At 34.2% G+C, this 72089-nt stretch overlaps 1 protein-coding gene and 1 pseudogene across 1 annotated transcript; one reads left to right on the forward strand and one right to left on the reverse strand.

The window, feature by feature from the left end:
- Positions 1 to 4182: 4182 nt before the first annotated feature.
- LOC111398705 (cytochrome b-c1 complex subunit 7) lies at positions 4183 to 7764 on the forward strand. The gene is made up of 4 exons (XM_023025748.1): positions 4183 to 4388; positions 4583 to 4740; positions 7253 to 7300; positions 7490 to 7764. Exons 1-4 carry the CDS (start codon positions 4292 to 4294, stop codon positions 7556 to 7558), a joined length of 372 nt encoding a protein of 123 aa, XP_022881516.1. The 5' UTR covers positions 4183 to 4291; the 3' UTR covers positions 7559 to 7764.
- Positions 7765 to 14412: 6648 nt separating this feature from the next.
- LOC111398238 lies at positions 14413 to 22593 on the reverse strand (annotated as a pseudogene).
- Between the last annotated feature and the right edge of the window lie 49496 nt (positions 22594 to 72089).

Raw genomic sequence — 72089 nt, forward strand, 5'->3', positions numbered from 1 at the left:
GGGGCCCAAGATAGTTTGCATGCAAACAGTGCTTGAATTCTATTCATTATTGCTAAGTATGCCTGGAAAGAGAATGGTGGAAGAGATAGAGAATGATTGGAAGAATGAAGGCCTAATACATTGCTATAAAATTTGTGTCAAGGTGGAGTTTGTTATATTGTGATTCAAATTCTATGTGATTTGGATTTTGATTCATAGAGGAAGCCTAGATAATTTTGGTTTGGAAATTTGAATTGATAAGGGATCAAATTTCATTAGGAATTAGGAGTTGATTGTGGAAATGATTTTGGAATGGATAAGGAAGTGTTTTGGAAGCAATGGGTCCAAGACAGGGCGTCTAGGCGTCGACAACGCAAAAGGGAAGCAATGACAATAGTGTCGCGACACTACCTAGCTGGGAGAAAGACTCGTAGTTGATTTCTACTGCAGTTTTTTGTGCTCTACTTCATCCAGAATTCCAAAATTGGACTCCTATATATACTTGACAACGTGTAGGCTCTTTATAGGTTAAAGTAACAATAAGTTCATTGTTATATACATTATAAACTCGAGATGATTGTTTAGTTTATATTGAAAGTACCAAATCTTGTGAAACAATTTTAGTTCAAGGTTATTAAAATTCTCATGTTCTTGTGTGATCCATTATTTTCATATTGCTCATATTATCCTTGTCTCTATTTGGTCCGATTTACAACACGAATCCTAGTAAGGAACATTGAAAAGCAGTGTGGTGATATTCAAATACTTGCATGCTCTACTAATGATTGTTCATATTTTGGGAGAAATATCGTTGAAGTCATTGGGTATGCTGATTTCGGATTATGCATGAGATCTTGATGAAAGAATATCATTTACGGGATATGTGTTTACCTTTGGGAGTTGTGGTATTAGTTAGAATTCTACATTACAAAATACAATTGCATTATCTACTATTGAGATAGCGTTTGTTTGGGATGTCAATGAGATGAGCCGAGCCGAGCCGAGCCTCGAGTGAAAATGATTATGGCTTTTTTTAGCCCAAGCTAATCTTTTGCTCGACCAAAAAATCTAGGCTCGACCCGAACTTTCGGCTCGAGTTTTATATAGCCGAGTCAGCTCAATTTTTCTTATTAATATATACACTACTTAGCTACCAAACAGGCAGCCCATATAGTTGCACATTGCCTGTGATAGGCGTTATTGTTGCCTATACCTTTTTGTTGCCTATGAATACGAGCAAGCAGGCAACACATGCTGCCTGTGTTTATAGGCAGTGTGTGCTACCTGCTATACTACTGCAATTAATTAATTATTTTAAGGCTCGAGCCACACAGGCAAACCTTGAGCTGGGCCGACTGGGACTTTTCTCAGGCAGATTTGAAGAGCCAAATTGACACTCTTAGATAGAGTATTTAGATATTACATAGGTTTGTCAGGAAGCTATATGGTTGAGGGTATCGTTTGGTGAAATCAATGAAGACTTGCAAATGTCTACAGTTTATTGTGATAATTAGAGTAATATCTTTCTTGACAAAGGATTGATTTTTACGAGACGAAAAAGCACATTGACGTGAAATATCACGTTGCACGTGATGTGATTGCTTGTAGTGATATTACATTAAGGTTGATATTAAGGATAACCACGTTGATATGTTGACAAAGACACTCTCTGTTGCCAAGTTTGTGCATTGCTTGGATTTGGTTGATATTTGTTGTTGAATTATCCTTAGGGGATTGTGGAAAATATGTAGAATTGACTGTTGTAGTATAACGATCGGCCTATGTGCCTAAGCCGTCGACTTATGTAATATCTGTTATGGGAGGGTTTGAGTCTATCTTGCCCTTATGACTTTCTATCGCTTCTTCAAGATTCAAACCAACGACCTTTTCGTTAACCTTTCCCTTAAGAGAATTTTAAGTTGAATCCCAGTACCAATTGGGGGGATTGGTGCACCTGACCAATGTTTATGTTCAAGGATAATGTTAATGCTAATAGCTTTGCGGTACAATCAGTGGATGAATCGGACTCTAAATAATAATTGTCCGTTGCATTATGATTTTTTAGATGATATATCAAGTGAACTCAGAATGTTAATATTAAGTTTGAAAAAAAACGAAAGAAAATGAGATACATAATGAGAAACACGTTTTATTTTAAAGTAATGTATATGCACATCATAAGTATGCATCATATGCATGAGGTTTGCTTACTAGACGTTGGCTCATTCTACATTTTCCCTCCCCATTTTTCAGATGATGAAAGTAAGATAATTTGACACAATGACTCAAGATGGACTCAGGATTATCATATTTATACATTAAATTCATTTTTATAGGTGAAGTTAATTTTTAATTTAATTGTCATATATTTATATTAACCACAATTTATTTAAAAATAATAATTCATTGATGTTTATTTTGTTGAAGAAAATTTTAATCATTTTTCACATTTATGGTTTTAAAGGATCATTTAATGATAATGCTTTCAAATCTGGGTATCTAGATTTGGCTGTGTTACATGAAGAGTGAAAAGTAATTCATTGCATTGGAGATTATGTTTTAAGGTGGAGATTTGTAGAATTGTGACCTAAATTCTATTAAGAATTGGTGTTTGCATGAAGATGTCTTAAAGGAGTCCAAATATGGATCAAGGAGAAAAAGTTGTCGCATTTCAATTCCAAATACTGTTTTCCAGTTTGTATATATATATTCCACGACTTGTACACTCTTCGTAACATTAGAAACACTTTAGATTTGGATGAGAGTGCATCAAATCTTGTAACAACAATCATTGTTCTTGATTTTTGATTTAGTGAATTCTCCTCTTCTGTCCATGCTATTTTCTTATCTTGAGTTTCTACGTAAAATATTGACGTTCTTGTTTGTGATTGATTTATTTTATCCTACAATTATCTTGCTTCATTCATAATAGAAGAATCAATCCAAAATTTGAGATGCCATACGAGAAAGAATTAAGAGGAAGAAGTAAAAGAGAAGCGGTGTATACAAGTGGTGGGTGAATGTGAGAGAAATGTTAAAAATGAGTTTAAAAACTTTCTAATTAAAATTAAAATTTCAGGTTTCATTTTTTAATTTTTTAGTTTTTCATTTTAATTTTTAGATTCAATACAAAATTTAATCTCATCATTATATTTGTAATTTATGTTTAATTTGATTAATTTTCATTGTGAGAGTGTTGAATTTTTCTACTATAAAAGGGGTGGATTTCCCATTGTTTTACACACAACAAAAAAATAAACACTTGAAAAATACCCTTTGGTCATTTTATATTATTCTCTAATTTTGGCAATTGATAAGGGCTTATTCTTTCTCTCCCTGTGGTCGGCCCATAGAAGGAGAATTGATTGCGAGCTATAAGAGTTTTATTTTGGAGTGGTGTAGTGTCAAAAGTACCCGCATGACGGAAGGACCACACGATTTTAGAGCGTTTATCACGAATTTTTTAGACCAGCTTCTCTAACTCTTTTTCACATTTATTTTATTTGACTCATGCTTATAGCTGATAACTTATTACACAAATCACATAAATTTTACAACAATATAAAGTCGTGGGTGTGGTTTGTGTAATAATAATTCGTAGTAATTGCTAACATACTTATTATTATTATGCTTTAATTTTTTATTTCATTATGTTAAATTTTAGAACCTTTCATAATTTTAATTTTAATACTGCAAAAAAATTTGCAATCTTTGTGAGATTATAGTCTATTTGATGGGAATTAAAATTAAATTTTTAATGAATTTTCATAAAAGTTGAAATATGTGGATGAAAAGTTGCGTGTGATTAAAATTAATTTTTTACTTTAACTTAAATTAAATTTTGAATTATGATTTCTCCCAAATCTAGGCTTAATTTAAAATTTTAACCCTTTAAATAAAGAGTATTTCACCTTTTAGCCTATGTTTGATAATCATTATTTTCAAACTCTATTCTAAATACTCATTTTTTTACCTCACTTTCAAATTATAAAATATTTAGCACGTAAATTTAATTTTTTTTTTTTTAGATAGACATTCTTTTAAAAATTATTATTCAAAATATTGTGTTTTTAAAAATAATGGTCATCGACGGGGGCTTAAAACGTTTTCCTATTCTCAAAACTTCAATTTGAATTTTCCATGAATCGCAACTCTGCAGGACCGTTTTTATTGAAGTCGCATTTCCACTAACATTTTAAGGCGAATTTCGCCTACGATAGACAAACGAAAGGAGGGCCATCAAAGAATCAAAGATAACAGGAGATTCTAGAAACCAGAAGAGAAAGCTCGAGTTTTCTAGAGAGAGACACAAATGGCATCATCGCTCTCCCGGTGGCTCGTTGACCCGAACCGCAACCCGCTGGCCGCCATCCACAAGAAAACCATCTCCACGCGCCTCCGAAAATACGGTACTTCTGTTTACATACAAATGTCTGTTTCTATAGGCTATAGCTATAAAGACAGTGAGTTTAGTTCTATTATTCAAATATGTAACTTATATCCATATGGAGACACACAGAGTAATGATAGTGTGAGTGTTTGTGTTTGAGTGTGTTAATTTGATGATTTTTGTATAAACCTTTTGCTGTGTTATTCCAAAAAGGGTTGCGCTATGATGACTTGTACGACCCAATGTACGATTTGGATGTGAAGGAGGCGCTGAACCGGCTGCCTAGAGAAATCGTGGACGCGAGGAACCAGCGCCTCAAGCGAGCCTTGGACCTCTCCTTGAAGCATGAGTACCTCCCTGAGGAGCTTCAGGTATTTTCTTACTTGGAAATTTAGCTGTATGTGCAGATAATCTATTATGTACATATATTTCTGCGTCAAATCAATAATTGATTCACCAATTTCGGTAGCTTCTCTTGTCTTAACGAGCTGGTTTCTGGACTAACCAAGTTGCTAAATGAATTATCAGTTTGAAATAGAAACCTATTAATTTTAATTCTTGTAATTTTGTACATGAGACTAACGGTATTGTAACTAGACTATAATTAATGTAAAATGACGGTCGCTATTGACTATTCATGAATAATTATAATCTTTTACAGTGACCTTAACCAAAATTAAAAAATACCGGAGGTTTGGTTTCTGGATCAAAGGTCATTATTTATGTCATGTTAATTCTATCCACATCTTCCTCTTCTAACATATTTTAATCATTTATGCCATTTTATGGGATTTATTTTACTAGAATTGTGCTAGATTAACACTTGGTAGTATTTCAATTGGTAATTGGAAAATGTTTTTGGGCCAAAATGCTGCCAAGTGTTAATCTGGCATAATTTTGGTAAATCAATTTGGTAATATAGCATAACTCTGTTTTGATTGAATTGCATCACACTTGTGGACGAGAATTAGGACAGAGACATCTTTGCTTTAGTTTCTTCTCATTAGGGGGTAGATCCAGAACCACGCTAATATGAATTTTAAGCCAGGCTAATATGTAAGCCAAAAAAATTAAAAAAAATAAAGAAAAAAAATTGCACATAATTTTTATTTTTTATTTTTTATAGATTAAATTTTTTATAGGTAGAAAACTGAATGGGCTTTAGCCCAGGCCAGCCCCTAAATCCGCCAATGCTCATCACTAAACAAGAGAAGTTCCTCGAAAAACCTGATGCAGTTGCTTGCATCGAGATAAGCATGTAGCAATTGCATTATGCTTTAGATATTTCAAAGAGAGAGAGTAGCACAATTAAAGGTGTGTTAATGATATTTCTACATTTATTTTCAGAAAGTTAATAGTCATTTCGTAGTTCTAAGTAATTAAAGTGGTCGTAGTTTGGAATTCTTTTCATCATGTTGGCTGATTCAGTGATCTAGGAGAATTTTTGGAGAATCTATTTCTTTGCCAATGGTTGGACTTTGTAGAGGTGCTTAGATGATTTGTGTGAAGTTGGATCTGACATATTGATTACATGCTAATGGGAGGATTGGATGGTGGTGACTTTTGTCATTTAATGCCAATGGTCTGTTGGACTGGATGGTTGATGTAGAATGGAATTTTTGGGTCAAGTGATTGTATCTTTATGAGTTTGTGGGACATATGTGGATCTTTAACTGAGATGTAAATCAGAGTGATTTCAAAAGGATCATGTGTTTGAAATTTTTGGGGTGGCCAAATATAGTGAGAGATTTGTTGAATGTAGACGTAGATTCAAATATCCTATTGTAGAAGACTTGAATGATAGGGCAATGATTGAGAATGTAGTTATTAAGCCTGTACCGGTTCAGCGTGTTGTTTTTCTTTTATTTTGTTAACCAGTCCGAATCATGTGCGAAGTGTGTGAAAGTGACTACTTGTATGGTAAAGCCCTTGAAGCTTGTCATTTTCCATTAATCTTAAAAGCTTTATTATATGTTCTCTATTATGCTCAATTTAGGTTCGATAATAACTGCAGTCTACATGGATAAGCTCAACCAATTCTTGAACATGTGATTGAATTTGATATTTTCCCGGACTTTAGTGCAAGTGGTTTTGTAACTATGAATAAGGTGACTGTTTTTTATGAGCTTTGATCTTTTTGGTTGATTCAATAAGTGCTAAAGTCTATGTGGGAGGATTGACTGGAGATGGTATTTGATTTTTTTTGTTATGAAGGACTTCGAGAATTAGCTCCTCTTTGAGCCTCGTTCTTAGAAACTCATTTTTTTTCATCAAATTCATTTTCAACTACACATTCTTCAAATAAATTAATTTTACCCGTAAACTCAAAGCTTTTCCTACTTGTTAATCGCACATTCTCCAAAAAATCACTATTACAAAATTTATTTTCCTTAAAAATGGAGCTCAAACAAACCCTTAGTGTTGTGATCTAGACTAAACAGTTTTTGAATTGTGCATTAATTTGAATTCAATTTGAAATATCATAAATCTAATTGATTATATTCTATCTATCTAAATGTTCTGATTTCATCTCATTTCATATACAAAAAACCAAAACTATCTAATCATGAAATTATCTTGTTTTGAAAAATGTTCGGAGAGCATTGCCAAGGTGGGCTATTAAGGAGGGACAGCAGACGGGCATTTAATAAGCTGCAAGGGCAAGCAATAGGTTTCATCCAAAAAACGACTTGAATTGAAGCAACTAATATCAATAGGAAACAAATGCAGGAAATGAATGTATCTGTGAATTAGTGTGACTGAGTATTTATTTTCTTTACTAATTAAAAATTCATGATTTTGCCTCCCTCAATGAAGAACTGATGTAAGAATTTAGTTTATATCTTGTAAGGTGAAATATGTTTAATCTTTAATCTCTTGCAGGCAATGCAGACGCCATTTAGGAGCTATCTTCAGGAGATGTTGGCTCTTGTAAGTACCTATATCATCTAAACGTTCTAAGCATGAAATTTTCAGAAGCGAAGGATAAACTTTTTTCTTAACATTCTGGGGCTGTGTTTAGATGCATGGGAAGATGAGTGATTTTGTAGCTTTTATTGTGTGAACATGTCTGGCTTTGGACAATGAGGTTCCCTGTTAAGTATTTTAATGTGGATGCAGATCAAAAGAGAGAGAGCTGAACGCGAAGCGTTGGGTGCGTTGCCCCTTTATCAGCGTACCATTCCCTGAGCCAATTCCGTTAAGTTTCGATTGTAATGTGATCTTTTATGAAACAACGATGTAAGTTATTGTGACTTGGGAAATACAGGACTGTTATGCGGTTTGTCAAACTTTTGAATTTCATGATGTATGTTAATGTCACCTACCTGGGTTACTTGTTACTGTTAATAACGTATACAACTTTCTGATTATAAGATTCTTTAATTTGCTGGAAATGTATGGTCGTTCATTTCATTCTTTATGTGATAACATGAGGTCTTGTCATGAGTTAAAATATTTAGACAAATTTCAAATGGTATGTGATGCGGCACCAACTGACAAGTAATGGAGAACGGCACAAATCTATAAAGAAGAGGGAATAAAGGGGGAAGGTAGAAGAAGGAGAATCAACAAAGTAGGAGAAAAAGTAGAAGAAAGTGGGAGAGGAATTTCGTTTTATTCAATCATTAACTGTTCTAATTACACCCCAACCTAAATATAAAAAGTAAAGCAAAATAGTGGTTCAACTAAAATAAACAAAATAAGTATGAGTTCAAATAAAAATAAATATAGGAAGATGTCCTTTTCAACTCTTTCGAGGCGGAAGAAAACTTAACCTTGTTGAGTGGATAGATCACAAAATACTGCTGTCAATTTGATACTCAAAATCCTTCAAGTCATGCTGGGGAACGATCTTTCTAACGAACCAAATATCGAAAATTTATGATTGATGGTAATGAAAATCGCGTCTTATTCCCAAGAACATGATCTAACCAGGGGGTGCTCTCTCTTTTTAATTAAATGTCGATCCTAATCTCCAACTAGTAAACGCTCATGCAACTCCTTTTCAAAATTTTCACAATAATGTATATAATGAGCATAAGAAGCTAGTATCGAAAACTGGCCTGTAGAGACAAAAGATTGCAACATCAAAGACTTGAATATGCCTTTATTAGGAAACAATTATTCTCCATTGAAAATATAAATTTCCTTTAAGTGTGATGGTCAGTCAAATGAAAAACTTTTATACGAGTTATCAAAAAACAATTTCTTTACATTTTTAGGAAATCAGATTAATGAGACTCACAAGAAAGGTAGTACTCATCAATAGAGTACTCTAATTTATATTGCACATAGAAAGTAAATACAAAAATTTCATGATTGGAAATGATTTGACATTTTAACTTGGCATGAAGTTTAGGAACTTTGCCAACATAATGATGAGCTGGCACATCGTGTCGATAATTAGTGGATAACATCATAATGTCAATAGGAAAGGTGTGCAATCGAGTAATGACTTTAGAATAAAATGTGGCAACCCGTGGAGTCTATTGTAATTGAGGAAGAACTAAAATAAAGTCAACATGAAAGTCATGCAACTTAGTAGGCACAAGATCTAGGACATCTAAAATGTTTGACTTAGATGGCATTGCTTTAGGTACTTTCTAAATTATGTCAATGTTAAATTTATTAGCTACTGATGTGATCATAATAGGGGACATGGTACACTGTTCACAACTCTACTTTTGTGAAAATGGAAGAAAAAACTACACTATAGTCATTTAAACAAACCCATATAGATTTTACAACTCGTGACAAGTAAGGTTTGATCATGTCCGGACACTTTTGAAAATGTATTCCAATACATTAAATGCAATTGGAGAACCCTCATTATGTTTATTCTGTATACAACCCAACAGAAAGGTAATCAAGTTCAAAAGAATATTGTCACTTTCTTCCAATGTAAAGTTCATGATAGTCTCTATTGATGTGAAGACATTCCCCAAATGATTTCTTTTTTGAGCTTCAACAAAGTGTTGGAACATTATGATGCAGTATTTCGTATTAGCCATGGGTATCTAGTATCCTAACTGACGTAGCATACAAATTGATGGATGTGCTTGTGAGATTTGCAAATGATGATATAATCAAGGGGAAGATATCTTGTATTATTTCATCATAAAAAGGGGAATCGGGTGTCGTAATGTAGAATATTTCACCAAGGCAAGAAGCAATTGTCAATTGTCTAGCAAATTCGGGATGTCTTAACAGCTTATTTGAAACCAATGTCGTGCTAAGTGTATTAATAGATATGAGCATGGAAATAGAATGCAATTGGTCCACTCGTGAAAGCAAATACTCAGTGTGTTCAAGTAACGATAAGAGTTCATTAGAAGGCAATGAAAATTGAAAAAGTTTTTGTCCATTTGTCAATAAATTGACTCTTAACGTTTGACATTCATGCCATTGAATCCAACCCAAATTCTACTCCACAATTCCACTCCCATCAATATCCCAGACACCTATATCTCTATGTTGTCGGCGCCATCGCTCCATGCTGCGACCATCCAATCGCAATTTGCGCTAACGTCCCCCCATGTCGACTACTCACCGTCGCTCAACTATTAATCACTGGCTTTTCACAAAATCGAACGCAACTCTCCACTAACTACCATCCATCTTGCTGCAACTCCTGCTGGCGACACCATCTGCCTCAATACCCACCGCCACTCTAGCTATCTTCACCTGTCGCTGCCGACATCTCAAACCATCAGCTAACACACTGATTGCTCAATCTAACAATTAGACCCCACAATAATCAATACTCACCTCCCGGTTCGCGCCAGTACTCACTCAATATACATTAACCCACCATTGCTACACACAAAGCCACACAACAACCGCCGATCATCCATCAATATCTGCAAATACAAAATAAGCACACTCTCTTCTTAAAAAAAAACAACAATCAACAACCACACTCTCTCACTTTTCACCACAGCAGAGTGACAGTCACCACAAAATAAGTACATTGCTCTTATACAAGATGCATTTGGAGTGATTTCTGAAGTGAAGACATCTGAAATGAAAGATAGAACAAAAGCATACTTGGGGCCCACATGTTGGCAATTCAGACAAATCGAAATATAGGGAGTCACAATCGGACTATGGGGAGTCACTGTTCTTATTTATTTTGGTTTATACTACTATTCATTTTAAAATTGTATCATTTAAATTTTTTGTGTTGCAGCTACCTTTATAATTTTAGTCTTAAACTCCACTTGATCGGAATTATTGACTGAATTAACTTTCCATTGTTCCCCACTTGTTAACGTGATTGGAGAATTTGACTAGTGTTTGACATTTGCTTTGTTACTTTACATGTTCGCTAAAAATACATGCCGCAAGTGCACGGATAGCGTTCAAGTAATAAAGTGTATCTTTTGTGTCCAGGCTGTTGATCCATTGAAGAATGCTTACTTTTGATTATACAACTTTAATCAATTCAATTCTAACAATAAAAATAAACACACAATAAAATTGTGATTTTGGAAAATAACTAAAAATCTACAAAATAAGAAAATATGAAAATCTTGGGAAATTTCGGAAGCAAAAGTGGTTGGGATTCATGGTTTCATTTAATCGATGCCTAATTAATTTCTCCACAAGCCAATTAACAAGCTACTCATTTACAATATTAGACCCGATTTTTCAATTTCAGTTAATTACCTCTCTTGAGCAAAATTAATTCTAATTGATTGGTTTAACCTACTATATCTCCATGTCGATTAAAATCAAACAATTGCATTAAATATTTACAAAAATAGCTCATTGAGCCACATAAGGCTAGGGGCATATTTCTATCTTTTACACAAACCTAGGGTTTCTACTATTTAATCTAAAATGCGCAATATTCTCTCGAACGATGTACAAATTACTAAACACAATCAATTATTGGCCACATAAATAAAAATACAATAGTAGAAACACAAGGAAACAAGCATTTTAATATTAAATAGCAAACATAAAAATTAATTAAAGCTAAATTAAATTAATACCACAAATCCCAACACAATAAACTAAGTCATTTAATACAAGCAATAAAAAGGAGAATATTCTATACAATACATTGCAAATAGGAAACAATAATGAAGAAAATACAAGAGTCAATATAAAACCCTTTTGAATTTGGATTCTTGATCTTGATTTTTCCCAAATATTTCTCCTCTAAATGTATTCTTGTTGTGCTTTTAGATTTTCCCTAAAAGTTTCCAAGAAAAGAAGAGAGAACAAAGAAGGAGAAAGGAAAAAAAAAATGAAAAGGAGAGTAAAAAGAAAGAGAGGAAGGTTATGGTTTTTCTTTCAAGATGAAGATTGACTCGTTATAAAGGGTGAAAAGGGTGTTTAAAAAAAATGATAAAAATTGTTTCGATAAAATTACAAGAAGAGCCCCCTGAAAAATTAAAATGTGCGCACTGGTCCTATTTTCAACTTAAAGCACGCGCCTAGTACAAAATGAGGCGTGCACCTTAACCCTTTTGTTGCACTCTATTACTTAAAAGTGGGACTAAATCGTGTGCCTTAACCTTCTTTTTCCTTCTTTCAGTTTGGTCCCCAAAGAATTGCACGATCGGTCCTTCAACTTTTATCTTGTACATTTTAGTCATCAAAATTTGATTTTTCTTTCAATCATGTCTTCCAAAAATTGCGAACTTCTATCCCCAACTTTTGACACTCGCACACTTTGGTCCCCAACTTCACATTTTTGTGTGCTTTTGGTCCTTTTTCACTTTCTTTTGCCTTGTTCTATTTCCTTGGGTGATTTTTAATTTACAAAAGCAAATATTACCTAGTTGTGAGTAGAATTTTATTCTTTTTATCAATTAATAAACATGTTTAGTTATTAAATAAGTGTGTGAAAAATACACTTATCACATGTACCAGCAGTTTTAGCTTGCAGTATTTAAATTTATTTAATCCCAAAATTAAAAATTAAAAAAAGGGCTCAAGTTGTTTTTTTTCCATTGCTTGCACTTATTATTCATTGATCTCTCTATTGCACGTCATTTCGCTGCTAATATAGTACATAGATAATGGTCAACTAGTCGTCTGTCACTTCTAGTTTCAATACCTAAACATAGACCCTTTACAATTTGATGCATTCACCCGACAAATAGTTACTATCCAAACCCAGATAACTGTTACTCTTGAAGAGAGTAAGGCGCTAATTGCTAATTTGAACAATTTTAAGCAAATTCCTTATTCAATCGACATGGATAATTCTAAAGTATCCCAAAATAGACATTATCTTGACGAGGAGATCGAACATATTTTCGATACGATCGTAGTGATAGGGATCAATTTCATGGGCGAGAAAAGGCCTATGACTGTTACGATACTCTTTCTCTTCCTTGTTAGAGTTTTTTTAGAGACATTAAATTAGACACTTCTACTTTTAATGGTTGCTTAGGTTTTGAAGTTTTTTACTCAATGGACTGCCCTTAAACAAGGGAATCAATTAATGATTGAATAGATTTCTCAATTTGAAGATTTTCGAATGAAATGTCACGTCGTTGAGGATGAGGCCCTAACTTTGAGTAGGTTTATACAAGGTCTAAGAGATGAATTTAGGTGTGAGCTTTTCCTTCGAGGCGTCACTACTCTTGATCACGCTTACTCTTTAGCTCGGGACTATGCGTTACTTATTAGTACTCCATATGAAAAGGGTGGTCACTATTGTTCACCCATCTTATCAATGCTACCTCATCATAAGTCTATCATAGAGCATTCCCCGTCTATTGTTCCTCCCATTTGGGAGAATAGGTTTAAAGGTCATGATATTCAAAGACCTTCGTATCGAAGGTGAGGTGACATTTGCCATTTCATCTCATTGACGCCACCTCCTTTTGTTAAGTCCCTTATGGGACCTACCCCATCTAATGCTCCTCCTCTGTTGAAAAATAAAGGTTAAGATTTTGAAACTCCAATAACTTCTTCTCACTTGCAGTGCTTCAACTGTAAGAACGTTGGCCACAATTCTTCTAAATGTCCTAATCGAACGTTAGTCATTGAAGAACGAAAGAACATAATAGATGAACGGTTAGAAGATCAAGTCTATGAACCTAAACCTAAAGAATGTGATAACTTAAATGATATTGAAAACACTTCCTTATCTTGTATCCAGACTTTTCCTATGAATCTAGGGATTGTACCCCTTGCTCTCGATACCTCTCAGTCAAATGTTGTATATTGTACGCTTATCCAACCCAGCGTTCTAATGATTTGTGTAATCATGCCATTTTTAAGGAAAATATTGGGAATTGGAATTTGATCCTTCCAACAATTCAAATTACATATAATAATTTTGTGAATCGGTTTATAGGTACGAGTTTCGTCGAAGAATTTATGGTTATAAGTATAGGAAACCTTTAGACCTTATTCTAATGTCCCCACATGCTAGTGTGTCTATGTCAGCTAAGGCATTTGCACATCATTTTCATAACTTGCATATTGGGATTAATAAAACAATTTGAAGCAAGCAATGTATTATATAAACTTCAAGCTAATTTGCATAAGTGAAATTTTAAATTTAATATTGGGAAATATGCTATATTGCAAGCCTGTAGTATTGGTTCTTTTAAAATTTTAAAGCATGTTAGTCCACATGCAAATGTCATTAATCACTCATCACATTTTCGCTATTGCTCTACTTTAAATATTGAGGATTTCATTACTTACAAATACCGTTTTAATTCGTTTGATAATCATTTTCTACTTAGCTTTGTGGACTCTAACTTGACTATGTTGATATTTCTCCTTCAATACCATTCGTCACAGCACACAAAAATAAAATTGATATTATTTTAGATGAACTTGTTGTATTGACCAATGATGGCAGGATTTAGTACCTCCTTGTTTGTTGAGTCGTTCCACCTGATTTGGACTGCACATGGATTCTAAGAGAGATGTGCCAACTAATATGGATCAAACTATTTTTGGAGTTTCGATACTTAGTTCGTCAGAAAGATCGTCCTTCGTGGCAAGACTTGAAGCAAAACTGCAGCTTTGTCATTTGCCTATTCGATAAGGACAGACCCTCCTATCTAAAGCCAAAATGCCTTTAAAATACTAGTGGGAGTCATTTCAAATAGCAACATACTTCATAAATAGAATGCCTACTCCTACACTCAAAATGCAATCCCTATTTCAAGTCTTATACAAAAAGAAAGTTTACTATGAAGCACTCAAAACCTTTGGATGTGCTAGCTATCCCTGCTTAAGACCTTATCAAGCAAACAAATTCAGCTTCCACTCAACCCAATGTGTTTTCCTTAGTTACAGTGAGTCTCACAAATGTTACAGCTACCTCAGTTCAACAGAAAAAGTGTACTTCTAAAGACATGTTGTATTTAATGAGTTTGTATTATCTACATAGAAAGGGTCAAATTCCACGATACCTGGAACAAAGTATCATGTTTTCACTTTTCCCATCAACCAAACAACTCAACTCTTGCTTCAAATCATCAGTCAAATAACTAAATTTTCGCTCCAAATCCTACCGATACAACTCCTCTTGATGCAACCTAAGTTATGCATTGCTTGCCTTCTAGCTTAAATAACAAATGTTAGTCTAACGGCAATGTAAAAGATAATGCAATTCTCGAAGAGCCAATCAGTGATAGCAATAAACAATGTGAGGAGACAGAAGCTGAGTTACCAAAGAATTATGAAGCACTTGAACCAGACAACAATGTTGATCACACAAATAATTAATGATTAGTCATGAATGAGTTGAGGCAGTGGCATAAGCAAAAAAATAAATGATCAACCACGTCATCATCACATGATTACCAGAGGAAAGCTGGAGTGTTCAAACCGAAGCTCTATACAGGCCAATCAACTAAATATAATCCTGGTAAAATATAACCAAAAAATGTCATTGAAGCCCTGATGAATGAAGATTGGGAGAAATCTATGGAAGAAGAGTTCAAAGTACTGGTAAAAAAAACTTGGAAACCTGTACTTCCATCACCGTCTTAAAACATAGTTGGAAATAAATGGGTTTTCAGGGTGAAACACAACTCAAATAGATCAGTTTAGAAGTTCAAAGCAAGACTGTGGCAAAAGGATTTCAGCAGACTCCTGGAGTTGATTTCTATGAAACTTTCAATCCAGTAATTAAACCATCTACTCTAAGAATTATCCTTAACATTGCAGTCTCTAAAGGATAGAACATCAGGCAAGTGGATATCAACAATGCCTTTCTGAATGGAGAACTTGAAGAGGTAGTGTACATGAACCAACTTAAACGATTCATAGATAGCTCAAAACCATCTCACGAGTGGATGTAATAACCACTTTCTACAATATTTAGATTTTATATCCCAAGCTCAGATAGATTTTTGTGCTATAAGTGTAACGACTTGAAACTCTATATCCAAGGAGTTCTATCATATGTATTGTTCGTGTAAGGAGAGCCTGCATCTTATCCTTCACGAATTTTTATCTCGTCGATTCAAACTCAAGACATTTGCCTTATGAGATACTTAAGTTAAATATTGGTACCAATTGGACAATTTAAGTTTGTTATAAGGCAAAGGTCTTGATTTTGAATCTTGGGAAATTTGTGAGAGATAAAAATATGCATTTTTCTAAAATCTGATCCTCTATGCCTTTTCAAACATGGCAAACATAGAAAATCTCGCAACGAAAACATTGCAACTTTTTAGAGTATGTATAAAGCAATAATCTTCAGAAGTTTGTCCAAGGTTTCAAATCCCTTTTTCAAGTTCAGAAAATAAAAAAAAAAGGCCTATATAAGGGGCAACCTCTTCAGTGGCCAAGCATCTGAAATCCTCTAATTTCTAATATTTTGTTCCTTTTAAGATTTCTATTGCAATTGCCTTTTGTAATCAAATTAGAAGAGATTGTGCTACTTTTGTGTATTTTAATTATCAAATCAGCAGCAATATTGTAAATTCTTTAAGCACTATTCAAAATTATTATTCAAAAATAATAGAAATGATCTAATGTTCAGAGTGGGCATGGGACCGTGTCTACCATGGGCATCAGATTAATTTTATCAAAAATTATTGTTCAAAAGCATTGTTCATTATAAAATCCTTAATCTTGCATATCTTTAGCACTTTCGGGTGGCACCTTCTCATACTTCAATATCATCCAAAGTCTCCAAGAATTTCTTGTAATTTTGTTACAAGAATTTTGTTGTATAATGTTGTTGAATTCTCCCTCTATGATTTTATATTATGTGGTTTAGAAAACGTTTTTATAACCTTCAATATTCCTAAGAAGTCCCATCTTGAGAAACCTTAAATACCATTGAAGTTGTAAAGAAACCCGCTACAATTAACTACTGGTATAGCCCCGGCCAGTTGGTCGCAACTTGAAATACAATTGGGGGGATTTGCTTCAGGCTGAGAGGCATCGCCACTTCTTTCTCCAAATTTTGCACACGAAGCATCCCAACTTTCGGATCTCTTCCAAGTGTTCAACTTGGTCCCCTAGCGTTTTCAAATTTGGTCCAATTGAGGCTCGATATTTTTCATCACTTTTGGATTTTCATTATTTTGTCCAAATTAAGCTTAAAATCACTTACTTTTGCTCAATTCATCTCCAAGTTGGGATTTTTTTCCCTATAAAAGAAATATGTACACTAAATTAAGAAGAAAATTCGCTCAAATAATCAAATATTTAATATATTTAAGAGTCTATATAACCTTGTAAAACACACTTATCACATGCTAATAGGATATTTGGACATAAACCATCAAAGATTTGATAGCTTATTTTTATAGAAGTCTATATGGCCGAGTGGGTTGAGGAACAGTTGAATCGAAAAGGGAAAAACATTAAACTGCAAATTTAGCGTTCAAGCTCAAATTTGGGCCCATAATACCTTTTCGAAAAGGGAACAACAAGACGGATCAAACTCTCCACTTTGTCATCACATATGTTGCATTTTATTCATCCAAGTTCGTTTAGGACTCGAAAATTGTTTCTTAAGTTTTAGTGCTATTTTGTCAATTGATTTAATTCGAATTCTTTACAATTTTAGTTCTTTAGGCTAGGTTTTCGTTTAAACCCTTATAAATAAAAAGTTTACTCTTTGTTTCTAAGCATTTTCGAATTAATAAAACTTATTGATTTTATCTTTCATTTTCTAGTGAATTTTAGATTTGTGTTCTTAATGCTTTTACTTGAACTTCTTGTTTCGCGTTGTGTCATTTTAGCAATAATGCATTCAAACGAGTTCTTCCTGATTTTCCTTTGTCGTTCATTTTCCCAATTTTCCTTTACATTACTCAACTGCTTGGACTGCTAGTAAAAAAGGACAAAGATAACTTCTTGCAAACTATCTCATGGCTTCTACTCCAATAGACAACTGTATAAAACATAAAAAAAAATAAGGGCGCGTTTAGTTTGTTGTTTTCAAATCATTTTCAATTTTGCAAAACATCAAAAAAAATGCGTTTGGTTTGTTATTTCTAAAAATCTAGTTTAAAAAACAAGAATAGATTTATAATATAATACTCGAAACGCATTTTTGACGTTTTGAATTAATTTTATTTGTTAGAATTTTATATCTTTATTTTTTAAAATTTTATTTAAATGTTTGTTTTCTATGTTTTTAGTGTTTTCAGTCAAAATTCTGAAAATGCTTAAAACATAGAAAACAAACATTTAAATAAAAGTTTAAAAAATAAAAATATAAAATACTAACTAATAAATTTATAACATAATAAAATTCAAAATACAAAATGACTAATTCTGAAAAATTAAAATTTGAAAAAAATTAAAATCTAAAATTCTAAAAAAATAAAATTAAAAAAAATTAAAATTTAAAATTTAAAAATAAAGATTATAAAAATTTCAAGAAAAGTAAAAAAAGAAAAAAGAAAAATAGTTCTAGTTCTTAGCACCTGTTTAGTAGGGATTAAAATCAGAGTTTCAGTAAATTTTGATAAAATGTATGGTTGAAAAATTATAAATTCTATAAAATGTGTGGTTAAAATTAATTATTAACTTTGATTGAATTTAAAATCATAATTTTAATTTTTACCAAACAGGGGCTTAATGATTACTTCCATAGACAAAAATATTTGAAGTCTACTTATTAATTTTTATTTTATTTTCTAAATTTTGAAATTAATTTATTATTTTAATTTTAATTTTTTAGTGAGAAAAAAAATATTAGAACATTCACCAACTTTAAAATGTATATAGCCCCTGTTTGGTAAAAAAATTTATTTTATTTTCTAAATTTTGAAATCAAAGGCATAGCAATTACGGCCAGTCCCACGAGTATGGATTGAAGCAAGTTGCTAACTCTTTGCTCATTTACTCGAACAGGCAAGTGGAGATCAATGTATCTTTTGGGATCAAAATTTCAGTTTGCGTCTCCTTAGCGTCATGTTTCAAGACGGCCTCCTTTAGGTTTGACAGCTCTTTCTTAGCTGTAAGCTGCAGTAAAATAAAGTTTTCTCCCAATCATCCATGGACACAGAAAATGCACACTTAACTTACAGAAGTAAAAATTAGAAGCAAGATCTTACAGACGGAGCATTGTCCATCTCAATGAAAACTGCGGGCATTCTTCCATAGATTTCTGAATGGCTTGCTTGCTGTTTCATGCCCTCCTTTGTACTTTTTACCATTTTCTTCCGAATCAACTGCAGATTGGAATCTAATTCTTTAAGAAAGTATCTTCTTCGTATTGTTGAAAACAGTACGCTAAGAAAGTTTCTACGTAATTGCATATCCCACTTGCTTCTTGAGGACGGCAAGACTCCTTGTATGCATAGATGATTGTGGAAGGACCCCATTGGAAGGCGGAAGTCCAAGCAACCCGCAAAGCAAAGTCTGAGATCACAAGACAGCACAAATATTTAGCAGATAATTAAAGAAAATTCAATAACAATTTCATATTTATGACATCAAGAGGTTAATGGAGCTTTAATTTCCATACCATGACTCCAAGCAAGAGGATATCGTAGTGGTAAGCGGATGGGTTTTTAAGGTTGAATTCCTTCTGTTGTGCTATCTGTGAAGCTACACTGTGATCGAAAAAGTACAGTCCTGCTATCATCACAACAGGTATGATGGGAGCAAAAATATAACATGTCGGTACCCTTCCCATGTCCTGCAAATTCATGAGATAAAGCAATTAATTTTTCAAATTTTCTTATATACCAGACTCCTAGATGATTACATAAACAGTGTATAAGACCAAGTCCAACCCCGAGAATTTTGAGGTCCTAGGCAACTAATGATTATGAGGCCCTTAAGCATAATTTTTTACAAACGTAATACTACTTTAAAAATGGATATGGAGGATGTTAAAAATAATTTTTTTACAAAAGGACCACTACTTAAAAATGGATACATAAGATGTTAGTTTGTTGAAAAAGTAAATAGTAAAAGTGCATATGAAATTTCAAAAACTTCTCCATGAAAATTTACCCACCACAGTAAGTCTGCTAAAATTTTAACTTTGTAGATTCGTAATCCAATTTTTTATCGTTGGACTGTATACCATTGGACTTTTTATCATTCATCCAAAAGATCACCCCAGTAGAGCAAACGAATCTACAACTCTGAAAGGAGATGTCAAAGTATGGAGGATGTTTATGAAAATTAAACGTCAATAACACGTTAAACATAAATTAAGCCATTTGTGAACAAGGTTGGGAGTTTTGGGACGATGATCAAGTTTAAATTTTCAACTTATCACAGAGGACAAATTCCCCAATGGCATAGCCATGTTACTTCGAAACAAAACAACAACAAATAGGTTTCATTTGCAATCAGTTTTGCTAACCGGGTGCTTGCAATCAGTTTTGTTCAATTCTTAACTTCTTAAGAGATATATGAGGTAGTCTATATGGGCTATGAATAATATACTGTTAATCAATATGAGCCTATGTTTTCAAAAAAAAAAAAAGTACAAAGAAGAATAGTATTTAGGCCCAACAATGACCTACCTTCAACGTCTTCAACCTGCAATACAAAAACTTCTACTGCTGGAACAACGGCATCTACTAGATATGGCCAGAAAATCAGGGGCCCTAAAAAATTAGAGGCCCTAGGCGGTTGCCTTGTCTGCCTTATACCAGGGTCGGCCTTGTATAAGACTACAATGCAGCATTTCAGAACTTCATAGATTCTTTAAAAGAAAATGAGACATCAAAACTACTGTGAAAATTATGCATCACATACTAAATCGAGTGTGCGAGAAACAGGATTCTTAATCTTGTGATACCTTAACCACGGTCCAGTGATGTAACGATCCTGATTCCCATGGAAGAGGGCAGATGAGCCTCCTGGGAACTCCAGAAGGAACATTTTCAGGCACGCTATAAGATAATGCTGTCCATGCCACAACCATGAGTGGAACCCTCTAGTAAGCAATAAAGCTTCTAAACCAGCCTGTGCATATTGACACAAGCCTAACTTTAGTTAAAATCTAAATGGTGATGAAATGTCACTACCATTGACTAAATACTGAATAGAAAATAACTTTGGGTACCTGTACCATACGGCCAAGACCTAGCTTTTCTGCTTTTAAGGGCAGTGAGAAAAAGACCAAACGAAAATATAACTGCAAGTAAACCGTTTGCATAAAGCCATTGAAATTGGAACTTCTCTTCTACTGCATTTTCACCTTTTGGAATGTGAAATTCACTCACCACACCCTGTGATTCAGCCATTAATGATTACCGACACAAATTCTTCTAGGTGTTTCAAATAGTATCATGGAAAATATTGAAAGGAATATATCAAAACTAAAAAGAAAACCTTGATAGACTCTTGAATGAAGAGAACAGTGATCAACATTCTGAAAAGTTCCCCGGCAACCCTTGTAAATCGGGTGATGATCGTGCAAGCATTAATGTTAGAAATAACGTGGGTCGACTTTGGCTTTACAACAAAATGGAATTGAGAAATCGCAGCTGAAAATGGACACAAGTATTTATGTGGTTCACCCAATTTAAGCTACGTCCACAGGCAAGTATATGAGGATTTCACTATAGTAGGAGAATTACAACACTCTCTAAATACAATGAGATAATAACAATTAATCTCTCTTGTAATATGAGAATACAGGGAGGTAATACTTAGGAGAAACTAATGTTTTTTCTCTCTACTCCCAATCTTCTCTCTACTCTCTAATTCCTCTCAAGTTGCTTGCATTTTCTCTCCCCACATCTACCTCTATTTATAGAAATTGTTAACCTCCTTAATGGAAGTATCTACATGAAAACAAGAAGAATTTCAATAGAAATTTTCTTCTTAAATAGTCAAATATGGTGGTTAGGAGAGTTTCACTTCAATTTTACCACTTTCAAGTTGTGATTGGTGGAAAGGAATTCAAATTCAAGTTGGTCACTTGCAACTTGAAAACTTCTTCATGAAGTTTCAACAATAATTATTGGAGTCAACAATTGTGGCTTTAATATTCAACAATTAAATATAGCAAGAAACAGCATTAAGGCAGTCCACACGCAGACCCTATTAAAGAAAAACAAATTCATCAATGACATGGAAAGTATCTTGCCCAGGATGCCGTTATAAAATCAAAATACTCGAAAGGACACGGAAATTAGTATTACATACCACCCTGCCCAGGCTAAATACATCTCCTTTCCCATTCCTTTATTGGCAAAACAGTACAAGTATGTGTATATTATAATTGTTGGTTCTGCAACTCCCAAAATCAACGTTGGCTGTCCTCCAAAAATTGAATGGATGACTCCACAGATAGCAGTGGAGACAAGAGTTTCAACGGTGCCTAAGCTTCCATCTGTCACAAATCAAGCAAGTTTCTCCAGATAAGCATAAAATGTGTTAGGCAAAAACGGCGATAGGCAATATTAAAATTATAAAAAGATTTATGTGGAAACCTCACGGGCAGAGGAAAAATTCAATATATCAAAGATGAGTACAAGAGGCGAGCCTACTCTGAATAATATGATAAAAACATAAGTATACCCGTTTCCCTACTCAACTGCTCCCCAAAGGCAATGACAGGGAGAGCTGAAGCAAAGAAAATGTATGCTGTTGGAGCTAGTATCCTGAAGAAAAAATTCATATTCACTTGAGATGCTTAATTAAAAGTAAAATTCCCACAATCAAGTCCTTCCATAAGCAAAAAGACTTCACCTTGCACCCGAACCACATCCATCAAGCCAGTCATTTTTGTAGCATGATATCCTTCCTTTGGCATCACTGATGACTCCCTTGATTGGACTCTTCAACTGATTCATTGCTTATGCTGCGTAAGAAACTAAAGGGTTCAAATATACTAATAAATGCCTAAGCCAAGATTACAAAGAAAATGCTATGATCCTTTAATCGAGTGCCAACGAATTTCATAAGACTGTGCTTAGATCAAAGGATATCAGCAGTGCATAATTCCAGTTTTGATACAGTAAACAATAGTTTGACCAGGTTATGAAATATCGGATGCATTAGACCAATAACAAAAATATTTGAATGATATGAATTGGGAAGGTAAAAAATATATTATTAAAGATAAATAGTGCCACGTTAATATATTACTGCACCCAAGTAACAAATAGAAACCAAAGAGAAGACTCGTGACTTCTTTCATGTGAATGGATAAAAATTATATAAAACAAACAAGAAAGCATATGAACCCCATTCCTTTGCACTGAAAAGATTTAATATTACGAAATTGAACGGAATAAGACGAAATTTCCGTGAGTAAATAAAATCATGCTGTTTCGCGTGGGTAGTCGCTAACAATTAAAAAGAAAATCAGACGATTGTGTAAGGAACAAACTCAAAGTCCCAAAAGGGGTGTTTTATTGGTGATGACTTTACAATTAGAGTTTAAACAGAATGACTTCAAGGGGTGCAAGCACACGAGTACTGAAAAGAAATGTTTAAGTCTAAATTAAAAAATTGAAATTTCATATTCTCTGTTTGAGAGTGTTTGATTCGGGGTCCTCTGCTCTATGTCTTCTCTTCCTTTTATATTCCCTTGATGATTTCTTTGTGATCAACCGCTTAGAAACTGCTTGATTGCTTTATAACTACCCATTTTCTTTATGGTGTTTAACTTGTCGTGGAACTCCCGTCTCTAACTGCTGCCACTACTCTTTGTCGTTCAACTGTCTTCAACTGAACTCCTTGAATCGTGAAACGTGATAAGGTTACTCAATAACTGCACTTCTGGATAACCATAACATTCTTATGTTTGCGAAGATCCTGGCCGATTTGAAGATTTGGGCGAGAACAGGATCATAGCTCTGGACGACTGTAAGGCACTTCATTCGCTCAGATCTTGAGCGTCTTGCAAGCTTGGACGATGATGTTACCGTGTTCGTGGGCTTCCACTGCATTCATTAATAACCCTATTTGGGTTTTTATCCTAAATTGTCCAGTTGGGCTTCATTCCTTGAGTTATTCGGTTTGGGCTGCACTTTTAGTGTGTCAACAATTACCCCCCAATATGGCAGAATTAATATCAATTATTAATATTTGCCATATTTACTTTGTGTTTTCCAGCAACATTGGAAATTCCCAAGAATTTCAATCATTATTTCCTTCCATAGCCTAAAAAAGTGCGACGCTACAAACCCTTATAAACCCCAAAGACAAGCCATTTCGTTGTACCACTAAATCACGCCTCATTATTTCGCGATTCTTTCTCACTATACCATTGTTCATCTTCTTGTTTCTTTACTACGTTTCTCAAGCAAACTTTAACAAACCTGTATTTCGTCCTCAATGGCTGCTCCACAAACCCAATCTGACGACTCCTTTAGCTTCGAAGATTTCCAGAAAATCCTCACTCGGCCATATGTAAACCGGAACTTCCTTGCACCAGCCAATGCCGAACTTAATGAGTTCTATCTGGGTCCTTCATTTAACAATGCCGAAACCGTCGAACAAGTGGTGGTAGGTCGACTGTTCCTTTGTACTCAAGGCCCTCCATTCCTAAACTCTTTGCCGCTGAGGCCGATTTGCGAAAAAGGTATTCGCACTTGGCCTAAATCTGATGTTGTTTTCCGTAGATTGCATGCTCGCCTTGTGGGCCATGGTCCTACCAAGGCACTTTTTGATCATGCTAGGATTTCTGATTTATTAGAAATCTCTCTTCAACCCCCAATTTTTGACTCAGCACTTTTTCCTATTGCTTTAAATTTTTGGTCTTCTGAATATAATACTTTTATTTTCCTTCTTGGTCCCATGTCTATTACTCTAAAGGATGTTGGGGCCCTGATAAATCTTCCACATTTGGGTGACACCATTTTTCCTGGTATTTTGATTTTCGGTGTTGCCCCAAAATTTGACAAAAAACTCATCGAGTCATATTCAAGCCTACAAGGCTGTTATAATCACTCAAGCGCTAAGCCTTCCCACACTGAGCGTGTGGCTTTTCTTTAGATTTGGTTTTGTAAATATATTCTGTGTGTGCCCAGTATAAAGCCTTCTATGAGCTATTTACCCATAGCATACGAATTGGCGCGTGGTAGGCCTTTGAATTTGTGTTCTTTCTTTTTGGCTGCCTTCTATAGAGGCATGGCTTCTTTTCAATTTCAATTGAAGAATGGTGCATCTCCCACTGACAGTGGGCCTCTTTGGTTCACTCAACTGTGGTTGAAAGCCTATTTTCCATCACTTGGTGCCCTATCCATGTCCCTTCGTTCTGCCAGCTGCATGGGCTAGCCATTGACCCATTGAGCCCTGTAAATATGTCCAGAAGGGACATTTTTTCATTCTTTTATACTTTAAATTCAATTCCTTCATTTTTTCCTTTTCCTACTCATTTAACTCCAGATTATGTGCAACCTCCATCTACCTTGGACAGTGCGAGTGCCTCTCTGCTCGTTTGGGTTCAGTTTTTGACTGGGAGGGAGTTGTTCCATGATATTTTAACTGGAACCAATGCCAAAGCTGGGGTTGAAATATATGCTCCCAAATTTTTTGCTCGCCAATTTGGTTTTGGCCAAACTTGGCCTGTTCCCCCTTGTTATTCAAAAAATTTGATAGACCGGTTTCACACCATTAATAAGGCAGAGGCACAAGCTATAGATACTCGCAATATTCTTTTGACGAATAACTTTTCATTAGCCCCCTTCAATCCTAGCCTTGCCGTTCACTCCCTTTTTGAACAACTCTGGCCATCAGTGAAGCGCAGATTGTTTGCCACTGATGCCAATCGTGCTTTCCATTCACTGGATCAGCTAAACATTCCTTCCACTTCTCCTATTTTGATCACCCCTGTGTCCATTAGGAATCCTTCCTCACCTACTCGTGCTAAACAATCCATTCGTTCCTCCACTTCTCTACCTGCCAAACCTACTGCAGCTAAGAGTGCCCCAAGCCGCAAACGGCCAGTTTCAACATCTCCCATTTTGGAGGATGATGATGATGATGACACTCCTCACATCGTCAGGAGAAAGGTAATTGAATTCTATTTACTCAAAAGCATACCTTTCTATGTGCTAATAGTTTTCTTGAATTTCTCAGAAAAGTTCAGCCTCTCCTTTGAAGGCTTTGGTGTTGGCAGCTCCTGCTCCATCATCCTCTGCTGGAGCTGTTTCGTCCAAACCCGCTGACGAAGGGCTACACTTAAAGATAAACCTTCAGTCCTGGAACTTTCATCACAACCAATGGACGAGCCACCTTCTTCCTAGGGCACTGACCCCCCAAAGGTCGAACCAGAAGGTAATACATTTTTTGATGTTTTACATTTGCTTGTGCTATTGGTTCCTGATTTGTTGCTTCTTTAATCATACAGAGGCTCCTATGGGTCTGCCCGTTGTGGCAGAGTCTTCTCGCCCAGACAAGGGGAAGTCTCCACAGGTGGTGGGGCCACAGGTGGTAGGGTCAACTGGTGATATGCCACCTCCCAAAATTGCAGATAAGGTAACCTTTTACTTCACTTTTATTTTTACTTTGTTCATTGTAGTGGAAACCTTCAATGTTGGCATTTTTCTTTGTAGGATGCTGATGATATCGTGCGTTCCATCCGGTACTTGTTTAATTCCTGGGGGCAAGTCAAGACGTCTCGTCCTACTTCAACCGGTCATCCTTCTGCTTCTTCAAAGGAAGATATGAAGTTCCTCAAGCAGTCGATATTTGAGTATGTATCTTTTATGGACATGGACATCGATCAGGCTAGTGCTGCCAAACATAAGGATTAGCTTGAGCATTTGAGTGCGAAGTTGGCGCAAGCACTGACACTTCCATCGCTCAATATTTCTGCTGATTTTAAAGCGACGTTGAAAGTTGTCCATTCTGACATCCTCTCTTTGCTGGCCAAAAATGTTGAATTGAAGGCCAAGAGTACTCAATATCTTCGTGCTGCATCTGAAAGAGAGTCTTTGCTTCTGGAGATCAACAAAGTTGAGGACGAATTGAAAGAAATCTCTTCCGAAGTTATGATTGAAAACTCTTTGATGACCAGCTTTGCTGCACAGATGAAAGAGCTTCAAGCAAAGATGGATGACTGTAAGGCGAGAATGGCTGCTAAAAAGCGTAATGCTTCCCAAGAAATTGAGCGAACCAAGTCTTTGGTCGAGCAGCACAAAAAGCTGGAGGTTGATGATGATTTTGTAACTGAATTGAATGTCACTTCTTCTCAGCAGAGCGAGGATTAGGGGAGACTTAGGGAAAGAATTTGTTCGATCTGGGGCGAATTGTAATTAAGACATCTAATGCCTTAACTTTTCTTTTTGTAACTTTGTATTAACTTTCCTCTTTTAACCTCGTACTGATAGCCATTGCCAATTTTGAATGTAACAGCAGCCATTGTCATTAATGAACAACTAATTTGTCTTGTTGTGTATTTATTGACGTTCGTCCTTAATCGTCAACCCCTAAGCATTTAACTGCTTTATGATAAGATACATGTTCATTTTCTTTTGGTATTTCTGTCTCTTTTCCCAAGACTTTGGGCCGCTTGACTCCAATTACTAGGCACGAACGTGGTTGTTCATATTCTGTCTCTTCACCTTCATGCCCCTATAAATGCACGTATATCTCGCACTTTTCATTTTCATTTCCATTCTTTTATTCAAAAACTAATTTGTTGTCATCGTTTGGTATCTCAATGATTGATCCAAAATTTTCGTCTTTCGTAAAAATGGATCATTTGATCCACTCATTTTGCTGCCTGTTTTGATGTCACCTTTGGTATGGGAGATATAGGAAATATTTTTTGGCCAGTAAAGTTCTTCCCATCGTCTCCATGTTCTTTACAAGGAGTTTAATGATGGAAGGCAATTTTTGAGGATGTCTGTCAAGCCACCTTGCTTGCTGAGAGTGTTTCTCAGTCTCCTTGCCTGTTATTACAGCGATGCATTTAGGTAGGTGATGTGAGGGTGCTTCTCTTCCCTTCTGCTTGCTGAGAGTGCTCCTCGGCCTCTTTACTTGCCTTTGCAGCAGTGCGATCAGGATGGCAATCAAAGCCAGTTCACCCTCTTACTTGGTGATCGACAGAGAGATTAGTTTGCTCTCAACTGTAGCTTATAGAGTATTTAGTATTTTGCAACTTTGTAATGAACATTTGATAATAAATGAATTTATTTGAACGTATTTCGCTCTGACCCTTTTTTATCTACGATCGTTCAACGCGATTTGATTACGCTTTTATTTGTTTACTTTCCCATAAAGAAGGAACATATTTTTTTAAATATTTTCCATTAATAAATCTCATGTGCTTGGTGTCATCTAAATCTTCTAAATGATAGGCTCCATTAGGCAACACACTATTTACTTTATATGGCCCTTCCCAATTGGGCAACCACTTACCATATTTTGGAACTTTGCTATCGAAAGGAAGTATTATTTTCCAAACCAATTCGCCCAGGCTAAATGATTTGGCTATAACATTTTTATTATAAAACTTAGCCATGCTTTGTTTTTGAACTTGCAATCTATTTGGGACGTCCAACTTTAATTCGTCCAACCCCAATAAGTTCTGAACTAGTGATTCAGTATACTCATCATCACTTAACTTATGTTGCAAACACACTCGGATCGATTGTACGTTAATCTCCATAGGCAAAACGGCCTCCTGTCCATAAGTAAATTGGAAATGAGTAATTTTGGTACTTGACCGAAGCGACATCCTATAAGCTCATAAGGTCTTGTTTAGACATTCGTACCAATTTCTGGCATTTTCATCTATCATTTTCCTTATGATATTTTTTAGAATTTTATTAGAAAATTCTGCTTGTCCGTTGGATTGAGCGTAATACGGTGTGGAGTTTACTAATTTAACTCCAAACTCCCTCAAAAATTTATTCGCTTGATCTCCATTTAAAGAAGTTTCGTGATCTACCATCAAAGTTTGTGGAATTCCAAATCTATAAATAATGTGATTACGGATAAATTCTATGACACTCTTTTGGGTGATCTCCTTTAAAGGTATCGCTTCTACCCACTTAGTGAAAAAATCAGTTGCAACTATAACAAAGGTATGTTGCTTGGACGATGGGGGATAAATCTTCCCTATCAGGTCTATCGCCCAACCCTTAAACGACCAAAGTTTGATAATAGGTGCCATCTCTCGTGCTGACGCCCTTTGTATTGGACCATACTTTTGGCATGCTAGACAGCTCTTTGCATACTGAACGTATGATTCTCCCATTTTGGGCAAAAAATATCCATTCCTAATAATTAACCATCTCATCTTTTGGCCAGCTTGATGAGCTCCACATATCCCTTCATGCACCTCAGCCATGATTGTTCTGGCTTCTTGCAAACTTACACATTTTAGCAATATATTATCAGAGCGTTTCTTAAACAATTCCTCATCTATTAGTGTATAGTTTAGCAAACGCAACTTCATTTTTCTATTATCTCCTTTATTTGGTTCTTTAAAGAACCTTTTAATCTCCACCCTCCAATCTATTGCATCTTCATCTTATATGCAATGAATTTCAATCCTTCTCGCCCTTCTTTGGACTACGGGCAATATTACTCCATATTCATAAGTAGCTTTCCAATTTAAAGTCTTTGAATACCCTGAGGCTATCTGGGCCAACTCATTTGCTACATTATTATATATCCTATTAACACATTGAAACTCTATTTGGTCGAATTCTTCCAACAACTCTTGGGCGATTTCATATTGACTTATAATGGAATTACTTTGGCACTTAAAATCACCAATCAATTGGTGAATTACCAATTGAGAATCGCCTCTAACGATCACATTCTTTACCTCCATATCTATCATTAATTCTAGGCCCATGATTAATGCTTCAGATTCGGCTTGATTGTTGGTACACATCCTATCCAAAGTGAATGCGAACTTGTAACAAATCCCTAAAGGATTTATTAATACTACTCCTACTCCTACTCCTACTCCTACTCCAGCACCTATAGAAGTTTTTGACTTATCGAAATACAAAACCCAAGGTTTTAATTCGAACGAATTGATTTCTAATCCAATTTCTTCAGGCATGTCAAGGCATGGATGATCGGTCAGAAAATTAGCCAAAGCCTGATTTTTGATTGTCTTTTGGGGTATGTATTGTATTTCGAATTCTGATAATGCTAATGTCCAAAGGCCTACCCTTTGGTGAAAAATAGGACGAGGGAACATATACTTAACCAAATTTATTCTAGAAATTAAATAAACTGTTACGGGTCGTAAATAAGCCCTTAATTTCGTACACATGAAATACAATGCAAGACATAATTTTTCAATGGTAGAGTAATTACATTCACATTTTGTTAACCGTCTACTCAAGTTGTAAATCGCCCTTTCTTCACCAAACTGGTCTTCTTGAGCAACCATTCCAGCTATTGATTATTGTTCAGCCAATATATATACTTTCATTGGCCGTCCTTGGATTGGTGACACCAACACTGGTGAACTTGATAAATATGTCTTTAGGCTTTCAAAAACCGTTTGATGCTCTTCTTTTCAGGCGAATTCGTCCTGATTTTTCAACTTTAAAAGTGGTGAAAAAGTTTTAGTTCACCCTGCACAGTTAGAAATAAAGCGTCTTAAAAAATTTACTTCGCCTAGAAACCTTTGCAATTCCTTTTTATTGCTAGGTGATTTGGCCTCTAAAATAGCCTTTGTTTTATTTTTATCAAGTTCAATCCCTCTTTTGTGTACTAAGAAACCAAGAAAGTTTCTTGTGTTAACGCCAAATGCACATTTCAAGGGATTCAATTTTAGTTTATATTGCCTCATTCGCTCAAATGAACATCTCAATTATTCAAAATGGTCCTCTTCTTTAATGAATTTGACCAATATATCATCTACATACACCTCAACAAACTTGCCTATCATATCATGAAAAATCAAGTTCATTGCTCTTTGATAAGTTGCTCCTGCATTTTTTAGGCCGAAGGGCATAACTACCCATTCAAAACATCCGAGAGATCTGGGGCACCTAAAGGCGGTTTTGTGTATTTCTTCCTCAACTATATAAATTTGATTGTATCCTGAATACCCATCCATGAAGGAATATATTACGTGTCTGGCAGTCGAGTCTACTAAAGAATCTACCGTACGCATTGGATATTCATCTTTGGGTGTGACTATGTTTAAATTCCTAAAGTCTATGCACACTCTTAATTTACCATTTTTTTAGCACTAGCACAATATTGGATAACCATTCGGCATATCTGGTTGTTCTAACAAAGCCTGGTTTTCATAATCACTCTATTTCTTTCTTAATTTCAGAGAGTACATTAGGAGCAAAACGCTTAGGAAGTTGTTTATAAGGTTTAAAGTCTGGCTTGGTTGGTAATCTATGATCCATCAAACCTCTATCTAAACTAGGCATATGTTCATATTCCCAAACAAAACAATCGTTATATTCTTTTAATAAAGCGATTAATTTATCACTAACATCTTGATCGAGCATCTGGCTGACGAAGGTTGGGGGATCTTCCCCTTCATTGCCAATATTCACTTTAATTAGAGGGTCTTGTGCTTGAGCATATCCAGGCTTGGTGATCCCCATTACTTCATCGTCCAATTTTGTTATAGGCACTTCTTCTTCTAAACAATCCACCTTATTGATTTCCCGGCCAATATTTTGTTCCAACTTGAACACTGCCAATTTGTCTCTCAATACTTTCAAGGCTGCTTCTTCTTTCGTCTTGTCTTTACATTCTTTATTGAAAGCCATTAATTTGGCTTTGAAGGCCTGAATATCGGCCATTTGTCTTGTTTGCTTACAACTCATTTAAAACTCTTTGATTACTTTTTTGCCAATTACTGGCTCCTCTAGGGCCACTATGTTTAGCCTCATCTGACTGAATATTTCAGTGAGTGCATCCACCGAAAAAGGCTCTTCACTCTGCACGACAATTTGAGTTTCTTCTCCATCTTGGACTACTCTGACAGGTCCATAATTTCCTTCGTACATGAACCTTTCTACTGAGTTTGCTTTTGCAACAAAAAGTCTATGATTGGCCTGCACCACTTCTGTTTCACCTTTGTCATTCCAAAAAACCAGGCATTGATGGAGCGATGAGGGTATACAGTGACTTCCGTGTATCCAATCCCTTCCTAATAACACATTGCAACTAGTAGTTGCATTTATTATAAAGAAGACTGTGGTCCTAGTAGTTGTCCCTATAGTTATGTCCAATGGCATAACCCCTTTAGTTGAAGTTACTCCTCCATTGAAACTCGTAAGGACGACTTCTGTTGGAATCATATTACCTTCTGTCTTTGTAAATTTCATCATCATCCTAGATGGAATGGTGTTTACAGCTGCTCCATTATCGACAAGCACTTTTGCCACAGGTATGCCATTAACTAGAGTTTTAACGTACAATGGCCTCAAGCGTTTAGTTAACTTCATGGCTGGCTGCTTAAAAATAACTTTTTCGGCAGCATCTATTTCCACTTCCTGCTTGTCCTCTATCAAATTATCCTTTTGTGATAAATCAACGTCCAGCATGTCGCACTGAGCTTCCGTTTCCCGAATTTCTTTTTTACTGTTTTCTAATCCTTCTTCTTCAGTTACCCAACCTGTGGGAGGAGGCAATATTTTTGGAGGTGATACATACTTTTCAGAGCGAGGAACTCTCTTTTTCCTTTTGGGCGTCCCATACAGCACGTAATAATCAATAGAACGCCCAGACGGTTCCCCCAACAAGTCCACTTCACGAACCCCCTCTCGATATAGTTGCGTCAAAAGAGTATTGTACGATACTCCTCTTTTTCTTCTTTCTGCTTCCAAATTAATTTCCTCTTCGATATCCGTCATACCATCATCTCCTTAATCATCGTAGGCCCCTCTAGAAGTTTGGCCTTCTTCATATTTCAGCAAGCATGCTTCTTCTTCGTTATCCTCCCTCTCTTCTTTTTCTTTCTCTTTATTCTTGAACTCATTGGCTAGCAAATAGTTATTAGCCATGACAGGAGGTAACGTACCGAACTGAATAGTAAGGGACTGATCTAGATCTTCTCCATCTCTTTTGTCTCGCTCAAACTTTGACCTCCCAGAAGAAGTCTCTGGCAATTCTTTCATCGATTTACCTATACCAGTCTCTTCACTGTCTTTGAAAACATTTTGTTTGGCTACCTCGAGTAGTCTAGGCGCTTTAAGACGTGACATTCCCTATTATTACCTTATTATCCGTCCATAGTTTCGTTGAAAACGCCTTTATTGGGTTCTAGTCATCTCGTTGAAGGGTATCGCCCTTCCTGCATTATACTGGAACGAATGCCATACATTTGGCTGGCGAGGCTGCGACCTGAATGTTCTTTCATTATTTACTGGCCTGAACTGCCTCTCAAAAGGAGATCCCTTATAGAATGATATACTTCGCCCTCTACTAGACTGAGCATTTGGGAAAAAAACTAGGGCGATGATGATGCTGTCATATCCCTGGTTTCTTTGTGTTCCCACTCAGGCTCTTTCCCTTTGATACGTTCAAAGATATTGGGATGTGGTCCAGTGTCCTCTTTTCCGTCATCTACAACTAACTTGAATTTCGGCAACTTATTTTTGAAACCAGTCGTCACCATGTTCACCCAAGTGCCTATGGAAAAGAGTTTTCATCCACCGCCATCTTTCTCTTATCCTCGAACGTAATTCGTCCTAATTCAATGGCATCCTGTAACACATGGCGAAAAACCAAACAGTTATTAGTCAAATGTGACCATGCATTATGCCACTTACAATATTTTTTACTCTTAACTTGTTCAGGGCTTGGCAATTTATGTTTATCACTCAGCTTTATCTGCTTATCCTTATATAGTTTGTCAAATATAAGGTCAGCTTTGGTTACATCGAACGAGAACGTTCTAGCCTTTTTGTTTTAATCTTTTATAGGCTTATCATTGCCTGACGGTCTAGGCTTAGCCATTATAGGACAAGTATACGCGTCTCCTTTGAATAATTCGGCCAAACACATTTAGGCTTGATTGTAATACTCGTTATTAATGGTATGAACATCAAAATTCGGGTCCCTATAATAAGTCCCCTTGCTAGAATTTTTCGTTTGCTCTTCTTCTCTTATTAATCGTTCATACCTAATCACGTTCGCGCTCAATTGGAAAAGATCAGGAAATTCCTTGTCTTGGAACTTCTTTTTCAAATCAAAACTTAGACAACCTTGAGCGATTTTGACAAACTCCTTTCGGGCAAAGGTACAAAACATTTACTTCTTGCTGTTTTGAACCTTTGAAGGAAACCCCCTGCCCATTCATTTGGCATTTGACGTAGATTCGCCAAATCGGTCAAAGTAACTTCGAACTCGATCTTATAAAATTGAGCGTAGAACAATTGCTTCAATTGTTGCCATATTTGAACAAAGTTCGCTGGCAAATTGATGAACCAAGAAAAAGCTACTCCTGTTAATGAACTAGGGAACAACCTCATTTTATGGTAATCAGTCACGTCACAACTTTGCAGTGTGAATCGCCCTATGCGTTCTAGAGTAGACACCTCTCCTAAACCGGTAAATAGTGAGAATTCTGGCACTTTATACCCTCTAGACCATGGATATGCTTAGTCTACCCAATCAGGATATGATTTTGTGTAAATCGACCTAATGACAGGACGTACCCCAAAAGCCATTTGATCTTGTACTATTTCCATAATTTGATTCCTCAATATGACGTTGGGGTCATATGGAATCCCTACAGGTTGGTTGACTGGTTGATTTGCTTGAGGCCTGATATTTGGTCTTTGTTGGCAACAAAATTGTTCTAGCTTGAAAATGATTTGCAAGAGGTACAACTGGCTGACAAATTTGGCATACTAACTTATTCATTATTTTATTCAGAGTGTTCAGTTGTTTGGCCATGTTGTCATAATGTGCATTCCCATTCTGGGTAAATTTTTCCATATTATGAATATTTCACAGATTTACTTGTTCAACGACATCCCGTGTGAGTTCTCTAAGTAATGCACGCATGGTTTGAGGACTCAACTCTGTCATTGGTTCGTAATGACTGTGACTGCTCTGACTCTGTCCCTCTGTTCGTGGAGAGCTATGCTGCTCCTCATATCCCTCGATCACAGATTGGATTCCTCCCTGACTTGCTTCCTTATCAGATTTCTGAGGCATATTATTTCACTTTTTGTATCTTCAACACCAAACACCGATGTCCCACTGGGCGTGCCAAATTGTTTCGCGCGGGTAGTCGCTAACAATTAAAAAGAAAATCAGACGATTGTGTAAGGAACAAACCTCTTGAGAAAAAGTCTCAAAAAGAGGTGTTTTATTGGGGATGACTTTACAATTGGAGTTTAAACAGAATGCCTCAAAGGGGCGCAAGCACACAAGTACTGAAAAGAAATGTTTAAGTCTAAACTAAGAAATTGAAATTACATATTCTCTGTTTGAAAGTGTTTGATTCGGGGTCCTCTGTTCTATGTCTTCTCTTCCTTTTAGATTCCCTTGATGATTTCTTTATGATCAACCGCTTAGAAATTGTTTGATTGTTTTATAACTACCCACTTTCTTTATGGTGGCTAACTTGTTATGGAACTGCCGTCTCTAACTGCTGCCACTACTCTTTGTCGTTCAACTATCTTCAACTGAACTCCTTGAATCGTGGAACGTGATAAAGTTACTCAATAACTGTTTCAATAACTGCACTTCTGGATAACCATAACATTCTTATGTTTGCGAAGATCCTGGGCGATTTGAAAATTTGGGCGAGAACGGGGTCATAGCTCTGGGCGACTGTAAGGCACTACATTCGCTCAGATCTTGAGCATCTTACAAGTTTGGGCGATGATGTTACCGTGTTCGTGGGCTTCCACTGCATTCATTAATAATCCTATTTGGGTCTTTATCCTAAATTGTCCAGTTGGACTTCATTCCTTGGACTTTCGGTTTGGACTGCACTTTTAGTGTGTCAACACATGCATATGTCATGGACACTTTAACAAATTCAAAAAATAAGTCCTTGCACAAAAGCCAACGGAAATGACAAGAAAGATTCCATTTTCCCATTAATTCTATTGCCTAGAAAATCGAAGAAATGGAAATTGAAGAACGTGCTTTGAAAATTATTGATGCGGGATATAATAGGAGAAATATAGAAGGAGGAGAAAGGAAGAGAAGAAGAGAAAGGAGCGGATAAAGAGAAGAAGGGAGAGGAAAAAGAGGAATAAAGAGTGCATCGATTTATCTCATTATTAAAAGTTATTCCAATTACGTCGCATATGTCCCCAGTTAAAATTAGTCCTGTAGATGAATATTATAAAATCAATGAAATCAAAATAAATATAAAAAAAATGGAAACTAAATATAATGATATCTTTTTAATATTGCATCAAATATATTCCCTAAAAATAGAAAATTAACATAAGAAATTGATACCCTGGTTGTAAATCAGCAAATCTTTTCATATTTCATCTTCTTTCACTATATCAATCAATAATTCTAAACAGATCACTACGAACCATATTGCTAATCAGGCGCGGATCCAGCACCTGGCGAGCACCCGCGGCCGCGCGTGCTGGATCCGCCAATCGCCGGAGATTTTTTTTTTTTTTTTTTTGGACAGTAGATTTAAATTATTACCTTATATTATTTATGATCCATTTTGTTCTCCGAAATCGTTGTAGCTTAGTGGGTTGGTTCTTGAACATTTATTTTTGAGAGCCTCGGGTTCGAATCCCTCCTAACGAAATTGTTGTGTATTATTCTTAAACTACAATTTTTACCAAAATTCAACAAGGATGGAGACAAAAGGGATTTGAACCTGTGACTTTGTGCAATGAATGTATTAAACTTGACCATTATGATACTTCATTAATTGTGTTACTAAATTTACCAAAATAATATTTGTTAGCTTTAACTGATTTAATGCAACTACATTTCCAAAGACTCAAATCCACACTCTTCCTTTAAATTATACAAACTTGACAATAATCTCATTTGATGAGTCATGTTTATTCTTATAACGGAATTATATATGTTTAATTTAAACAAAATAATTGTTATATTTAAATTTTAGGCTTTGTTCGATTTCCATTTTTTTCAAAATACATTTTTTCTCTCTTCTTTTCATCTATACATTCTTCAATAAAATTATATTACATGCAAATTCAAAACTTTTTTTTTTAATTTTTATTTTGAGCCACACATTTTCATTAAATCACTACTCAAAAATGCATTTTTTGCAAAAAATGGGTATTAAACGGATTCTTAATATTTTATTGCGGCCTACGATAGATGATCAACGGTCCGCCCGTGCTGACTCAAACTCTTGGATTCGTCCCTGTTGCTAATCCTATATCTTGACCTAGAACAAACAAAAACAATGCAAAATCAGCAAAAAAAATTGCATTCGAGCCAATAATTTTTTCAAATTTCAATAGCTTTTCATGCCAGCAATATTCTTATAAACAAAACCCAGAAATCAAAACAATGCATATGGAAAAACAAACGTTATTAAATCAATAACGTAAGTGCATGAAATAGAATAGAGAGAGAAATCAAGAAAAAGGGACCTCAGAATAAAGAAATTCAAGAGGACCCAATCAAGAAAGAAACAAATGCTCGTGGTTAATATTGTTATGGGAATTAACAATATTAATAGAACAACATTCCCGGCTGGCAAAATGCCGCCGGACAAGAAGGGACGAGAGTGGTCCAAAATACAAGAAGGAAAAAAATAGTCTTTCCACCTCTAATCTCTCGCTCTTTTATTTTACGCTGTAATTTTCTCAGTCTGTTCTTTTCCTATTTTCTCTCTTTCCCAGTTATTTATGGCAATGAGTAGCCGTTTAGAGAAATGAACAGAGAGACATAGAGAGTGTGCATATGCACGAGGGCGAGAAGTTTGGGATTCTATGTTCAAATCATTATTCTAAAAAGCTTAGCTAAGCGTGTTGGTCAAGCTTTCATCTTTACTAACCTAAACGAGATCTAGACATAAAAAAATATTCACTTATTTTTTATATTACTTTAAATTTTAAGTCACTCTAAAACTTATTTAATAATTAAAATAATAAATACCAAACATATAAAATTATAAAATACAATATTTGCTTAATAATTTCTACAATTAGTTAATTATACAATTTTTCAAGTTTTCGAAATACAATAGTTAGACTATTTTTTATAGTTTCAACTTTCTAATAGATAAATCATACTTAGGCCTTGTTTGATTCTCATTTTTCCCAAAATACGTTTTTCTCACTCTTCTTTTTAACCACACATTATTCATTAAAATAATATTACACGTAAATCAAATTTTTTTCTTTTTTTTTAACCAAACATTTCCCATCAATTTACTATTCTGAAATATATTTTTTTTGTCAAAATATGACTCAAACACCCTCTTAATAGATTTATGGAAATTTCATACACGCTTTAGAAATTTTCAACAAAATGATAAATCTTAAAATCATAATTAAATAACATGGATTGCACAGTAGCTTCAACCTTATCTAATTTTTTATCAGACTCCAATTCAATATTATCTTCTTCATCTAATTTGTCTTCCGTGTTGTCCAATACAAAATCATCATCCTCTGGTTCCCTTATTTTATTTTGAACATTTCTAGTACTTCTTGTCAATTGTAAGAGATCATTCTCCACCCCATCATTCTCCTCTTCCTCATCCCCTCTACAATTCAAAATTGTGCATTAGTAGCGTCACTTGCTAATAGAGTCTCTATTTTTGTGCTTCATCTTCCCCATAAACAAGATCGGTCATCTTGTAGTGTCAAGTCTATTCCATTTCTTAGCATGTATCTACAAAATAATAATAATAATAATATAAATAAATAAATAATAAAAAATTACATCTCTTTTCAAAAGAAAGGTATATTCTAATAAAGGGTTTTTAATAAAAAGGGAAAAAAATTAATAAAGAGCACCTAAGTGTTTCAAGTGACGCATTAAAGTGTCAACTTGACAATTGATCACTTAATTTCACGTTTACTATCAAGACATGATGTTTCACTCGTGTATCGCACCTAGCGAGCTTTTGAGAATATTGATTCAAATATAAACGTTAGATAGCTGGGACTGGAGGGGCCGCTCAGCTGAAAACTTGGCTCCGAAATTAGTGGAGAAACTAAATTACATGGGAGGTCCTTAACCTTCTAGGCTACATCCTACGTTTGAGTTTTTTTTTTACAGGTGAAGCCTTTTTAGATCAAAAATATTTAGACAGTTAAAATGGATCTTGAAGTGCATGTGACCACTTCCATGGACAACAGAATTTGCAGCGATTTAAAAATGAACATCTAAGAGCACGTGTCAATTTTGGTTGATAGATCAACTCTGTGATGAAAGCTTGGCTGCAAATAAATGAAAATTTGTTGTGTTCTTTAGGAGTTTGGAGACTATCATTTTCAATAAAGTTAGGCTCTCTAATCTTTCAATTAGTATGGTTTTTTAGTCATCTATCTTCAAAAGTAAGGTTTTGTACATAACTAAACGTGTGAATTTGAGTCCATTGTCGTGTGAGAGTTTGTACATTTTCAACTTCCACATTGACAGTTTCCATAACACATATCCAAATTTTTAGATTCTGTTGGCACATAAAAATTCGGCCCAAAGCAAACGGCCCAAGGAATGAAGCCCAATGGAAGGATCCCCAAGTCAGAGAGCCCAAAGAATGAAGCTCAATCAGACAATTCAGGAAGAATGCCCAAATAGGGAAGCCCAGGGACGCAGTAGCACCATCGCCTAAGCTTGCAATTCGCCCAGGATCTGAGCGAATGGAGTGCCATGCAGTTGCCCAGAACTGCTACTCTATTCTCGTCCAAACCTTCGAGTCGCCCAAGGTCTTAGCAAACATGAAGTGTTGTGGTTATCAAGAAGCGCAGTTATTAAAGCAGTTATTAAGCAGTCCTATCACGTTCCACGATTCAAGGAATTCAATCAAAAACGTTTAAACGACGAAGAGTAATGGCAGTAGTTAAAAAAGGCAGTTCCATGACAAGTTGGCCATTACGAGGAAAGTGGGCAGTTGTAGAACGATCAAGTAGTTTTTAGGCGGTTGATTACAAAGAGATCATCCAGGGAGTATAAAAGGAAGAAAATACATAGAGCAAAAGGACCGAATCAAAAACTCTTGAACATAGAACATGTAATTTTAAATTTCTTAGTTTAAATTTAAACACTTCTTTCAGTAACTCGTGTGCTTGTGCCCCTTGGAGGCATTCTGTTTTTAATTTCCAATTGTAAAGTCATCGCCAATAAAGAACACCCCTTTTTGGGACTTTATCTCAAGAGGTTTGTCCCTTACACAATCGTCTGATCCCTTTTAATTGTTAGCGACGAACCCGTGCGAAACAATTTGGCACGCCCAATGGGACAGTGGTGTTTGGTGTTGAAAATACAAAGGTGAAACAATATGCCTCAGAGATCCGATAAGGAAGCAGCAAGTCAGGGAGGAGTCTAGTCTGTGATCGAGCGATATGAGGAGCAGCATGCCTCTCCACGAACAGATGGATAGAATCAGAGCAGTAACAGTTGTTACGAACCAATGACAAAGTTGAGTCCTCGAATCATGCGTGCACTACTTGGAGAACTCACACAAGATGTCGTTAAACAGGTAAATCTTCGAAATATTCATAATATGGAAAGATTTACCCAAAATGGGAATGCACATTATGACAACATGGCCAAACAACTAAACACTTTGAACGAAACAATGAATAAGTTAGTAGGCCAAATATGTCAACCGATTATGCATCTTGCAAACCACTTTCAAATTAGGACAGTTGTGGGACATAATCCCTCAGTCCTAAATCCGAATCAAGGGATAGAACCACTTTCTGGTCCCTCTACCTCAAACCAAGGGGGTGGTGCAGTGCCAAATCAGAACAATGGTAGTGGTACGCCTAACTTGGGGGGTAATCCAAATGTAAGAGATAATGTCCTAAACAATGGACAGAATACCCCAAGTGTTAATGAGGGAGTAGATGTTCAGGCTAATGGTAATGGCCCTAATCATGGTAACTTTGTTGCCAATCAAGGACCAAACATCAAGTCTCATGCAAATCAACCGGTTAACCAACCTGTAGGAATTCCATATGACCCCAACGTCATGTTGAGGAATCAGATTATGGAAATCGTACAGGATCAGATCACTTTTGGGGTGCGTTCTGTCATTAGGCTGACTTACACAAAGTCATAACCTGATTGGGTAGACCAAGCATATCCATGGCTTAGAGGGTATAAAGTGCCAGAATTCTCACTTTTTACCGATTTAGGAAAGGTGTCTACTCTAGAACACATAGGGCGATTCACATTGCAAAGTGGTGATGTAACTGATTACCATAAAATGAGGTTTTTCCCTAGTTCATTAACATGAGTAGCTTTTTCCTGGTTCATCAACTTGCCAGCGAACTCTGTTCAAACATGGCAACAATTGGAACAGCTATTCCACGCTCAGTTTTATAAAATTGAGTCTGAAGTCACTTTGGCAGATTTGGCGAATCTACGTCAAATGCCAAACGAGTGTGCAAAAAGTTTTCTACAAAGGTTCAAGACAGCAAGAAGCAAGTGTTTTGTACCTCTGCCCAAAAAAGAATTCGTCAACATCGCTCAGGGCTGTTTGAGCTTTGATTTAAAAAAGAAATTCCAAGACAAGGAATTTCCTGACCTTTTCCAGTTGAGTGCGAATGTGATTAGGTATGAACGACTGATAAGAGAAGAAGAGCAGATGAAAAATTCTAGTAAAGGGACTTATTATAAAGACCCAAATTTTGACGTTCATACCATCAGCGACGAGTCATACGACCAAGCTAAAATGTGTTTGGCCGAATTGGTCAAAGGAGACACGTATACTTGTCCTATAATGGCTAAGCCTAGACCATCGGGCAAAGATGAGCCCACGAAAGATGGAAACATAAAGGCTAGAACGTTCTCGTTCGATATAACCAAAGCTGACATTATATTTGACAAATTATATAGGGATAAGCAGATAAAGTTGAGCGATAAACATAAATTGCCAAACTCTGAACAAATTAAGGGTAAAAAATATTGTAAGTGGCATAATGTATGGTCACATTTGACTAACAATTGCTTGATTTTTCGTCATGTATTACAGGATGCTATTGAATCAGGACGAATTACGTTCGACGATAAGAAGAAGATGGCAGTGGATGAAAATCCTTTTCCACAGCCACTTGGAGTGAACATGGTGACGTCTGGTTTCAAAAATAAGTTGTCAAAATTTAAGTTGGTCATAGATGATGGAGAAGAGGATCCTAGACCACATCCCAGTGTCTTTGAACGAATCAAGGGGAAAGAACCAAAAAAGGACGAAAACGTCCTGTGTGCAAGATGTAAAAGAGAAGTGAATGGAAACACGGAGAAACCAGGGATATGGCAGCATCCCCATCGCCCTACTTTCTTCCCAAACACTCAGCCTGGTAGAGGGCGAGGTACATCATTCTATAGAGGACCGCCTTTTGAGAGGCAGTTTAGGCCAGCAGATAATGGGAGAACATTCAGGCCACAACCTTGCCGGCCAAATGTATGGCATTCGTTCCAGTATAATGCAGGAAGAGCAGTACCCTTCGATGAGATGACTAGAACCCAACAAAGGCATTTCCAACGAAACTATGGACAAATGATGAGGCAGCAACAGGGAGTGCCACATCCTAAAGCGCCTAAACTACTCAAGATAGCCAATCAAAATGTTCTCAAGGATAGTGAAGAAACCGGTACAGATGAATCAATGAAAGAGCTGCCAGAAACTTCTTCTGGGAGATCAAAATTTGAGAGGGACAGAAGGGATGGAGAAGATCCATATCAGCCCCTTACTATCCAGTTCGCTACGTTACCTCCTGTCGTGGCCAATAATTACTTACTGGCCAATGAATTCAAGAATAAAGAAAAAGAAGAAGAAATGGAGGACAACGAAGGAGAAGCTTGCGTGCTGGAATGTGAAGAAGGCCAGACTTCTAGAGAGGCCTACAACGATGAAGAAGACGACGGGATGACAGACATTGAAGAAGAAATTGACCTAGAAGCAGAAGGAAGAAGGAGAGGAGTATCGCGCAATACTTTGTTGAAGCAACTACATCGAGAGGAAGTTCGCAAAGTAGACTTGTTGGGAGAACCATCTGGGCGTCCTTTCGATTTCTACGTACTGTACGGGACACCCAAAAGGAAGAAGAGAGTGCCTCGCTCTGAAAAGTATGGATCACCTCCAAGAATAATGCCCCCTCCCACAGGTTGGGTAACTGATGAGGAAGCATTAGAAAAAAGTAAGAAGGAAATTCAGGAGACAGAGGATCAGCGCGATATGCTGCACGTCGACTTATCACAGGGGGATAATTCGACAGAAAACAAACAGGAAGTAGAAATAGAGGCTGTCGAAAAAGTTATTTTTAGACGGCTAGCCATGAAATTGACTAAACACTTGAGGCCATTGTACGTTAAAGCTCTAGTTAACAGCATCCCTGTGGCAAAAGTGCTTGTCGACAATGGAGCATCTATAAACACCATTCCATCTAGGATGATGAGGAAATTTGTAAAGACAGAGGGTGACATGATTCTAACAAAAGTTATCCTTACGAGTTTCAATGGAGGAGCAACTTCAGCTAAGGGAGTTATGCCATTGGACATAACTATAGGGACGACTACTAGGACCACGGTCTTCTTTGTAATAGATGGTCCTACTAGTTACAATGTGTTACTAGGAAGATATTGGATACACGGAAGTCGCTGTATACCCTCATCGCTCCATCAATGCCTGATCTTTTGGAATAACAAAGGCGAAGCAGAGGTGGTACAGGCCGATCATAGGCCTTTTGTGGCAGAAGTAAACTCGGTGAAAAAGTTCATGTACGAAGGAAATTATGGACATGTCAGGGTAGTACAAGATGGGAAAGAAACTCAAGTTGTCGCGCAAAGCGAAGAGCCATTTTCAGTGGACACACTCACTGAAATGTTCAAACAGATAACGCCAAATATAGTGGCCCTAGAAGAGCCAGTAATTGGCAAAAGAATAATCAAGGAGTCTTGAATGAGTTCTAAGCAACAAGAGCAAACGGCCGATATTCAGGCCTTCAGAGCCAAATTAATGGCTTTCAATAAGGAATGCAATGACAAGGCGAAAGAAGAGACAGCCCTAAAAGCGCTGAAGGACAAATTAGTAGTATTCGAGTTAGAACAAAGCATTGGCCGAGAAGTCAACAAGGTGGACTGTTTAGAAGAAGAAGTACTTACAAGGGAACTGGACGACGAAGTGATGCGGATCATCAAACCTGGATACGCTCAAGCACAAGACCCTCTGATCAAAGTAGATATTGGCAATAAAGGAGAAGATCGTCCAACATTCATCAGCCAGATGCTCGATCAAGAGGTTAGTGATAAATTAATCGCTTTACTAAAGGAGTATAAAGATTGTTTTATTTGGGAATATGAACAAATGTCTGGTTTAGATAGAGACTTGGTGGAACATAGGTTACCAACTAAGCCTAATTTTAAACCGCATAGGCAGCCTCCTAGACGTTTTGCTCCTAATGTACTCCCTGAGATTAAGAAAGAGATAGAGCGATTATTGAAAGCAGGCTTTATTAGAACAGCCAGGTATGTCGAATGGTTGTCCAATATCGTACCAGTACTAAAAAAGAATGGTAAACTAAGGGTGTGCATAGACTTTAGGAATTTAAACATAGCTACGCCCAAAGATGAGTATCCAATGCCCACGGTAGATTCTTTAGTAGACTCGACTGCCGGACACGTCATGTATTCTTTCATGGATGGGTATTCAGGATACAATCAAATTTATATAGCTGAAGAAGACATACACAAAACTGCCTTTAGATACCCTGGGTCTCTAAGATGTTTTGAATAGGTGGTTATGCCTTTCGGCCTAAAAAATGCAGGGGCAACTTATCAAAGGGTAATGAATTTTATCTTTCATGATATGATAGGCAAATTTGTTGAAGTGTATGTAGATGACATAGTAGTCAAATTCATTAAAGAAGAGGACCATTTCGAACAGTTAAGATGTTCGTTTGAGCGAATGAAGCAATATAAGCTAAAGTTGAATCCCTTGAAATGTGTATTTGGTGTTAATGCAGGGAATTTTCTTGGTTTCTTAGTACACAAGAGAGGGATTGAACTTGATAAAAATAAAGCGAAGGCCATTTTAGAGGCCAAACCACCTAACAACAAAAAAGAATTGTAAAGGTTTCTAGGCCAAGTAAATTTTCTAAGACGCTTTATTTCTAACTGTGCAGGGCGAACTAAAGTCTTTTCGCCGCTCTTAAAGCTGAAAAATCAGGACGAATTTGTCTGGAAAGAAGAACATCAAAAGGCTTTTGAAAGCTTGAAGACATATTTATCAAGTCCACCAGTGTTGGTGTCACCAATCCAAGGACGGTCAATGAAAGTGTACGTATCAACTGAAAAAGAATCAATAGCTGGAATGGTCGCACAGGAAGACCAATTTGGTGAAAAAAGGGCAATTTACTACTTAAGTAGACGGTTAACAAAATGTGAATGTAATTACTTTGCTATCGAAAAATTATGTCTTGCATTGTATTTCACATGTACAAAATTAAGGGCTTATTTACAACCCATAACCATTTATTTAATTTCTAAAGTAAACTTAGTTAAATATATGTTCTCGCGCCCTATTTTACACCAAATGGTAGGCCTTTGGACATTAGCTTTATCAGAATTTGAGATACAATATATACCTCAAAAGGCAGTCAAAAATCAGGCTTTGACTAACTTTCTAGCCGATCGTCCATGCCTTGACATACCTAAAGAAATTGAATTAGAGATCAATTCATTCGAGCTAAAAGCTTGGGTGTTGTATTTCGATGGGTCAAAAACCTCCAAAGGTGAAGGAGTAGGAGTAGCATTGAGTAATCCTTTAGGGATTTGCTACAAGTTCACGTTCACCTTAGACAGGATGTGCACCAACAATCAGGCCGAATATGAAGCCTTAATCGTAGGCCTAGAACTAATGATAGAAATGGAAGTAAAAAATGTAATCGTTAGGGGCGATTCTCAATTGGTAATTCACCAATTGATTGGTGATTTTAAATGCTAAAGTGATTCCATTATAAGTCAATATGAGATTGCCCAAGAATTGTTAGAAGAATTCGACCAAGTAGAACTTCAATGCGTTAATAGGATATATAACGATGTGGCAAATGAGTTGGCCTAAATGGTCTCAGGGTACTCAAAGGTTTTGAATTGGAAGTCTACTTGTGAATATGGAACCATATTGCCCGTGACCTAAAGAAGGGCAAGAAGGATGGAACTTCACTGTATACAAGATGGAGATGCAATGGATTGGAGAACAGAGATTAAAAGGTTCCTTAAAGAACCTAATGGAAAGATTAGTAGGAAAATGAAACTACGTTTGCTGAACTATACACTAATAGATGAAGAGTTCTTTAAGAAACGCTCTGATGGTGTATTGCTAAAATGCGTAAGTCTGCAAGAAGCCAGAAAAATCATGGCTGAAGTGCACAAAGAGATATGTGGAGCTCATCAAGCTGGCCAAAGGATGAGATGGTTAATTATTAGGAGTGGATATTTTTGGCCAAAGATGGGAGAATTATGCGTTCAGTATACAAAGAGTTGTTTAGCATGCCAAAAGTATGGTCTAATACAAAGGGCGCCAGCACGAGAGATGGTACCAATTATTAAACATTGGCCGTTCAAGGGTTGGGCGATAGACCTGATAGGGAAGACTTATCCCCTATCGTCCAAGCAACATACTTTTGTTATAGTTGCAACCGACTATTTTACCAAGTGGGTAAAGGCGGTACCTTTGAAATAGATCACCCAAAAGAATGTCATAGAGTTTATCCGTGATCACATCATCTATAGGTTTGAAATTTCACAAACGTTGATGGTAGATCACGGAACGTCTTTGAATGGGGATAAAGTGAACAAATTTTTGAGCAAGTTTGGAGTTAAATTAGTAAACTCCACACCATATTAAGCTCAATCCAACAGACAAGCAGAATCTTCTAATAAGATTCTAAAAAATATCATCAGAAAGATGATAGAGGAAAATGCCAGAAATTAGCACGAATGTATGAATAAAGTCTTATGGGCTTATAGAACATCACCTCGATCAAGTACCAAAATTACTCATTTCCAACTTACTTATGGACAGGAGGCCGTTTTGCCTATGGAAATCAACGTGCAATCGATTAGAGTGTGTTTGCAACATAAGTTAAATGATGATGAGTATACCGAATCACTAGTTCAAAATTTATTGGGGTTGGACGAATTAAAGTTGGACGTCTTAGATAGATTGCACGTTCAAAAACAAAGAATGGCTAAGTTTTATAATAAAAAAGTCATAGCCAAGTCGTTCAGCCTGGGTGAACTAGTTTGGAAGACGATACTCCCTTTGGATAGCAAGGATCCAAAGTATGGGAAGTGGTCGCCCAATTGGGAAGGACCATACAAAATAAACAGTGTGTTGCCCAATGCAGCATATCATTTGGAAGATTTAGATGGAACCAAGCACGTGAGATTCATTAACGGCAAATATTTGAAAAAATATGTTCTTTCTTTATGGGAATGTGAACAAATAAAAGTGTGATCAAAACATGTTGAACGATTAAAGATAACAAGGTCAGAGCGAAATACGTTCGAATAAAGTCCTTTATTATCAAACGTTCATTACAAAGTTGCAAGATACAAATAATAGATGACCTACAAGCTACAATTAAAAGTAAGCTAATCTCCCGATCGACCGCCGAGTAAGAGGGTGGACTGGCTTTACACCGCATTCCTAAATGCATCGATGCAATGGCGGGTAAAGAGGTTGAGAAGCACTCTCAGCAAGCAAGGTGGCCCGCAAGCATCCCAAAAATTGCCTTCTATCATTGAACTCCTTGTAAAGGACAAAGAGACGATATGAATAACTTTGATGGGAAAAACTTTGCTGCTTGCTAAATAATATTTCTTATACCTCCCATACCAAAAGTGACATCAAGGCAAATAGTAAAATGGGCGGACCAAACAATCTATTTTTTATAGAAGACGAAGGTTTTGGATTGGTTGTCAGAATGCCAAACAATGACAACAAATTAGTTTCGAAGAAGAAAATGAAAATGAAGATGAAAGATGAAAAGTGCGAAGCATACGTACATTTATAAGGGGGTGGAGATGAAGAGACAGAATATGAGCAGTCACATTCTGCCTAGTAAATGGAATTAAGTAGCCCAAAGTCTTGAAAAAAGAGGTGGAAATATCGAGAGAAAATGTGCAAGATTTTTAGCACAAAGCAGTTAAATGCTTGAAGAATTGGCGATTAAAAGACAAACGTCAAATAAATGCACAAGAAGTTAACATATATGTTCATTAATGATGAACAAGGTTACAAAAGGAAAGTCAAATGCGAAATTACAAAAAGAAAAGTTAAGACGTCATATGTCTTAATTACAGTCCACCCCACACTGAACGAATTCGTTCCCTAAGCTTTTCCCAATCCTCGTTCTGCCGAGAGGAAGTGATGTTCAATTCGGCCACGACATCATCATCAACTTCCAACTTCTTGTACTGCTCGACCAAAGACTTAATTCGCTCAATTCCCTGGGAGGCGTTACGCTTTTTAGTAGCCATTCTCGCCTTGCAGTCGTCCATTTTGGCTTGAAGTTCTTTCATCTGAGCAGCCAAACTAACCATCAAAGAGTCTTCAATCATGACTTCGGAAGAGATTTCTTTCAACTCGTCCTCAGCCTTGTTGATCTCCAGATGCAAAGACTCTTTTTTCAGATATGGCACGAAGATATTGAGTACTTTTTGCCTTCAGTTCAGCATTCTTGGCCAGCAAGGAGAGGACCTCGGAATGGATAACTTTCAACGTCGCTTTAAAATCGGCAGAAAGATTGAGCGACGGAAGTGTCAGTGCTTGCTCCAACTTCGCATTCAAATGCTCAAGCTTATCCTTGTGTCTGGCAGCACTAGCCTTACCAATGTCCATATCCATGAAGGACGCGTACTCAAATATCAACTGCTTGAGGAACTTCAAATCTTCCTCTGAAGAAGTAGCAGGACAACCAGATGGAGCAGAGCGAGATGTCTTGACTTGCCCTCAGGAAGCGAACAAGTCTTGGATGGAACGCACAATCTTGTCAGCATCCTGCAAAGAAAATTGCCAATATTGAAGATTCTCACTACAACGAACAAGATGAAAATAGAAGTGAAGCAAAGATTACCTCATCAATAATCGTGGAAGATGGCATATCCTCGGCCAAGTCTGCCACCTGTGACTCCACCATTCGTGAGGACTTTCCCTTGTCTGAGCGAGAAGATGTTGCCACAACGGGTAGACTCATAGGAGCATCTTCAAAAGCAACAAATTAGAAACCAATAGCACAAGCAAAGGTAAAGCATCAAAAAACTGAATTACCTTCTACTTCGATGTTTGGGGGGTTGACGCCCTGGGAAGAAGGTGGCTCATCCATTGGTTGTGATGAGGATTCTGGGACTGAAGATGTCTCTTTAAGTGTAGTCCCTTCATCAGCTGGTTTGGATGAAGCAGCCTCAGCGGAAGATGATGGAGCAGGAGCTGCCGTTACCAAAGCCTTTAAAGGAGAGGCTGAACTTTTCTGAGAAGTCCAAATAAATCATCAGCACACAGAAAAGTTTCAAGTATGGAAAAGTATGCTTGTGAGTAAACCAATTTAATTACCTTCCTCCTGATGATAAAAGGGGTATCATCATCATCATCATCAACATCATCCTCCAGAATGGGAGATGCTGAGTCTGGCCGTTTGCGGCTTGGGGCACTTTTGGCTGCAGTAGGCTTGGCAGGGAGAGAAGAAGATGGACGAGTAGACTGTTTAGCACAACGAGGAGGAGAAGGACTCCGGATGGACAAAGGAGTGACTAAAACAGGAGGAGGAAAAGAAATGCTCGGCTGGTCCAGTGAATGAAAGGCACGATTGACATCAGTCGCAAACAATTTGCGTTTCACTGATGGCCAGAGCTGTTCAAAAAGGGGATGGATGGCATGGCTAGAATTGAAGGGAGCTAATGAAAAATGGCTCGTTAAAAGAAGATTACGAGCATTTATAACATCTGCCTCCGCCTTATTAATAATATGGAAGCGGTCTATCAAGTTCCTTAATAGCAAGGAGAAACAGGCCAGGTTTGGCCGAAACCAAGTTGGCGAGCAAAAAATTGGGGAGCATATATTTCTACCCCTGCCTTGGAATTGGTCCCAATCAAAATATCATGAAATAACTCCCTCCCGGTTAAAAATTGGATCCAAATGAGCAGAGAGTTGCTCGCGCTGTCTATAGCGGCGGGAGGATGCACATAGTCTGGAGTTAAAAAGTAAAGAAAAGGAAAAAAGGAAGGGATTGAATCCAAACAATAAAAGAATGAAAAAATGTTCTTTCTAGACATATTTACAGGAGCCAGGGGCTCAATGGCTAGCCCATAGCAGCTAACAGAAAGACGAGAAATTGATGGAGCACCAAGCAATGGAAAATAGGACCTCAACCACATTTGAGTAAACCAAAGAGGTTCACTGCCAGTGGGAGATGCACCATTCTTCAATTGAGTTTGAAGAGAAGCCATACCTCTATAGAGGGCAGCCAAAAAGAAAGAACATAAATTTAAAGGTCTGCCACGCGCCAGTTCGTGCGCAATGGGTAAATAGCTCAGGGAGGGCTTTATGCTTGGCACACACAAAACATATTTACAAAGCCAAACCAGAAGAAAAGCCACTCGCTCAGTATGGGAAGGCTCAGCGCTTGAATGGTTATGAAGGGTTTGCAGGCTTGAATAAGACTCAGTGTAGTTTCTACCAAACTTTGGGGCGCCAGAAACCAAGATACCAGGAAAAATGGTATCGCCCAAAGGTGGTAGATTCACTAGGGCCCCAACATCCCTTAAAGTAATGACATGGGGCCAAGAGGGAAAACAAAGGTATTATTTTCAGAAGACCAAAAACTTAGAGCGATCGAAAAAAGTGCTGAATCAAAAGTAGGGGGTTGAATAGAGATTTCTAACAAATCAGAAATTCTAGCATTATCAAAAAGTGCCTTAGTAGGACCATGGTCCACAAGGCGAGCATTCCAGCTACGGAAAACTACGTCAGATTTGGGCCAAGTGCGAATACCTCTTTCGCGAAGTGGCCCCATCGGCAGAGAGTTTAGAAATGGAGGGCCTTGAGTACAAGGAAACAACTGGCCCACCGCCGCTTGTTCGACTGCCTCTGCATTGTTGAAGAAAGGGCCTAGGTAGAACTCATTGAGTTCGACATTGGCGAATGCGAGAAAGTTCGGAGTTATGTATGGACGATTAAGGAGTTTCTGAAAGTCTTCAAAACTAAAGAAGTCGCCAGATTGAGATTGTGAAGTAGCCATTAGGGACAAAACGAAGTTTTTTAGAGTTACGTAGTAGGGAAGCAAAGAGATGAACAGTAAATTGTGGGAGAGAAACGCGAAAAAGTGAGGCGTGATTTAATGGTGCAGTGAAATGGCGTATTTGGGGGTTATAAGGGTTTGCAAAACATCGCACCTTTTCAAAGCTATGGAAGAAAACAATGATTTAAATTCTTGGAAATTTCGAATGTTGCTGGAAACACAAAAGTGAATATGGCAAAATTTAATAATTGGTATTAATTCTGCCATATTGGGGGGTAATTGTTGACACATAAAAATTTGGCCCAAAGCGAACGGCCCAAGGAATGAAGCCCAATGGAAGGATCCCCAAATCAGAGAGCCCAAAGAATGGAGCCCAATCAGACAATTCAGGATGAAGGCCCAAATAGGGAAGCCCAGGGACGCAGTAACACCATCGCCCAAGCTTGCAATTCGCCCAGGATCTGAGCGAATGGAGTGCCATGCAATCGCCCAGAACTGCTACTCTATTCTCGTCCAAACCTTCGAGTCGCCCAAGGTCTTAGCAAACATGAAATGTTGTGGTTATCAAAAAGCGCAGTTATTAAAGCAGTTATTAAGCAGCCCTATCACGTTTCACGATTCAAGGAATTCAATCGAAAACGGTTGAACGACGAAGAGTAATGGCAGCAGTTAAAAAAGGCAGTTCCATGACAAATTGGCCATTACGAGGAAAGTGGGCAGTTGTAGAACGATCAAGCAGTTTTTAGGCAGTTAATCACAAAGAGATCATCCAGGGAGTATAAAAGGAAGAAAAGACATAGAGCAAAAGGACCGAATTAAAAACTCTCGAACAGAGAACATGTAATTTTAAATTTTTTAGTTTAAATTTAAACACTTCTTTCAGTAACTCATGTGCTTGCGCCCCTTGGAGACATTCTGTTTTTAATTTCCGATTGTAAAATCATCGCCAATAAAGAACACCCCTTTTTGGGACTTTGTCTCAAGAGGTTTGTCCCTTACACAATTGTCTGATCCCTTTTAATTGTTAGCGATGAACCCGCGCGAAACAGATTCGGATAGGTTTTAGACTCAAATTCTCACGTCCGTAGGTTAGGGATCTAAAATTATGCTACCTAAAAAGTAGAGGAGCTCAACCCTAATTTTTTCCTTTTCAATATTACATTTCACACCTTGTAGCTTTCCATTATTGTCACTGGATCCATAAAACTTTTTAATCATATTTAAAGTCAAAAGATAGAATGTAGGTGAAAGATTAGTTAAAGCTGGCAAGAATAATGCTGAACAAGCAAGGAAAATAAATAGGAAAATAAATAGACTAATATGACAGTTCATGATTGAGTGTGTTTTTTTTTTTTTTTTAAATCTCCAATGAGAATCTATTAAGTGTTGTCTAAAAATGAAATTCTGTCACTGACTCTTGCCATGTAGCATGATTAAATTGTAAATTAATCAAATATAATTGGAAGCATGCAAGCTTGCCTTGATCACTACAAGCATCACTCATCGATAACAAAACTTTCTATTTGTAACACATTAATGTTATTCAGGTAGAGTAATAATAAATTACTAATCTACATAAAAGTGGGGTCAATGTCACATTAATCAATATTCAATAAATAAAAAAATATTTCAACTTTATTGAATAATGTGATAGTGACATTACCAAATAGATTGGTGATTATTTCCTCTATATGAATAATATTACTCTAGCCAATATTGAATTAAGGCATGATCTGGCCAACTCAGTGGCAAATTCAGGAGTTCGAGTGAGCATGGTAGGTCGTTTACTGTTGATGGTTAATGGCTGCAACAAAAAATCATATATTTTTATTATTATATTTTTGTTATATTGGATTTCAACATTAACCAAACGCCGTAGTGGTCATGAATTCCAAAATTTTAAAGAGGGGCGTGGTTCGAATCTTTTCCATTGCGCTAGTTTTAATAACGAATTATCCATCATTTTACTAAAATTAAACATGTAAATTTATGTTACATTTATTGTTAACAACCAATAGATGCCATAGTGGTCATGCTTATTTAGGGGGGTGTATTTAATTGAGACTTTTAATGACTTTTTAGGATTTTAAAAATTTTAGGGGTATTCAATTGAAACTTTTTGAGACTCTCTAAAGTCACTGTATATTCAATTAAGATTTTTATAGACTTTTAAGAAGTCTCTAAAAGTTACGGTATATTCAATTAAAACTTTTTAGAAGTTTATACAAGTTTTGAGGTATTCAAATTTTAATGACTTTTAAAGATTTTTATAAAAGTCTCTGAAATACTAACTTTTAAACAGAAAGTACTCATATAAAATCTTAAAAATTGTCTCTCATTAATCACAAGATTTGGGAGACTTTCAATTTTTTTTTTTTCAATCTTCTTTTTTTCCTTTAAATTTCTATGGACGTGTATGATTAAAATTTACGTTTTTTCTATTCATTATATTTATTTCCATTTATCTTTCTTTCTCTCTTATTATTTATTTCTATTTTCTAACGAAAAAAATTAAAAATTGAATTCTTGTAACTTTTTATATTCTTTTTTCATTCACTTTTTTTTTGTGAAAAATATCCTTTTTTTATTAAATTATAAAATTTTATATGAGAATTTTACAATTAAATTTAAATATATTGATTTTTATTTATATTTAAAAATATACTATACTAATAATATTGAATCATATATATGTATAATTTTTATTATTATTTATTTAATTAAGGTTTTAAAATTTTATTTTTTTCAAATTTTTTTATTATATGGGAAGAAGGGGAAGGATGGGAAATTGTGAAAACTAACATCTCATATATGAGAATTTCATAATATTGTACTAGATTCACATGAATTCTATTTCAAATGAAAGTTTTCAAAAGTCTTTTGAATTCTACAAAAGTCTATAAAAAATTTAAAATGTTTCGTTCATAGAAGTCTACGAAAGACTTCTACTAATTTCATACAAATCCATAAAAGATCTATAAAATTCACAAAAGTCATCACTTAAAAAAGTCCATCAAAATTTTCAAAAGTCTCAATGGAATACACTCTCCCTTAATTTTGAAGGATATCATAGGTTTGTATCTTTTCAATTACATTGGTTTTAATAACAATACTTCAAAATGATGGAAAATATTAAGCTAAAATTATTAAATAAATGATTGTCCTTGTAAAGAATCAAACTCATAACCTCCGACTTACAAAATGGGTCTCTTACCAAATGAGCTACAAAACTTATTTAAAAACAATTGAAATTACCAGATATACATTCAAAATAGTATATACATTGATATCAAAAAAAATTAATACTGGTGGATCCAACACAAGCAGCCACGAGTGCTGGATCTGTCGCTGGGTCAACTATGCACAAATAATCTTGACTATTTTATATGTTGTACCATACATGTGTGTCTTTATATATTTATGCACGATTATTTGCATATTGTGTTAAGTGTTGAATTGTTCTATTTTCATCCTTGAAAATGTCTTTGCATTTACATTTACATAATAGTTGAGTACATGAGAAGTGTTGCTATTTGAAGCCATGAGTATAACACTAATCAAGTTTGTCAAAACTTGACCCTTCAAGTCTTGAAAAACCAATATGATGTGAAACATAAATGTAAATGTCAATCTCAACAAAGGTCAATCCTGATAATTATGAAATCAATTGTTGAAATGAACTGTCATTATCGACAATTATATTCTAAAATTCTCGATAATTAACTCACTTATCTCAGCAGTTGGTTTTGTAAGCCAAATTTTGTTCGCCTTCTCTTCTACGTGTGATTTTAGAGTTAAAATGTGTGACATATCATCATCTGAGCACCATTATTATTTCATGAAATGTAAACTTCACAGTTATGGAACTATTTATCGTTTTCGACAATTGAGTCACTTAACCTCGACAATTGAATTTCTAATCCTATGATCTGAAACTTACTTGTTTTGTATGAAGGTGTCAACCTGAAATGTGCTAGCTCGGACTACTAGGAGGATCCATTAGTTAGTACGGTATATGAGATGATTGGTATGTGTTACTACTTTAATTTCTATTAGGATTTCTTAACCTTGTGATTTGAAAGTTGGTTGTTTCGTATTAGGTGTTGATCCGTAAGGTACATGATTGAATAGTCGTGAAGTTTTCTATTCTAGTGGTGACATGGAGGCAAATGGTAAGTTCCATAACGGAGATTATACAATATCAAATTCTTATGCTATACGTTAAGCATGTTTAGTTGAAGCCTAATGTTTAATTTTGATAATTTACTTTAAATTCTATTAGTGATGCGCTTTCTTTCATTTTGGTATAACCCTCACTTAAACTTTTTGCACTTTTAGGAAAAATTTGATGATAATATAGCTGAATTTGTTAATGTTACAACTAATTTATGCTTAGGTTATCGTTATATTTATGTTCTCTATTTTTTTCTATGGATTCATGTGGCAACATATTTACATAATAGTGTGTGGATTATTCATTACGACTAAATATTTAGTCACATTCACTACTTTGCAATGAATTGTGGAGAATTACTCAATCTGTCGAGATCGACAGCTGAACTATCGACAAGTAATGAAATATTTTTTCTACTAAACTACTTGGCCTATAATGTTATTTCGACGCTATTAATGTTTGTAACTACTTATGTCTAATTAATTGCTTGCTCATACTCATTTATTATAAACAACCTAGACAACATTTCCAGTCAAGAATCCCATTTACTGAACAAAGAAGTTGATGATGTGTTCAACTATATGGTTTTGTATGTAGATGACTCCAGGGACGATGAGTTGTTGCCCAACTTTCCATTGCCTGAGATAATTATCATAAGCTTAGACAATTCGGACGAATATAGTGGGGTTGAACATTCAGATGTCGACGATGATTGAAGTGGGACCTCATGCTTAGGTCATTGGCTATATTTATGTTTTCTAGTTTCTACCATGGATTTATGTGTTAACGTATGTACATAATGCTGTGCATCCGATTATCTGTTATGCTAGAATTTTTAGTCTAATTCACTACTTTGCATTGATCTGTCGAGAAATACCAACGAGACCAATAGCTAAACTGTAGCTAATAAAATATTTTGTTTAGTTAAATACTTTGCCTGTAATATTATATCTACACAACTAATATCTGCAAATAATAATGACATGAAACTGATAATATAATATAAAATATTTAACGTCGTCATTGTGTGATGCAAAATACAACTCCAACCCTTGAACATCATTCCTATTTGTGTGCTTTGTGTTCGAACGAGGTTCGAACATGTGGCCCAGTTATGGCTATCCCTTTCACACTGGTTACATTTCTTGATATTTAGGCTAAACTCATATTATTACTCATGCATGAAAAATTGAGATTGCAATGATAAACATTCTACACCATCAATATATCGACATTTAATAGCATAAAAGTGGCACCTTCGAATATTTAAATCCAAACAATAGCAAATAGCTAAAATCGATAGTTGAAATGTGTATCCCGACATTTCGAAAATGTCGAATTCGACAGTTTGTTTTGATAGTTTAATTTTCGAAACTAACAATAAGAATTTAACGGGTGTGATTGGAATACATTCTTTATAACATTAAGTGTTGGTATCTTTAGATGAAAAGATTTCAAGAACCAAACCGAATTAATATATAATAATTTGAAAATTTTCAAATATATATGACTATGTTGTATTGAACAATTCAGAAATAATAAGTTATTAGATAAAAAGATAAGCAATTTGTAAATGCCAACCTCTCAAATTGAAATATGAATTCGCTAATAATTTCTTCTTGTTGTTGGAATGGAGGAGGTATGAAGAAAGTTGGGATTTTTGTATATGAAAATCGGTTTGTACATTCATATGATACTATTTATTTATTTTTCTTAACAATTCATATTACCTAATGCATTATACATATATCCAATGATTTCTAATAGACAACTCAAAACATCACATCATGACATTAACAAGCATTAAATACAAGTATTAATGAGCATATCCTAAAAAGACATATCTAAGGGTAATTTGGACATTTCACATCCAAAAAGTGAAGTTTTTAGCACTAGTTGTATAAGTGACAACTTTTGGTGTATTTTAAAATTTTGTGACATATATGAAAATGTTCCAATATGAAAATATGGGAGAGCAGTTTTTATAAAAATAATTTGGGAGGGAACCCCAATCAAAGATCCTTTTCTAATTTAATTGGTATAGTTATAGGTATATGCTTACCTATACCAATCTTAAGTGATCTAGATATTATATATCTTCTTTGGTTTCGTACAATTTTCCTAATCTAGTGTAACTAACATTTAACACATGTTGGGTTTGTAACTCATTATGCATAACATTACATACATTCTGCACAATCACTGCAATTATTCGATTTGGTTGTTTTGTTTTGATTCAAGTTCAATATGAATTATGAAATTATATTGTTACAATATTTTTTTTTCCATTTAAATATTGTAGTCACCAACAAATATCCAAGATGTGATGATGCAAGTGCTAATTTCATTGATAAAGAGAAAGAAAATTGTACCCCATTACACTTTTTGAATTGTCACTAGTAAAAATGTCACATTTTAGTAGTCTTTGAAAGAATATCACTTTTGGACTTTTTTTTTAACTCTGCAAACAATTTAAGTGTTTGTTTAGTAGGAATTTTGTTAATTAATTTTTTGATCGTTAGAGATAAAGTGGATCCTACCTGTGAGAGAAAATTTTAAAAATGACAACTGAAATAGTGCAATAACAGCCAAAAAATTAATTTTAATTGGATTTTAAAATGTACCAAACATGCTCTAAATTTCATATGTGTCCTTAATTAATTTGATTTGATTAGATGGAAAAAATTGTACAAAATAGTACACAAACATCTTATAAGAACGACCCAGCACAACCCATACCTCACCTTCTAAGCTCGCATTTCCCACCCTTAACCAAACTTTCTAACCTCATAACCCACCCTCCATTCTCTTCCTCTTCCCCAAGGAGAAAGTTGAAGAAATTTCAATCTATGATGAGATTGTTTTCTAAGTTCAATTTCTAATAAAGTTTTACGCAACTCCATTGATATTCTTTCGTCATTCGAGCTCGTAGCTTTTTTTCATGGTAAGAATTCTCCCCATTTCTTCTGAATTTTTTATTTTTATGTTTTGTTTTCTCAAAGTTTTTAAGGCACAATGGGGGAAGGGAGAGGAATGAGAGGGAGTGAGGCACATCACGTTTTGTGATAATTGATGAATTAGTTTTGCTACAAAAATTACAAAGTTTGTTTGGTTTGTTGATGTAGATTAAGTCACTTTCGAAACCAGCTATGGTTCCTCTTGCTCTTAAAGCAATGGATAGGATTGTAATCGAGATTTTGACGTTTATGGGAATATTTGTAAGGGATTGCTAAATTTGATAAGCTTCTTATAGCTCTATATATGGTGAAATTTTGAAAATAAGTCTCAATAATGTGGAGATTCTCTCACAAGGAAGAGATTAATATTTTATTTTCAGTTTCTTCAACTCTTGAATTTTGATTTTTAATATGTAATGTTATTTGAAAATTAATTAGGAGTAGATTACATTAAATAAATGCTACTCAATCTTTCTTATACTCTTTTTCAAATGTTGCTAAGAGCTTGTTCAGTAGTGATTATGAAAATTGATTTTTTGATCGTTAGAGAGAAAAGTGGGTCCCACATGTGGTGTAGAAGTAAAAAATGACGACTAGAATAATGAAATATTAAAAAAATTATTTTTTTGGGATGAAAAATTGCTACCAAACGGAGGTTAATAATAAATTTTCTATATATGCACACCATTTTTGATAAGTTTAATATTTTTGTGCATGTTGTTTTGCTACTTGAAGAGTGTTTTGATTGTTAAATTAGTGTTTGCAAGTTGTAATTTTTGGCGGATTGAGTTAATTTGGTTAAAAACATCTTTTGGGAAAGATTTTTTGAGGTTTTTTTTAATTGTGTGTCCGATTGGTCATTATACCCAGATATTTTTTTCTAATTTACTATTTAACAACGAACTATCGAGAATTACAGAGATTTTCTATTAGGATCGACAGTTGGACCATTGTTAGTTAATGAAATCTTATGTTTTGAAAGAAGTGGAACGATATTTGTAAATGAAAGTTGTAACGAAAATGACACGATAATGGAACGGGGGTTCAAACATGTTCCCCAGTGTTGCCAACTCGCCCACTCTAAGTGCATTTTCCTGATTCATATGCTAGACTAAGATCTGAATCGCTTACATCACGAGGGTGATCTACCTAGACGACAACATACACCCGGTAGCAAAATACGAAACGATAAATCTCATATTATTATTCATACCTGAAAATTTGAGATACCAATAATAAACATTTGATACAATTAATATATTAGACTTAAATAGCATGTAGGTGGACTCTACGAATAAACTATACTACACAATGGCAAATCAGTGAGACCGACAATTAATGTCATTCCACGTGTACTAACTGTCAGGTTTGACGTATTAAGTGTCGATCTTCACAATCTATTTCGACAGTTGATCTGTCAGTCATTACGGTTAACAACTAGTGGGAATCATGATTTAATGGTGTGATTGGAATACATTTTTTATAGCATTGAGTGTGTTTATCAATGCTAAACTAACAAATACCAAAATCTTCATAAAAAAAATTTACACGTTGCTTTATTAAATAGAGAATATTTCACAACAATTTATGGAGGACATTGCTATCTTTATTCAAAAAGATTTGCCAAACCAAACCGAATAAATGAATAATAATTTGAAAAGATGAAAAATAATATGAGCATGTTGAATTTAATAATTCAAAAATAGTAAGTTATAAATTTGGGTTATGAATTTTTTTTATTAACAATCTATTATCCATTGGTTTATAGATATATTCAATGATTTTTCTTACATAGGTCAAATAATTAAACCTTGGCATTAATTAGCATTAAGTGTACGCACTAATGAGCATTAAATATTAATGTACCCAAAAATGTATCTCCAAGTGTGATTTGGACATTTCACACCCAAAGTGACATTTTTTAGGCTACAAAGTGACAACTTTTTGTGCATTTTTAAATTTTGTGACAACTATGCAAATTCCCTGTAAAGAAAATGGATGGTCTACATCAAATTCCATTGGACTAAAATTATGTTGTTAAACTATTTTTTCCAAATAAATACTTTAATCACTATCAAATATCCAACATATGATGACGCCAAGTGCAAATTTCATTGATAAAGGAAAATGGATGGTCTACATCAAATTACATTGGACTGAAATTCTATTGTTACAATATTTTTTCCATTTAAATATTGTGGTCACCATCGAATATCCGACGTGTGATGATGTCAAAGGCAAATTACGAGAGATGGAATCAGATCGGCGAGCTTGCTGAGCTTTTTCTCTCCAGCTTGTCCTGAGTTAAAAAGGTTTTTCCAATTCATTCACTCTTTCCATCGGCTAGGAACAGTTGTTTGGATTGGACATACGTCACAAAGAAGAAACAGAAAAGATTAACACTTCAAAGCGAAAGAAAATGGGCAGTCTGCGTCAAATTAGATTGGATTGAATTTATATTGTTACAATATTTTTTCCCTTTAAGTATTGTATTCACTACCAAATATCCAACATGTGATGATGCCAAGTGCCAATTTCATTGATAAAGAAAATGGATAGTCTAAGTCATGATTCACAAGTTGAATGTGGATTTTGTTATTTGACTTTCAAAAATTACGTTCTTTGGCTATATCATAATTAAGTCCCTGTTTGGTACCCACGAGAGAGAGATAGAGAGAGTTTTAAATAGTATGTTAAGGAGAAATGTGCAATTAAAAAGTATATAAAAATTTTTGGTTTATGTGCAAAATATTTTATTTTGTGAACGTGTCGTTGAAATAATCCTATAGCAATAAGAGTTTTAAAATAATAGGCTGGCTAAATATATAAGAAGTAAACTATTCATAAATAGTCAAATCTTTTATATACACACATCTTTGAAGGGAAATTTTTTTAACTATAAAGCTTTAAAAATATACTTTCAAATTTGATAAATTTACGAGATTCTTTTGAAAATCAGGGGATATTAATTGAACAAGTTTTATTAATTAAATAGCTTAATACCACAATAACATAGAATTTATGATCACAATTATATACTAGTCACAATCATACGTTACAATCACAAGTTACAATTCTTATAGGTCACAACTTATTTGTTGATCACAAATTATCAAATTAATTGCACACAACTTATTTCTAGGACATAAATCACAAATTTTATATGTCATGACTTATTTATCGATCTCAAATTACCCTTTATCTCCCCTACCCTACCCCTTCGACCATTGTTGACACCACCCAAAACACACCACTACCTCAGATTCACAATCTACCACTATCGCATAGATCCACAACTAATGTAGATCACAACAGATTCATACAATTTCACTATCTAACAACCGCACACACCACCGTATACATAATAGCAACGAACAACAACACGGCGTCGTCGTTGTTGCAATGATAAGTGCCGCTGTGTGCACGCATGCAAGCGTGCTTCTGTCGCCTATTTGTGGAATGAAGCAATTGGAAAAGTGGAATAAAGCAATAGCCAAAGGAGGTTGAACCTTTGGGTTTGGGAAAATGAATTAGGGCTAGATTGGTGGACTGTGGTATGGAATTGAGTGGACAGGGGTAGGGTACACCTAAATTTTGAAAGAATAACTATATCATGTGAATATTGGAATAGGAAGTTAAAAGGTAAGGTTTAGGGTGATTTTCTCTTTTCTGAATTTATAAATACTATTTGCTTATCTACAATTCATTTTTATTTATTTATAATTTAAAATATGTATAATCACTTCCAAGCATGAATATCCTGTGCCCGAACAATATTTAGTAGACCATATCGACTATATTAAAAATATAAGTAACCAATGTGGACCAAATACTCTATTAAAATCATTATCATGTTTATGAATGCATGAATGTTACTCTATTAAAATCATTATCATGTTTATGAATGCATGAATGTTCTTTCAAGCATCTTGTTCTCTAACTTGTTAAGTCAAATAAAAAAACTCTTATTTCGCTGCCAATCATTTTCACAAGTTAAAAACACCTCTAGAATTCCCAAAATAAATAAATAAAATCATAATCGCGAAAATGAATAACCAATGAATAATGTATACATAGTTATATAATAACCTTTTTATAGTGCATTTAAGCAAGTACGAAAAATTAACAATAGCAACTTCAAGAGACTCTTTAACCATTAGATACTCACCATTTTAAAAAGCCAATCCTCAAAATTATGCTCTAACAAATTCTTCAAATTAACATTTTGATTTAGAAGCAAGTTTGGTTCTTCGAATTTAGAGAGCCAAACCCACTTTCCATAATTTAATACATTCAAAGTATTTCAATTTTCAATGGAGACAAAAAGTATAATAATTTATAATAAAAAAGCTAGTGAAAATAAATGATACAGAAAAATAATAAATATTTTTTACAGTAGTAAAATTAAATGTTAAATATAAAGAACTTATTGGAGTACTTAAAAATTTTTACTCTCTAAATTTATAAATGCTCACTAAATTGTAGAATACGCTCTTTAAAAATAAAGTCTCTTTGAGATATTCTTTAAAAACTAAATTTGTATATGTTATAAGCCATTTATTTTACTAATATCCACTCTATTTTATACTTAGTATCATGTCGGCTATTGAACTTTAAATGGCTTATAACATATACAAAACGTTTCATTTAGGTCATCGTCTCAAATTGATATTTATTATTCATTCAATTTGATGTTCGGTTTTTAACAGGCCATTCTACTTTTCCACAAAAATTCCTAACAATTTAATGACTTGAAATATGCATAGGATTTTCATTTAAAATGAATGCCATAACTGAAACAGTGGTCTAAATGAAATGTTTTATAAATACACGTCATTTTAAATAAAATTTGCAATACAATGTCCCAAAAAGAAGCTAGTGAAAATACTATAATAATTTATATATACAAAAATATTATAATAATTTATATTTCAATTTTAATGGAGGCAAATATTATAATAGTTTATATATGAAGAAAAAAAAAGCTAGTGAAAATAAAAAGACCGAGAAAAAAAATTGTAGTAAAATTAATTGTGAAATATAAAGAATCTGTTGGAGTAGTTAAAAATTTTTGCTCTCTAAATTTATATATGCTCACTAAATTGTAAAACATACTCTTTAAAATAAAGAGTTTTTTGAAGATGTTCTTTAAACGTTAAATTTGTATATATTATAAGCCATTTACCAATAGGGTTAATTTTACCAATATCAACTCTATTTTATATTTAGTATCATTTTGTTTACTGAACTTTAGTCTGTTTTAGACTCACTAAGCATCACAAAATTTAGGTCAACATCTCAAATTGAAATTCATTATTTATTCGATTTGACGTTCAATTTTCAACTGGCCATTCTACTTATGCACAAAAATTCTTAACGATTTAAAGGCTTGGAATATGCATAGGATTTTTGTTTAAAATGAATGTCATAATTGAATCATTAGTCTAAATGAAATGTTTTATAAATACACGATGTTTTAAATAAAATTTACAAGACTATGTCCAGGAAGAAAAGCTAGTGAAAATAGTATAATGATTTATGGGTTAATTTCACAAAAGGTCACTGAACTTACGCAGAGTTTCAGGTTATTTCATTAATGGTCACTGAAGTTTTTAAAACTTGCACAAATGGTCACTGAGGTACCAAAATGATTCTAATTCAAACTTAAGGACCGCAACACGTGACCATACAAAATTTTGAGGACCTCAGGTGCAAACTTTCAGCTGGTGGAGCAAAGTTGGTGAATTTTGAAGAATTTGAGCCACCATCTATGGACCACCGCAACTCCAACCTCTGACCACCTAGCCGTCGCACAAACATACCACCTTGAAGCCCTCACTTCACTCTTTCCAACTTACCCAACCAATGGTCGAAACTCCATCAGATCTGTCTGAAATTTTCAGTCAAAGAAGGCTGCCCATGCAACCAAAAAGGGCCAAAAATTGCAACAACGAACTCGGACCATTCAACCCCAATTTTTGGCACCAGCAACGCTACCCACGGTCACGAACCACCACCCCTATTTTCGCCTCTTCATGGTGCATCAATGAACCTATCGGTGACTGCCAATTTCGAACCAACAAGGCTGAATCGAACCATGCAGTCCTGCGCATCAAACATAACAAGAAATCAAATCTGCCTCCTTCAATTCCTTCTCCCCACATCATTGAATCACAAAATTGGTCCTAATTGAGTCTCTAGCAACATCATACGACCATGGGTAACAGTTCAATTGCACCAATTAATCCAGATTTGACCCCAATCATCAAATGGAGACAATTGGGAAGGGGGGGGGGGTTTAAGGTGCCTGGAAGTTTGCACCTGAAGTCCTCAAAATTTTGTATGGTCTCGTGTTTCAATCCTTAATTTTGAATTAGAATAATTTTGGCACCTTCAATGACCATTAGTGAAACCCCCCCCCCCCAAACTTAAGTGATCGTTTCTGAAAGTTTTAAACTTCAACGACCGTTTTGTAATTTTTGCGTAAGTTCAATAACCGTTTGTGAAATTAACCCAATAATTTATATTTCAATTTTCAATGGAGACAAATAGTATAATAATTTATATAAATAAAAGCTAGTGAAATAAAAGATCGAGAAAAATAATAAATTTTTTTGAGCAGTAAAATTAGGTGTTAAATATAAGGAACCTGTTGGAGTAAAATTTTTACTCTCTAAATTTATAAATGATCACCAATTTGTAGAATATGCTCTTTAAAAATATAGAGCCTCTTAGAGATGCTATTTAAAAACTAAATTTGTATATGTTATAAGCCATTTATAAATAGGGTTAATTTTACTAATATCCACTCTACTTTATATTTAGTATCGTGTTGGCCATTGAACTTTAACTTTTCTTTAAACTCACCAAACATCACAAACGTTTCATTTAGGTCATTGTCTAGAATTAAAATTCATTATTTATTCGATTTGACGTTTAGTTTTTAGCTGGCCATTCTATTTATCCTCATAAATTCATAACGATTTAAAGACTTGGAATATGCATAGATCTTTTGTTTAAAATGAATGTCATAACTGAATTAGTGGTCTAAATGAAATGTTTTATAAATACACGTTGTTTTAAATAAATATACAGGACATGTCCAAAAAAGCTAGTGAATTAGTATAATAATTTATATTTCAATTTTCAAAGGAGACAAATAGTATAACAATTTATATATAAAAAAAAACAAATAGTGAAAATAAAAGATAGAAAAAAATAATAAATATTTTTTTTGTAGTAGTAAAATTAAGTGTTAAATATAAAGAACCTGTTGGAGTGCTTATAAATTGTTGCTCTCTAAATTTATAGATGCTCACTATATTGTAGAATATACTCTTTAAAAATAGAATGCCTTTTGGAGATGCTCTTTAAAAACTAAATCTATATATGTTATAAGCAATTTATAAATAGGGTTAATTTACTAATATCCACTCTATTTTATAGTTAGTATCGTGTTGGCTATAGAACATTTAATTGTTTTGGACTCACTAAACATCACAAAATGTTTCATTCAGGTCATTGTCTCAAAATTCGATATTTATTCGATTTGACGTTCAGTTTTTAACTCGCTATTCTACTTATCCACAAAAATTCTTAACGATTTAATGTCTTGGAATATGCATAGGATTTTTTTATTTTTTTTAATGAATGTCATAACTGAATCATTCGTCTAAATGAAATGTTTTAAAAATAGACGCTGTTTTAAATAAAATTTACAAGACAATGTCCACGAGAAAAAGCTAGTGAAATTGTATAATAATTTATATTTCAATTTTCAATGGAGACAAATAGTAAAATAATTTATATAAAAAAAAAGCTAGTGAAAATAAAAAATCTAGAAAATAATAAAAAAAATTTCGAAGAAGTAAAATTAAGTGTTAAGAATAAAAAACATGTTGGAGTACCTAAAAGTTTTTACTCTTTAAATTTATAGGTCCTCAATAAATTGTAGAATATGTTTTTTAAAAGAAGAAAGTCTCTTGAAAATGTTCTTTAGAAACTAAATTTGTATATGTTATAAGACATTTATAAATAGGGTTAGTTTTACTAATATTCACTCTATTTTATACTTAGAAACGTGTCGGTTACTGAACTTTAATTATTTTAGATTTACTATGCATCACAAAATGTTTCATTTAGGTCATCGTCTCAAATTGAAATTCGTTATTTATTCGATTTGACGTTTAGTTTTTAACTTGCCATTCTATTTATCCACCAAAATTGTTAAGGATTTAATGACTTGAAATATGCTTAAGATTTTTGTTTAAAATGAATGTCATCACTGAATCAGTCGTCTAAATGATTTTTTTTTATAAATACACGTTGTTTTGAATAAGATTTACAGGACATTGTCCAAAATAAAAGGCTAATGAAAATAGTATAGTAATTTATATTTCAATTTTCAATGGAGACAAATAGTATAATAATTTATATATAAAAAAAAGCTAGCAAAAATAAAAGATGGATAAAAATAATAAATATTTTTGGAGTACTTAAAAAAAATTTACTCTCTAAATTTACATATACTCACTAAATTGTAGAACATGCTTTTTAAAAATATAGACTTTTTTTGGGATATTCTTCAAAAACTAAGCCCCTGTTTGTTGCCCATTTTGCACTCTCATTTTAAAAAAAATTCACCCGTTGCCAATCCTTTCAACTAACAATGCACAGATATGTAATAGTCCACGACAGCTTTTTATTTCCCAATTCCTTTACTATCTTCTAAAGTGAGCAACAATTATGAGAGGTGAAAAAGTCAAAAAAGGGCGGCTGTTGAAGACAAACTAGGGTATTTCGGGACAATTAAAAATTGTACAAGTCAATTCAAAAATAGATGTCATCATGTGGAACCCACGTTAGTAGAAAGAATACATTTGTGGATGAAAATGGGAACCAAACGGGGGCTAAATTTGTATTCGTTATAAGCCATTTATTAATAGGGTTAATTTTACTAATATCCACTCTATTTTATACTTAGTATCGTGTTGGCTACTGAACTTTAATTATTTTAGATTCACTAAGCATTACAAATGTTTCATTTAGGTCATCATCTCAAATTGAAATTCGTTATTTATTCGATTTGAAGTTTAGTTTTTAACTTGCCATTCTATTTATCCACTAAAATTGTTAAGGATTTAATGACTTGGAATAAGCGTAAGATTTTTGTTTAAAATGAATGTCATAACTGAATGAGTCGTCTAAATGAAATGTTTTATAAATACACGTTGTTTTGAATAAAATTTACAGGACATTGTCCAAAATAAAAGGCTAGTGAAAATAGTATAATCATTTATATTTCAATTTTCAATGGAGATAAATAGTATAATAATTTATATAAAAAAAAAGCTAGCAAAAATAAAAGATGGATAAAAATAATAAACATTTTTGGAGTAGTAAAATTTAGTATTAAATATAAAGAAATTTTTGGATTACTTAAAAATTTTTACCTCTAAATTTACCGATGCTCACTAAATTGTAGAATATGCCTTTTAAAAATAGAGTCTTTATTCGATATACTTTTCAAAAACTAAATTTGTATTCGCTATAAGCCATTTATAAATAGGATTAATTCTACTAAAATCCACTCTATTTTATACTTAGTAATGTGCTGGTTACTGAACTTTAATTATTTTATATTCACTATGCATTACAAAATGTTTCATTTAGGTCATCATCTCAAATTGAAATTCGTTATTTATTCGATTTGACGTTTAGTTTTTAACTTGCCATTCTATTTATCCACCAAAATTCTTAACGATTTAATGACTTGTACTATGCTTAAGATTTTTGTTTAAAATGAATGTCATAACTGAATTAGTCGTCTAAATGAACTGTTTTATAAATACACGTTGTCTTAAATCAAATTTACAGGACATTGTCCAAAATAAAAGGCTAGTGAAAATAGTATAATAATTTATATTTCAATTTTCAATGGAGACAAATAGTATAATAATTTATATAAAAAAAAGCTGGCAAAAATAAAAGATGGATAAATATAATAAATATTTTTGGAGTAGTAAAATTAATTGTTAAATATATAAAAAAATTTGGAGTACTTAAAAAATGTTACATCTAAATTTACAGATGCTCACTAAATTGTAGAATATGTTTTTTTAAAATAGAGACTTTTTTCGGGATGCTCTTCAAAAACTAAATTTGTATTCGTTTTAAGCCATTTATAAATAGGGTTAATTTTACTAAAATCCACTCTATTTTATACTTAGTATCGTGTTGGCTACTGAACTTTAATTATTTTAGATTTACTATGCATTACAAAATGTTTCATTTAGGTCATCGTCTCAAATTGAAATTCATTATTTATTCGATTTGACGTTTAGTTTTTAACTTGCCATTCTATTTATCCACTAAAATTCTTAACGATTTAATGACTTGGAATATGCTTAAGATTTTTGTTTAAAATGAATGTCATAACTCAATCAGTCGTCTAAATGAAATGTTTTATGAATACACGTTGTTTTGAATAAAATTTATAGGACATTGTCCAAAATAAAAGGCTAGTGAAAATAGTACAATAATTTATATTTCAATTTTCAATGAAGAGAAATAGTATAATAATTTATATATAAAAAAAAGCTAGCAAAAATAAAAGATGGATAAAAATAATAAATATTTTTAGAGTAGTAAAATTAAGTGTTAAATATAAAGAAATTTTTGGAGTAATTAAAAAATTTTACTCTCTAAATTTACAGATGCTCACTAAATTGTAGAATATGCTTTTTGAAAATAAAGACTTTTTTCGGGATACTCTTCAAAAACTAAATTTGTATTTGTTATACGCCATTTATAAATAGGGTTGATTTTACTAATATCCACTCTATTTTATAGTTAGCATCGTGTTGGCAACTGAACTTTAATTTGTTTTAGACTCACTAAACATAACAAAAGGTTTTGTTTAGGTCATCGTCTCAAATTGAAATTCATTATTTATTCAATTCAGCGCTCAGTTTTTAACTGGCCATTCAACTTATCCACAAAAATTCTTAACAATTTAACAACTTGGAATATGCATAGGATTTTTGCTTAAAATAAATGTCATAACTGAATCATAGGTCTAAATGAAATGGTTTAAAAGAACACACCGTTTTAAATAAATTTTACAGGACAATGTCCACGAGAAAAAGCTAGTGAAAATTGTATAATAATTTATATTTCAATTTTCAATGGGGACAAATAATATAATAATTTATATATGAAAAAGCTAGTGAAAATAAAAGATCTAGAAAAAGAATAAATATTTTTTTGGAGAAGGAGAATTAAGTATTAAAAAAATAAAAAAAATAAAAAAAGCCTGTTGGAATACCAAAAATATTTAGTCTTTAAATTTATGGGTCCTCACAAAACTGTAGAATGTACTCTTTAAAAATAGAAAGACTTTTGCAAATGCTTTTTGGAAACTAAATCTGTATATTTTATAAGCCATTTATAAATAGGGTTAATTTTACTAATATCCACTCTGTTTTATACATAGTATCGTGTTGGCTACTGAACTTTAATTTTTTTTTTTTTTGACTCACTAAACATCAAAAAAGGTTTCATTTGGGTCATCGTCTCAAATTGAAATTCATTTTTTATTTGATTTGACGTTTTGTTTTTAATTAGCCATTCTACTTATCCACAAAAATTCTTAACAATCTAATGACTTGGAATATGCATAGGATTTTTGTTTAAAATGAATGTCATAACTGAATCATTGGTCTAAATGAAATGTTTTAAAAATACAGGCCATTTTAAATAAAATTTACAAGACAATATCCATGAGAAAGAGCTAGTGAAAATTGTATAATAATTTATATTTCAATTTTCAATGGAGACAAATAGTATAATAATTTATATATAAAAAAGCTAGTGAAAATAAAAGATCTAGAAAAATTATAAATATTTTTTTGAAGAAGTAAAATTAAGTGTTAAATATTAAAAAAAAAAAACCTTGTTGAAGTACCTAACAGTTTTTACTCTTTAAATTTATCGGTCCTCACTAAATTGTAGAATATGCTATTTAAAGGCAGAAAGTCTCTTGAAAATACTCCTCAGAAACTAAATTTGTATATGTCATAAGCTATTTAAAAATAGGGTTAATTTTACTAATATCCACTCTATTTTATACTTAGTATATTGTTGGCTACTGAACTTTAATTTATATTAGATTCACTAAGCATCACAAAACGTTTCATTTATATCATTGTCTCAAATTGAAATTCATTATTTATTCAATTTGACGTTTAATTTTTAACTTGCCATTCTATTTATCCACAAAAATTCTTAATGACTTGGAATATGCTTAGGATTTTTGTTTAAAATGAATGTCAGAACTGAATCAAAGGTCTAAATGAAATGTTTTATAAATACATGTTGTTTTAAATAAAATTTACGAGACATTGCCGAAAAAAAAAAGGTAGTGAAAATAGTATAATAATTTATGTTTCAACTTTCAATGAAGACAAATAGTATAATAATTTATATAGAAAAAGCTAGCAAAAATAAAAGATGGAGAAAAATAATGAATATTTTTTTGGAGTAGTAAAATTAAGTGTTAAATATAAAGAACCTGTTGGAATATTTAAAAATTTTACTTTCTAAATTTACAGATGTTCCCTAAATTGTTGAATATGCTCTTTAAAAATAGAGAGTTTTTTGGGAATACTCTTTAAAAATTAAATTTGTATATGTTATAAGCCATTTATAAATAGGGTTAATTTTACTAATATCCACTCTATTTTATATTTAGTATCGTGTTGGCAACTAAACTTCAATTTGTTTTATACTCACTAAACATAACAAAAGGTTTTGTTTAGGTCATCGTCTCAAATTGAAATTCATTATTTATTCAATTTGGCGTTTGGTTTTTAACTGGCCATTCAACTTGTCCACAAACATTCTTAACAATTTAACAACTTGTAATATGCATAGGATTTTTGTTTAAAATGAAAGTCATAACTGAATCATAGGTCTAAATGAGATGTTTTAAAAAAAACACACCGTTTTAAATAAAATTTACAGGACAATGTCCACGAGAAAAAGCTAGTGAAAATTGTATAATAATTTGTATAAAAAATTGTTTAATAATTTATATTTCAATTTTCAATGGAGACAAATAGTGTAATAATTTATATTTTAAATTGCTAGAGAAAATAAAAGATCTAGAAAAATAATAAATAATTTTTTGGAGAAGTAAAATTAAGTGTTAAATATAAAAGACCTATTGGAGTATCTAAAAGATTTTACTCTTTAAATTCTAGCTCCTCACTAAATTGTAGAATATGCGCTTTAAAAATAGAAAGTCTCTTGAAAAATGCTATTTAGAAACTAAATTTTTATATGTTATAAACCATTTATAAATAGGGTTAATTTTATTAATATCCACTCTATTTTATACTTAGTATCATTTTGGCTACTGAACTTTAATTAGTTTTAGGTTCACTAAACATCACAAAACGTTACATTTTGGTCATCGTCTCAAATTGAAATTCATTATTTATTTGATTTAACGTCAAATTTTTAGTTGGCCATTCTATTTGTCCACAAGAATTCTTAACGATTTAATGACTTGGAATATGCATAGGATTTTTGTTTAAAATGAATGTCATAACTGAATCGGTGGTCTAAATGAAATGTTTTATAAGTACACGTTTTTGTAAATAAAAATTACAAGAAAATGTATCAAAAAAAAAAAGCTAGTTAAAATATTATAATAATTTATATTTCAATTTTCAATGGAGATAAATAGTGTATATATATATATATATAAGCTAGCGAAATTAAAAGATAGAGAAAAATAATAAATATTTTTTTGAAGTAATAAAATTAAATGTTAAATATAAAGAACCATTGAGTATTTAAAAATTTTT

The sequence above is a fragment of the Olea europaea genome, chromosome 8 (assembly GCF_002742605.1).
Source record: "Olea europaea var. sylvestris chromosome 8, O_europaea_v1, whole genome shotgun sequence".
In the NCBI taxonomy this organism is placed as follows: Eukaryota; Viridiplantae; Streptophyta; class Magnoliopsida; order Lamiales; family Oleaceae; genus Olea; species Olea europaea.

Bases quoted from the DNA above. Each gene is read 5' to 3' on its own strand.
- LOC111398705 (XM_023025748.1), top strand. From the start codon at position 4,292: ATGGCATCATCGCTCTCCCGGTGGCTCGTTGACCCGAACCGCAACCCG. The intron at 4,389-4,582 runs GTACTTCTGTTT...TATTCCAAAAAG, and splicing joins CACGCGCCTCCGAAAATACG to GGTTGCGCTATGATGACTTG. The intron at 4,741-7,252 runs GTATTTTCTTAC...AATCTCTTGCAG, and splicing joins ACCTCCCTGAGGAGCTTCAG to GCAATGCAGACGCCATTTAG.